The sequence below is a fragment of the Nicotiana tabacum genome, chromosome 19 (assembly GCF_000715075.1).
Source record: "Nicotiana tabacum cultivar K326 chromosome 19, ASM71507v2, whole genome shotgun sequence".
NCBI classification, from domain to species: Eukaryota; Viridiplantae; Streptophyta; class Magnoliopsida; order Solanales; family Solanaceae; genus Nicotiana; species Nicotiana tabacum.
The window spans coordinates 149318324-149390412 of record NC_134098.1 but is presented as its reverse complement, the minus strand read 5'-3'; the positions used below and the strand labels follow the sequence as shown (position 1 = coordinate 149390412).

Genomic DNA, 72089 nt, shown 5'->3' with positions numbered 1-72089 from the left:
AATTAGAAGGTCCAACTTTAGTTCCGGAACCGCCCGTTCTCTCTCTCGGGGCAAACCAAAACCCTAGCAATTTTGCCGTCCTTCCTTTTTTTTTTTTTTTTTTTGTTCCCCTGCTTTCTTCTGTAACCATATATCATATCAAATTCAGTTCATTATATGTATATGTATACTTGAAAACACAAATTCAGACCTTTTTTTTGTTAAATTATTAGATTTCTTCTCTCTTTTAGTTCATTTTTTCTGTGTAACCAGCAATAATGGAGTTTGGGAGGAAGAGAAGAGTAAATGGTGCTTTTCGTAGCAATGGAGGCACGAAGAGAGCAAGAAGTGGTTAGTTTTCGCTTTCTAAGTCTTCTTTTCGTGCACTTATTGCACGCCTTGTTGTACCCAGAAGTTTAATATTTTATTTCCTAATGGAATGGGGCAAAAATGATAATGTAGGAAATTAACTGAAAGTTGAGTTATTTTGTGGTTAGAATGATAAGTTTTATGGTTTTCCTGCAATATGTTATAAGTGAGTAACCTTCTATGTAATTAACCGGAACACCCTACGGTGTCTTTGCATATCTTGTTTAATGAGTACAGTTAAATTTAGGTGATTTTGAATTTTTATAATGATAAAATTGGGTTGTATGGAGAAATTGTACTGTGTGAATATATGAATCTATTTAATATATTGCAAATGCCATTAGAAATTATGAACTGAAGAGAAATAATCAATCTTTTGCAACAGAATCAGAATCCTTTACTACTGGCGTAGGAAGCAAATCAAAGCCATGCATGAAGTTTTTCAGGTTTCATGTTTAATCCATCTAAAAGAAGTATTCTCAAACTGATTCCTCTATGTTCTAATGTTTTGTAACGCTTGAACCTTAGCATTTGGAATAGCAAGCTAGTGATGGTAAAAGTTTTCCAGCAGCACGCAGAATTTTATTTTACAAGGCAAATGTTGTTAGAGCACTACTTATAATGTCATCATGAAAGTAAAAAAGGGAAAGAAACAAGCACTCTCTACCTCTGTTTATCCCGACTATTTCTATCAGCTGTATTTACCTACAGGTTCATATAGTAATTTTCTATACTATTGAGAATGTTCAAGCCGGAGTGTTGAATCAAGAACAGCTTATCTAGGTTTTTCCCGTTGGAAGATTTTTCAAGATTGAGGTTGTGAGTGCCAGTGTGTGTGGATAGAGTTTGGAATTGATATCGCCAAAGTTTCCAGATTTTTCTATATAATCTCTCTGAAACTTCCTGATCAAAAAATAACAACTGTTATTACTGTACTATGTATAGCTGTTGTGCCTCTGCTGTGAGCATCTACCAACGCATCTTGTCTTAGATGATATATATGTTACTTATTAGACTAAATCACTAAATTTTAGGCAATATTCTCTTATAGAACCATGACTGTCTGGTAACCAACTACACAGATGGTACTGGAAGTAACTCATGAATAAGCCAGGGTGGAATATGAACTTAGTGCAATTATTTTCCTCATTTTAATTATTCAGTGATTGTAGTGTTTTGGCATACCATTTTTTGTCGTATGAAGAAGCATTAAATATCCAGTTTTTTCAATCATGACAAGAAGATTAAACAGTAAATCTTCTTTTCTTAGTCAACGAATATTGGTAACTGAAAAGTCCAAAAATGGCATATTGGACAAAAAGATACGGTGGTTATAGATATTGAGTCTATCAATTGCACAATGAAATGAGTATAGGACTGTAGGTTATATGCAATGGCGGAACCAGGAATGTTGCAAAAGGTGTTCAAGGTTTAATGTATATTTTATAAAAAGTAATTTTTAACTTATTTACATAATATAATTTTCTATATACTCTGTATAATTTTCCGATGAAGCTTTCTATGTGGCTACGCCACTGGTTATATGCTTATCGGATGTAGATAAGCTCTGATTTTTCGCCTAGTAAATACCATTACTTGCACCATATCATACCAATATGGTATTTTAAGTGGACTCACATTAGGTGTTTGTTTACAAATTTGAGATGGAACTGTCTAACATCTAAAATTTGATTTGAAAAAGAATGAACCTGGTAGATTCATCAATTTAGTTCAGACTGAAGTTCCTCATGAACTTTCTTTTTCTAATTTCGATTAATCAGAAAGGAGTTTATCTAAGAGCTGGTTTACCTGGCATCCAAGTTAATGAACCTGGTGCTAGTTTCTCGTGCCTTACATTTAATGGAATAACATTTGAGATTCTCGTGGTCTTTGTTTAGTGATAAAAATCTTTCGCCATATTGCTAAATCTTTTTGTTTTCAATCATCTTCTCGCTTGTAAGTTCATGTTGGAAACAGACAGGATTTTTTAAGGTAGTAATCTAATCTTAGAAATTAAGATTTTCTTTCTAGTGCCATGATATTTATTACTACATTTAATAGCAATCGCTCTGTGTAAGTAGTAGCAGGTAGTGTTTGCTGGAACAATGTTATGCACATGCTAAACAGGGAGGGAGAAAGCTAATGTTTTAAACTTGCTGATGATTTAATAATATGCACACCAGTGTGTTCTCTGTTCCCGGCTCCATTTGGCTCTCTTTGGTTGCATTCCATTGCTCAGCTAATAACCATTTTCCTGATGTGGTGTAGCACTTCCGGATGCTCATTTGGGGAGGCATGTCACTTTCTTCATTATGTCCCTGGCTACACTGCTATGAGTCAGCTATCAAACATGGGTTCGAATCCAGCAGCTCTAGTTGGAAGGAATGGTGCCTCTTTTAGTGATGGTCCTGCTCCAGCTGTGAAGTCTAAGTTTTGCAACAAGTTCAACACTGCGGAAGGGTGCAAATTTGGTGATTAGTGCCACTTTGCTCATAGCGAGATAGAGATAGGAAAGCAAGTGCATCCGGCTTATGATGATTTCCCAGCAAAACGACCTATGAGTGGGTTCTCCGGATACCTTGAATCATCCCAACCTTTTCTAGCTGCGACAAACTTTGGAGCATCTGCAACCACTACCATTGGGATAGATGCCTCTCTTGCTGGAGCGATCATAGGGAAGAATGGTGTGAACTCAAAACAAATATGTCAGCTTACAGGTGTCAAGCTCTCTATAAAGGAGCATGAAAGAGATACTGATAAAAGGAATATTGAGCTCCAAGGAACCTTTGATCAGATCAATCAGGCCAGTGCCATGTTACGGGAGCTCATATCCAATATTCGTACACCTACAGGTGGGTCAAAAAACGCCGCCCCATTTACTCGGGGTTCTGCTGGCCCAACAACATACCAAGTGTAATCCCACAGCTGTGCGAATCTTTCAAAAGGCTTAGGCACGTTTGGAGAGATGCCATTTTGCTCATGGGGCTAGTGAGTTGCAGAAGCCATTGGCTTGGTGTTCATACTGTTTATTAGCATTTTGTCTGTGCTGTATTAGTGTATTATTTCCATAGAGTATTTGGTGGCCTCATAGACACAGTCCATTGGTGACCGTAAAACACGTTATTATGCAAGTCCGTTTAGGATCCTGTTACTGCCGCTTTAGAATAATTGGATTTCGAAATTGAGAAATGTTAACGACGAGCTTTATAACAAGCCCCTTTCATATCTATGTTCACGTATTTTATTGCGTAGGCTCTTGAAACTCGGGCAAACAGTATCTGTACTGACTGAATTAACAGGAATTCCAATGGAGCTTAATCAAACATCTTAACCATATTGAAGATGTAGTATTCCTTATGTTCCACGTTATGTAGCACCACTACCATTTGGAAAGTTAAAAGAGGTTATTCTTTATTACAATTTTTCCAAATATTTTAAAATATTGAACTCATCACTTAAATGAAGGGAAGTAATAAAATTTGATTCTTTTTTCCGATAAAATATATACTGTAACCTTAAATTTTCACTTTTACAATGCTAGTTCTCCGTTCCTTTCAGTTCCGGAATTGCTAATTTTGCTTGGTGCCTCACCCAGATATTATCTTGTGTCCTTTGAAATATACGTGGCTGTTTGGAAGGGAATGTTTCTCTCCAATCTGGGTGTTGGATTAGATAGTCCCACTGCCTGTAGAAAGAATTTGTTCAAATGATGTTTCACGTGGGAAAGGAATTAGTGTGTCATAATTTTGGAACTATTGTAGTACCTTCTTAGGCCATCCACGAAATCTGGAGCCTCGGCAAAAGGAGAAGTGGAACATGTAAGAAGGATTTCTTGGTCAGATAAATTCTGTAGCATGAGGGCTATATGTATCTTACGCATGCTCCTATGTCAACAAAAATGGAGTTCATTAGGAGATATATTTAAAACATACATCAAACAGGCCTACCTTTAGTGGCATAGGCAAACAAAAAATGTGTAACCAAGAGATCACAGATTTTGGTGCTTTTTAATACCAATTGTCCCACCTATGTAGGTTCTATCAATTGTTAGAAGTCAAAATCTTTTTTTTTTTTCGTCGCTCAAGTTAGTTAAGTTAAAGTTAGTCGCTAGTGTCTCAGCTGGTATATAGTTGACTAGTGTCTCAGCTGGTGTAGTTATGTATCTATATATTACTCTTGCAGTTCATCTAAACAAAATTAAAATATAGATAAGGAATTTAGCTGACAAAGTAGCTTATAACGAATTCAGGGAAGGCGACAAACTGAGAACTGACATGACAGGATAAGAAATATAAATCATGAGATAATGTTGAAAAAGCAGTAAAACTATAAATAAAGAATCCAAAGGTAAGCAGTTTTACCAAGTGCATGGAGCAATCACGAATTGGTCATTCTGAGTATCATATGTCTCTAATAATCTTCCTTCCCAACTACCGTCCTCAAAAGCTGCAGTCACTCGTATTCTCCTAACAACTTCATCAGGACATCTTGTTGTTGCATCAAAGCTTGCTGGAAAAATAGACCCAGTGGCAGTTTCCACCTAAGCAAATGAATTTTGAAAAATCTAAGAATCTCCCCTCTAAAAAGATCTGCAGTTGCTTAGAAAATTATATACTCGAACAATCGTTTCTTTGTTACAGAGGAGAACCAAAAAGTATTGATGATCAGCCGACTGACTCAAGGCTCAATCCATAATCCCCCGGATGTTTTCAACATGCCAGTCAGTAATGCCGAGAAAACCCAATAAATCTTTCTCCTTAACGTGTTAGTTAATGTTTACTTTCCATCTCTATATGTATCAGTTCTTGATTTCTTTTTTTTTTAAATCAAGTAATAAGATTTTGTTAAGAATTGGGAAAAAATCCCGTATACAAGAAGTATACCCAAAGTAGAAAACCTTACAAAAAGATATGGTTTTCTACAAACGACACAGAGTCCTCTAGAACCCCACTTGTGGGACTACACTGGGTATGTTGTTGTTGTTGTTGACACAGAGTCCTCTACACTTATGGAAACCTCATGGGTGCAACAAAAAGAAACAAGGGATAAGAGGCTATTCCTCAAGTGAACAAAATCTTTCTCTATTCCGTCAAAAGCTCTCCTACTTTCTCTCTCTCCATATGGTCCACATAAGTGCTAGTGGAGCAACATCCCACTCCCTGTGTCTTCTCTTTCATCCACTAAAGGTCCAGCTAAACAAAACTTCTCTGACCGTGCCTGGATTCACCCATTGAAGACAATACAAACACAGTATTTCCCACCACAAGCGAGACGCCATCCAGGACATTGCATCTTGGAATATTGAGGTATCATGACTGTATAATAAAGGCTATCTTTTTTCTGAAATGGTAAACTCACCTACCCAGGAGCCGAAAATGACAGTCTTTTCCCACTTTGCTCCATTGGTGATTTTACCACTAAGCTTTCCCTCCCTTGTCCTGTGCTAATCAGCGCTATAAACTAAAGTGAAATACAAATTAGAGCTTACCAGCAAACCAGAGAAGATGGGGTATGAATTTCCTTCAGAATCTCGTCTTGTATTGTGCCCAAGAACATGAAGAGTGTGAATCTGGAACTTCATATTACTCTTTGCTAGGCTTTCAAGTATTTTCTTGCACAAAGGGAAGGAATAGCCCTCCAATTCTGCATGACCTTCCGTAATACCATTAACATGCTGCATAAAAAGCGCAACAGATTCAGCTTCATTATCTAGCCTCTAGATGACTCACTATCTCACTGAAAATCAAAAGAAAAGCGGAGTCTTGGCCAGACTTTAGGCGAGCCATCATCAAAGCCACCAATTATATGAACCTGCATATTATACCCATCCAATGTCAACATCCAAAGTGATTAAAGAGCTAAAAAAGCTAGTTACTAATGTTGTTAGACATCAAGGATTAGAGAAGAATACATCCAACATGGCATCTGAGCTTTGATTGACAACAGATGCCAACATCTGGTCTAGGCCAACATCAACAATATATGGTGAATCCAAGTGAGCAACAGAAGTCCTGTAGCGAAGTCACAATCACAATAGTTAGACTTAAGCAGCATTGTACTGCAAATAATGACGTCCTGTCTAAATAGTTTCTCTTACATTCCACTTTTTTGGTTTCTTATGACAATGCCTACACAAGTTGTTGCCTCATCCGTGCCAACCGCCTATGTTCAAGAGCAAAGGAAATCTTTTAGAACTTCAGCAGAAAAGAGTGGAAATTTTTGAAAAAAATTGCTCATTTTTTGGTACTGCAGTAGATCAACATTGTTTGAGAAATGGAATGGTCAAGAAATGTGCTCTTCAACGTAAACACAAACAGAAATTGCAACAACTTTCAGTAAGTTGCAATTATTTTTACATAAATGACCACTTGAGGTGCGGCGTGGGCCATGTGGTTTCTCTTGAACGTGGAATGCTTTGTGCACCGGCCTGCCCTAAGTGACCTATGAAGCAGAAATACATTCAAGAGAAACCACATGGCCCACCATCAAACATATCCCTCTAACTTCTGCTATAGAAGACAGAAATGCTAAGACAGTAATTAAAAGAGAAATAATTTGACAGAGATGTACCGGAGAACTCTTAGTTATGCCAAGACAAAACCTTTAGAATGTCATCACAAGATCACAATTATTCCAGATGATGAAAACAGAAGTTCTCCAAAATGATAAGAATAAGGATGAGACACACAATAGTCAGCAGAAAGAGGTTTAACAGATGCATCCCAGCAATGCAGATGAATCTCTTAAAGCTATAAACTCTCAGTGGACAGAGGAGATTTGAGCATGGGTGCTTCAATCAGATAGGATCAGGAAAGTGTCCAGAAGAGAGTCCAAGTACTTGAAAGGGAAATAACAAGTGCTAACACAGAACACCTGAATCAGCACACCATAAACATAGTGGACATCTTAGATCCAAGTATATCTGCAAGGTGCACATATGGAATAACATAATGCATTTTACCATCCGGCAGACTGAGGACTGCATTGCCCTCGTGCAAAATATTCAATCTGATCATCCAAATGCATCGCTTTCCCTCTAGGCAATTACACTCTCAACTGTTAAGGCTAATTTATGGTCTACTACTTTCCTTTTGTTGAGCATAAAATATTTTTTCTTGCAGCAATGGGCACGTTTAGCACACAGATACTCACAGCCTTGCCCAATTTTATAGTGCTAAACCTGGTAGTTATAGCCAATGCCTTCTATAACTATTTAGAAAGATTAGGTACTATGCAGCAATCAGCATATTGTGGCACGAAAAGTGGGCGATAAAGACAGATCAGACGAGGAAAGCTCCTTTAAATCAACTTCTCTCCTGCAACTGCAAGTCTGGGACTATGAAAAAAGAAGGAAGAAATCCAAATGGAGAGAAAGGATGAGAAACAAGGTCAGATGTTACTTCAGTAGGATTGTTATAGAAAGCATGAACATACATCGACAAGTGCAGGATCCACAGTTGCATATTCTCTCTGGAAAATGTAAACCCATGTATTATGTCTTGATATACTCAAACTAGAGTCTTTAGAAACAGAGAACTTCCTTTCTTCAACATCATTCAATGAAGACGAGGCAGATACCAAAACTGGATGCTCCATTAAAGCTGTCAGGATGTCATGTTCCTGTTCATATAGGATGTTCTTATTAAGTAGCTACATAAAAACAGAAAACGAAACTTTGTATCCATTGTAATGCAGAGATAAAGTTTGATGTAATGAGATTTTAGATTCAATATGATAATGTCTCCCTGTGAAACTAATCTTGTTGGTTAATAGGAGTCATTAAAAGCAACCTCCTCAGATGTATCTAAATCAATTAAAATTGGTGAATGGCTCATCAGTTATATATGCATCGCCAAAAATATTTGCCTGTGATAAATACTCTGCCTGACACTGTTCTAACCACTGGATTAGATTATAAATATTGCTTATGATTATTTATTGTCTAAAAATTGATAAGATTATCAGTCTTTTTCAATAATAATAATAATAATAAATAATTTTAAAAAATAGTTCAAAGATTACAATTTGTTGTAAAATAACCAAGCAGCGTCTATAATTGATGAAACTGATTAAACAAACTAGAATAAAGAAACTGAGTAAGCCAAACGTAACAATCCAAACCAAACAGTCCCTTTTTAATGCAATGTACAGCTAACAACAGAAAGTCTTTTTCTCTACTCAACACATTGATTCTTTAGACAAATATAAGTCCAAAAGAACTAAAAAATTAATAACCAATCAACAATAGCGCAGATGAACAAATTTAACCAGAAAAAAAAAAGAGAAAAGGGGAAAAGGTGGAGTCTTTACAGATTAGAGTACAACAGCATTACTATAAATCAACCATATATTGCAGAAGACGCATTTATCTCAAGGATAAAGAAGGGAATAGTTGTAAAAGATTCATAGGTGGGTGCAACCCTCAATTAAGATTGAACCTAAACCTGAAGTTGGATTTTTGTTAAATAAAAAAAGAATAAAAGAATAAAAGTTGACAATACCTGAGACTGAGAAGAAGAAGAATCATCTGTAGGGAAAGGAACTCCACCCACAAATATCATAGTGGTGCTTATGTTAGAAAAGAGAAACAAATTGCAGAGGATTGTCTTTTGAGATGTAGAGCTGAAAAACAAAGGCGCAGAGAATAGAGATGACCAGAGGGGCAACGACTGGACTTCTCTCCTCTTGCCCTTCGTTTGGTAAGTCTTGAACAATATTTCTGGTAGAAATTATATTATTTGGAGGCTTAAACTTTTGATTTTAAAATATTGGGCAACTGTTTTATATACTCTTGTTTATGGTTTTGATTGGAGTTCAACTGCTTTATTTTAAAAAATAGGGGGTGTATTTACAATTTTTTTTATTTATCATTAGTTATTCGAAATTTATTGACTCAATTAATACAATAATTCCGAACAAAATAATTTTAATTTCAAAATGAGATAATTTATTCAGAAAAATTAGTTGTTTCCATGATAAAGTTATTGATTCTATCCACAATAACATAATCAACAACAACAATATACAAAGTGTAATCCATGATATCAAGCAGAAATACATAGATGTATTATGTCACAATACATCATAATGCAAAATGGTGAATAGAAAACAATTTAAAGAAAAATTCGAGCCATATTGGACATTTATATAAATCAATTATTCTAACATGTTTTCCTTTTATTCTTCTCTATCAATTTATCTTTTGATAAACAAGTGGCTGTTGTAAACAAATGAGCAAATTAATGAGGCATTCAAGTTTGATGCGGAAAATAATTATGAGTAGAATTAACGGTAGAGTTGTTTAACCAAAAAGTATAACTTTCGGCTGAAACTAGTATATTTATGTAATAATGGGTTAAACCTAATTAATGATAATATCTCTAGATGCGAATCTTGAAAACGTATGTGAGGTGGGACAGATCCAGTAAGGGGTTGACAATAACAAGCATTAAATAGTCATATAAAGTATAAGCAATAATGGAAGAGTGGCCGATAATAAATAGCAATAAATAGCATTTGAGTAAATAAGATGAGTGATTCACCCAATAAATAATGATCTAGGTGATTATTCCTCCTGGCAATGATGAGTGATAGACAGATCGTAGAACATTCAAAATCTTTTCGGATCTGATGGAAAAGTGTAGGATAATATGAACATGAATCTTGATAAAAAGGTGTTCTTTGTATATTTTCAAGAGGAAGAAAATCTTTTAGCAAGGTCTGCTCTTATCACAATGAATATCACATGCCCTTATTCATTATCTTTTTGGGTGTTTATATGGGCCATACCCCCAATAAACCCTAGTAGCACAAGTACAAAGAATATCCAATGGAATATTTTCTTTAATATCTTGCCCTAATAAACTAGTCGTTACAGCTCTTCTTACGGCGCTCGACACCGACCATTTTCTGCATCTCGACCACAGGCTTCACCATCTCCTGATCGACCTCGGCCGGCTCTTTTCTCGATATTGCTTAGCCCCCAGTACTGAGACACATATCGACCCATACAGTTAGTCCCTCCGCTTATTAAGGCCGGCCTCAGGCGAACTTAATGAGCGAATTCTGTTTACTGCGGTTGGAAAGATTTGGACGAGCGAGTCGAGCAGTGACGTTTCAGAAGAGATGACATTGTGACCTTTCGTGAACCACAACCTTTGGGGTTGTGTCGCTTCCGCACCAGAATGACGTCATGACATCGTGTGTCATTATGGTGCATTTTCCCGATGCTCTGCGTCGTTTCCCTTGCGACTGTCGGTCGGGGGCTGTTGTTTCGACTCCAGTGCCAGGTAATGATGGCATAGTCTCTTGGTTTTGATCCATGAATTCTTATAAAGAGAGGTGTAACGACATTCATTTGCTCCCTACACATTTTTCTCATAAAAACCTTGTGCTTTCTTCTTCTTCTTCCATTGCCGCATATCTTCTTTACTGGTCTTAGCAATTCTTATTGCCTCAAATACTTCCTTGCCTGAATATCCTCTTTCAAAAATATGGCTAATGTATCCTCTGGTTCTAGTGCGAGAGCTGACCCTGTCCCTTTGGCGGTGCTTATGCCCCCTCGTGTTGGTGGTGTCTCTGTCGTCGTTGAAGATGAGCATTTTCCTACGGTGGAGGAAATAATTCCTCGCAGTGAGAAAGTTAGGCCTGACTTTTCGAAGGAGCCTGAAGGCGAGCCCGAGGCCTCAGAATCAGCGATGAAAGAGGTCGATCTAGCTGAACTTAGGGCAAAATTCAACATTCTTGCCCACATCTATCTGGTCCTAGCAGGGCGTGATATGGTACAAATCCACCGCCCCGGGTATTGCGCATTTGCTTGCGGGCATATCGATAACAGAGCTTCCAGCTTCCCCTTTGCATCGTCTAGTGGATGAGTAGGAGGAGTCGCCGAGCAACGAAAATTTGGTTCACCGTAAGAGAAGATCGGTGGACGTCGGTGATGGGGTCGCCCGGGCTGTGGATTTAGTAAGGGGCGATTTTGTCATCCGTGAGACGATGACAATAGTGCTTGAAGATGACATATTTGTCGTCTGAGATTCTGCCATCGACTGAGGCCGTAGAGGGTGTGTCCATTCCCGATGCCACGATGGAAGTCGAAGGGCCATCTGCGAGGGTCTCTGATACTTTACGGCAAGATGATCCATCGGCCTCGCGACCGGCTGACGGTCCTTCTTCGCTGGCCGACAGGAAAGGTAAAAGCGTTGTCGAGGATAGCTATGAGACGGGCTCTGATATTGACGCCGATGAGGTGAGGATGATGGGAGAGGGATCTACCCGACTCGAAGTGAGATTGGAGGGGTCAATGCGGACCATTGCAATCCTCATGGATCGAGATTTGTTGGTAAATACGGAGAACGTGGTTTCTTCCCTTGGTCCCCTCTGTTTCGATGTGGAGGGTAAAACCCTTGAAAAGCTGGATGACGCTACCTTATCAAGGAGCATAGTCGGCCTCGCTCTTAGGGTAAGCTTTTCGACTTCTTTCATTTTTATTTGTCAAGTTCAATGTTTAGGCTACATTTTTACTCTCCGTTTTTTTTTTCTCTTTCAGACTGTGATTTTGGAAATTGAAAGTGGCCGAAGAGAGGAGAGGCGTAAGGCTATTTTTCTGAAGATGGAGCGAAAATACCGCAAGTACTATGGCAAGTACCACGAGATTTGTAGGCAGTTTTATGAGAGTGGCAATTTCCAGGCTCTTCGAGACAAACTGAAGGAAAAGGATGATGAGCTGGTGAGGGTCATCGAAAAATGCAGCGTTGTTGAGGGGGCGCTAAGAGATAAAGAAGAGGAACTTGAGGTTAGTAGGGGGTCGAAGCCCAGTGCGGCGATCTCCAAGCCCAGGTGGTCTTGCTACGCGCCGAGCTTGAGGAATGTGAATTCAAAGCAGATGATTTAAGTGGCGAGGTCACCGGGAAGGCAGCGGATCTCGAGAAGGCGGAGTTAGCTCGGTCGGGGGCTATGAGGAAGACGAAGGCTTTGAAGATCGTGATCCGTGTTCTTTATTCCGAGCGAGAGAGTGCCTTAGAGACGGCCATAATCAAAGAAGAGCGGCTTGATGAATGGATTGGAGAATTAGAGAAAGAGGCTTCTGGCCTTTGTGATCGAGTCACCGCTTTTGAGGCCGAGAAGGCACAATTACTAGCTCGACCATCCTCTTCATGTTTTCCTAACGTTCCTCGAGATTTGTACGAGGAGTGGATTTAGAGATCTGATGAGGGCAGGAACCATTTTAAAAGCCGTCTTCGAGGATGCTTGTGTTAAGGCACGTGGAGCTTGGGTCGCTTGTGGCTACGATCCTGCTACACCGGAGGCCGGTGATGATAAGGGGTATGCGGGCGTGGATCGGATTGAAGAGGCCGTCTGGTATGAGGATGAGTATCCTGAGGGCGATGGTGATGGTGAATGGGCAAATGGGGATTGCCTAGGTGATTAGGCCGATGGCGCTGCTGGGCCTGGCGGCGATTGGTAGTTTTTCTTTTCCTTCTTTTTGTTTTGCCGCAAACTTGTGCATTTTTTGTGGGCATCTTTTCGAGCCTTTGTAAAAAATATTCTAAGTATGAAATACCAGTTTTGTTATTTGTACCTGATTCTTTTTCTTCGGTTCGAACTTGTATGCTTTTGATCTTGTTGCTTGGTTTTCTTAGTCACAATCATTTAGCTCGAGTTGGGTTGAACATATCCTTAGTTTAATTATGGTTGTAGGTCGACAAGTGTTAGTTCGATCGAGGTCGAAACAAAACCTAAGTTTGATCATGGTCGAGGGCCAGTAGATGTTAGTTCGAACGAGGTTGAACATATCGGTATATTTATTTATGGCCGAAGGACGGTTAGGTGTTAATTCGAATGAGGTCGAATACAACCTATACTCAATTATGGCCGAGGGCCGGTTAGGTGTTGATTCGAACGAGGTCGAATACAACCTGTACTTAGTTATGGTTGAGGGCCGGTTAGGTGTTGATTCGAATGAGGTCGAATACAACCTATACTTAGTTATGGTCGAGGGCCGGTTGTGTACCTCGAGGTGCAACATTTGTCGGCATTGTGATCTTTAAGGCAACATTGCCTTGGTTGTACATTTAGATAAATAGAGATAAACTTCATGCATTTGTGCTTTGTTCGTACACTTGGAGAAATTTATATATTTTTTCGGACGTTGGCTGGCATTTCCATTCCAGTCCCAGTCCTAGCCTATCCAGCCCCTTCATTGGTCGACCTGGAGAAGTCTTGAGAGGTCGAGCAATGAACTAGCCGTCATATGCCTCCGTCTGTGCGCATTTTAATCTGAAGTGTCCCCTCCGTCGCCTCGTTAAAACATAATTTCAAAAGTAATCAAAATTTAACCATTTTTCATGTAAAGATAAATCTAAACGAAAATATTGTTCTGGGATTGATGGATTTGGTGTTTTGAGAAGTGTTTGTTGATATTAACACTAGTTTTATGTATTGAATCGTTTTGTGTATTTTTATTATTGCATATATATTCACTTGTTTATGTAATCGAAAGAGGCATAATTTGTGATGTTCTGCATTATCTTATTGGTTAAATTCATTGATTCTTGTTAGTAATCGAAAGAGGCTAGTTTAATTAATGTTTAGACCTAGTTAAGAGGATAAGCGAAAGAGGTTCTTCTAAGGATCAATCCACTACGAAATCTAGCATATCTTCACTAAGTTTAACTTAGTTCATATCGTAAGGTTGAGACTTAATCAAAAGAGGAATTTCTACTGAATGTTTGAACATAATAGAGTGAATTCGAGAGACTCACTTGAACCATAGAAGTGAAGTAACTAGAGTTAATTCCCAAACAAGTATCTTACACCTATCCAATCAACCCCTATTTTCTCCTTTTGATATCTTCTTGCTTACTCTTGTTGCGATTGTCATTAGCCAATAGTTTAGACTTTTAGTAAATTTTAGTTTTAAATCACACAACTCTAAATTGTTGATCATCTTGGATAGCAATTAAAACTAGAAGCTACGAAAACACTATTTAAATCCAATCCATCTGGATACGATATTCGACTAGCGAGCATAATTTTGTGTTGTGTTTTTAGCTCATCACGTCTCTCCTGTGCTCATCTTCGATGCTGTTCGGTAGGCCCAGAGTAATTCTGGTAATATTTCCGGCCACAACCCTTTGGCGTCTTCGAGTTTCTTCTTCTTGATGTTTAGTATCGACTTGTTGAAGTAATTCGCTTGTCTGTTGCCCGCGGGGTGGTATGGCATTGAGAGTATTATTTTGATATGCCTTTTCTCGAAAAATCAGCGACTTTTTTTCCTGTAAATTGGGGTCCGTTGTCGCAACTGATCTCTTTGGGGAGGCCGAATCGGCCTATGATGTTTTTTCACATGAAGGTGATCACTTCCTGATCACGTATTTGGGCTAATGCTCCTGCTTCTACCCATTTAGAGAAATAATCAGTTAAAACCTAAAGAAATCGTACGTCACCTCATCCAGCGGGGAGGGGGCCCCACGATGTCTATTCCCCATTTGATGAAGGGCCAAGGGGAAGTCACTAAGTGTAGGTGTTCTCCTACTTGGTGAATTATTGGGGCATACTTCTGGCATTGCTCGTACTTTTTCACGAAATCCGCGGCCTCCTTTTTCATAGTGGGCCAGTAATACCTTATCCGTATGAGGCATCTGACTAAAGCCCAATTGTCGGAATGAGCTCTAGAGTGCCTTCGTGTACTTCCTCAAGGACATGTCGCGTCTGATTTGGTCCCAGGCATTTCGCCAGAGGGCCGTCGTACGTTCTCTTGTACATGTCGTTGTGAATGATGTTGTACCTGGTTGCTTACATCCGCAATTTCTTGGCTTCTTTTTTTATCAATTGGGAGTATTCCGTCCTTCAAGTATGTAACAGTACGGTTGCTCCAGTCCCAAGTCAGGTTTATGTTTCTTACCTCGATTAGGTCTATTGATGAATTGAAAAGATGGACTACGTTTCTGTCTCTGGTTGCAATGTTTTTGGTGGTTGTGGCTAATTTGGCGAGGTTGTCCGCTTCGGTATTCTGTGCTTGGGGGATATGGTCGAGTTGACATTTGTCGAACTCGGGTAGCAGCTTGCATATTTCGGTCTGATACTTTTGCAACCTTTGTTCCTTGATTTGGAAAGTCCATGTAACTTAGTTAACCACGAGTTGAGAATCGCAGTGCAGTCATGTTGTTAGTCATGTCCGGGCATCTTATGGATTGTCGAATCACTTTGCCTGTTGGGACTTCGAGTACGAGTACCAGTCCTGTTACACCTTGTGCGTCTCAAGGTGATGTAATGAATATGAGACTTGTTAATCACGATTTAAATAATTTTAAAGTCATAATATGGCTATATATGATGTTTGGATAGAAAATATGAAGTTTGGAAAAAATCGGATTAAAGTTGCGGAAAAACCGACTAAGGATTTGCCTTGTAACAGAGCTTTTTGAGAAATAAATTTTGTGTGCTATATGAGGTCTTTTGGGGACATATTGTATACCAAATTGAAGGTCTTGGAATGTAGTTTCTAACTCTCTTAACCGTTCATTCATACGACACCCGTATAAAAGGTTATAAGCGTTGGAAGAAGGGCCAATCATAGGGTGTCAAGTAGCACCTTTTTGACTTTTAAGAAAAATGGGATATTTACATCCCATCCCGTCTCTTTCTCCATTTTTCCAGAGAACACACCCAAATAACACCCCTAAATTTACTCTTAAGCTCTCTGCAAGAGCTTCAAACAAGATTATCATCCGTGCACGGAATCAAGAAGCGATAACATTAAAACGATCCATGCGACGTAAGTATCGCTATATCGCCTCTCTTTTTCTTTGTAGTTTGAGTTTGGAAGGTACTTCATAGTTAATAAAACGTGTACTTTCTATATTTAAGTGTTTAAATATCAAGGAATGTTGATAAATTTATTTCCTAATAGTTAGAACTCACGGGACGGTGATCGGAAGCCGTGAGTTCGAGTTATTTGACTTGTAGTGGACTGTTTTGTGGGCTGTTTCGTGTTGCCTTTGGTCTGTATATTTTTCTACTGTTTAATGGAGTTTTGGAGGACAAATGGTGTGGAGAAACACCACATAATGATGGAATGGTGGACTGGTCGTTCGTCGTTACATTTTTTAAGTTGTTTGACACTACTTTGGTTGTCGTTTTATGTATGAAGTGATTAGGGTGTGTGGGCTATTTTGTGGTATATTGTGATGGAGATAAGGTTATAAAATGATGCTTACATATTGTTATTGTTGTGTTCTTGTTGTTGTTGGTATATGGTATTGGAGGAGGGCCTAGTTACAGGAGAGATGCTACCCAAATTTACGTAAACAAGCTACTAGTTTAAGTTGCGGACTTAGCCTTTACTCAACACTGATTTTAAATCTCCTTATGCTATGGGTAGATTGAGTTGAGTTATTTGAAGAATTTCTTGGAAGGTATTAAGGACTCAATGGAGTTAAGGTATGTTAAGGCTATCCCTCATTTCCTTTTGGCATGATCCGTACAATACAAACGAAACGAGCAAATACGCAACTTTCATAAATGACTCTATTCATAGAAGTACTAGAAGTGCCTATGTTCTTGATTCCCCATGTGTCCTATTATTCTATCATCTGTTCTTGGGTCTCAGAAAATTCGTAAGTTGATAAAGTTTATTTCATGATATTAATCGAAGGCATATTGATTTTATGACATACCGAAAGATCTTACGAACGTACTTCTTATGCATTTTATTCATTTATACATGTACATTGAACCATGATCAGATGGTGTTATATACGTGTATATTATATGTATATGGGATATGGGAAAAGGTTACGACGTTATATACGCACCACCACCTGATCAGCTGGTTTACGTTGATGATTTTCCCATATTGGCCGAGATGATATGATGGGATGCCCTCGGAGGCTTGATGATGTTATGAATGCATATACCTATGCATGGTATGACATTTATACACATATGCATTACATTGTAAATATTAAATAATTCATAGAGTTATTCAGGCTTACATGTCAGTGCGGTTATGAAGTATAATGAGGGCACAAGATGTCAGGTGTTAGGGTTCAGGTATTGGAACCTGTGAGTTGTGATTTGTCCGAGGTTCGGTACCTCGTGGAGTTTGTTGACTAAAACCTAATGTGAAAGCGGTCGTTGTTGCTGAGTTATTAATTATCATTGATGTATTTGTGATTTCGGGTTTAGATGGTGTTTACGTTCACCTTTATGTGTCATTATTATGGCATTCCGCTGATACTTGTTGTTGTCCTTTCCTATTGCAATTATTGTATTGTTAGTCATATCGCGTAATCTTTATGTAGATATTATATTATGTTGTTTCTATACTTATACTTTGTTCAGATTATTTAGTCCAGTAGGTGTTTTGACTGTTTCTCGTCACTACTACACCGAGGTTAGTCTTGATACTTGCTAGGTACCGCCGTGGTGTACTCATACTATACTTTTGCTCATTTTTGTGCAGATCCAGGTATTTCAAAGTTAGTTGATCATTAGCTAGCTGTGCGGACTGTTGCTGTGGAAACTCAAGGTAAACCTGTTGTTGCGTTCGCAGGCTTCAGAGTTACCTTCTGATTTGTATTCACACTGTTTACTTTATTTCAAACAGTTGTATTTAGAAAATTGTAACAATCTCTGTAGAGCTTATGACTTGTACTACCAGTTTTGGGAATTGTAAATTTTATAAAGATTTCTATTTCAAAAGTTGTTAAATGTTATTTATTATTGTTGTTATTCAGTAAATGTTAGGATTACCTAGTCCCTAAGACTAGGTGCCATCACGATACCCAACAAAGGGGAAATTAGGTCGCGACATCTTTGGATGCTTTCACTACAGACTATGAGGAGATTGTTGATATGTAGTGGCTGCAACTGTGGCATAGTTTGTCATCCATATATGAGGCCTTTTATCCTTATTAGATCTCCTCAAAGAATCATCAGGTGAAACATCTAATGGCTAAGCTACAACTTCAAGGTATTCTGATGGAGCATGGTCATATTTTGATGACATGCTATATAGATCAGTATCTTGAGGAATGTCTCCAGCATCATCTGGTGGACTGTGGATACCAACATGTGACTCATCTATTAAGTCATCATAAGCTTCATAGCTTGGATCAACTGTATCAAAGCTGCATCAACATCTGCATCAGTATCTGCAGCATGTGACAACTAGTGTGCCATACCAAGATCATCATCAAGTGGAGTTGTATTTGCATTATCAAGAAAGATAGATGATCTGTTATTGCTCCGTTGCTTAAAAGGAAAGATACTTAAAACTACATTCTTGTTCACAAAAAATACATGCTTAGTTAGATCATATAGTATGTATCCCTTTGTTACTTCAGAATACCCCATGTATGTTGCTGGTACTGCTCTTGTTTCAAACTTGTCATGATTATGCATCCTCCTAACATAGCATAAACATCCTAGAGTCCTGAAGTGATCCCAGTCGGGCTGCTTATTATGGAATAATTCATATGGACTTTTTCCTTGAAGCACTACTGTAGGTTGTCTGTTGATAGTGTAGGCAGCTCCTATAACACGATGTCCCTAGAATTTTAGAGGTATGCCTCCCTGAAATCTAACGGCTCTTGCCACTTCTAGAACATGTCTATGTTTTATCTCAACTATTCCATTTTGATGAGGTGTATAGATACATGTCCTTTGGTGTATTGCCCCATATGATTGAAATAGCTCCTGGCATTCATGATTCACAAACTCTGTTCCATTGTCTGATCTAATTATCTTCACTCTCTTTGTAAATTGAGTTAGTACTAACTATAAAAATCTTCTCAAAACTACCACAACATCCATTTTTAATTTTAACAAATATAACGATGTCATTTGAGAATGGTCATCAATAATTGTTAAAAACAGTTTATTTCCATCAAATGTTTATACACTATATAGCCCTAATGAATTTCTGTTCTCATTGCTGCCACCCATCTCTTATCTCTGGATGCTTCCACTATAGACTATGAGGAGACTGTTGATATGTAGTGGCTGCAACTGTGACATAGTTTGTCATCCATATAGGAGGCCTTTTATCTCTATCAGATCTCCTCAATGAATCATCAGGTGAAACATCTAATGGCTGAGATACAACTTAAAGGTGTTTTGATGGAGCAGGGTCATCTTTTGATGACATGCTATATAGATCAGTATCTTGAGGAATGTCTCCAGCATCATCTGGTGGACTGTGGATACCAACAGGTGACTCATCTACTGAGTCATCAGAAGCTTCATAGCTTAGATCAAATGCATCAAAGCCTGCATCAACATCTACACCAGTATCTGCAGCTTGTGAAAACCAATGTGCCATACCAAGATCATCATCAAGTGGAGCTGCATTTGTGTTATCAAGAAACACAGATGATCTGCTATTGCTCCCTTGCTTGAAAAGAAAAATATTTTCCTTAAAAACTACATTCCTGTTTACAAAAAACACATGCTTGGTTCGATCATATAGTATGTATCCCATTGTTACTTTGGAATGCCCCATGAATGCTGTTAGTACTGCTCTTAATTCAAACTTGTCATGATTATGCATCCTCTTAGCATAACATAAGCATCTTAGAATCATGAAGTGATCCCAGTCGGGCTGCTTGTTATGGAACACCTCATATGGACTTTTTACTTGAAACACTATTGTAGGTAGTCTGTTGATAATGTAGGCTGCTCCCAAAACACATTAAAGGTATGCCTCCCTGAAATCTAATGGCTCTTGCCACTTCTAGAACATGTCTATGTTTCCTTTCAGCTCCCATTTTGCTGAGGTGTATAGATACATGTCCTCTAGTGTATTGCCCCATATGATTGAAATAGATCCTGACATTCATGATTCATAAACTCTGTTCCATTATCTGATTTAATTATCTTCACTCTTTTTATAAATTGAGTAAGTACTAACTGCAGAAATCTTCTCAAAACAACCACAACATCACTTTTTAATTTTAATAAATATAACCATGTCATTCAAGAATGATCATCAATAATAGTCAAAAATAATTTATTTCCGTCAAATATTTGTACACTATATGACCCCCATACATCAACGTGTATCAAGTCAAACACTGCATTAGCTCTAGTAGTACTATTCTTAAAAGGTAATATGGTGTGTTTAACTAATGGACACACAGTATAATCCTTTAAGGCTTGTCTACAAGCATTTACAAACAAGTGAAACACTTGGTTTATTATTTCAGTTGAAGCATATCCTAATCTCCTGTGCCACAATCCAATATTATTATCTTCTTTTCTGATAGAAAAACCTTGTGTTGTGTTCAACAGACCTTCAGTAGAGGCTTTAGGGAGCATTAAGTAGAGTCCTCCTTGTTCTCTACCAATCCCCTTCACCTTCCCACTGCAAAAGGTCCTGAAATATGCAAAAATCAGGGTAAAATGCAACCATACATTCCAACTCTTTAGTGAGTTTGGAGACTAACAATAAATTGTACTTAAAATCTGGAAAACAAAGTACATTATCCACTATGTCTCAACTACTCAGCTTACAGGAGCCTATATGGGTTACATAAGTGACACCTCTATTTGGTAAATGAACCTTTTTTGCTTCTGCTTCATTTAGTCTGATCTTATTGAGCAACAAATTATCAGATATCATATGATTTATCGCACTAGTGTCAATTATTTACTCTTTTCTACATGTATCTACTAGAAAAGTATTGAGTGTACCTCCCATGTTTGCTAAACTTTCCCCAGTGTTTTTTTTTGTTGAGTAACTTCAGGATATGAGTGTATTGATCATGAGTGAAGAAAATGCCTTTTGATGTGTATGAATTACTGTACTGAGGCTCTTTGACAATGCGATTTCCTCCTTCTGGACCATGCATGTTGTGATCTTCTACAGACACATTGTGAGCAGCATGAGTTCCTCATTTCTTTTTGTATTTGAAATCAGCAGGATATCCTATCAATTTGTAACATTCCTCATGTGGGTGTCCTTTCATCTTACAACAATCGCATTGAATGTTATAGTTCTTCTTTGGTCTCTGCATAGGTCCTGCTCCTGCAGTCATTAATGCAATTGCTTCACCTCCTTCAATTGAGGTAAAAGAGTTCGTCATGCTCATTTGACTCCCTCGTTCTATAAGCATTGAATACGCCTTGTTTATAGTGGGAACTGGAATCATCATGAGGATTTGGCTTCGAGCCTGCTCATAAGACTCATTTAGTCCCGTGAGAAAACTGCAAGAGTTTCAGACGCTCCATGAAAGTGACAAATTTTCGAGATTTTTCACAATCACAACCCGGAATTAGGGCTAATGAGTCAAATTATGCCCATAACAGCTTTAATTTGAAAACATATGAAGAATTTGAACTTGTACCCTGATTGATTGTTTGCAATTTGTTTATGAATTTGAAAAATCCTTGAGCAATCGATTTTTGTCGAATCGCTCTTTTAATTCTCCCCAAACTGCACTAGCACTTGAAGAATACACAATTCCACTGAGCAATTCAAGTGAGACGCAGTTCATTATCCACGACAATACTTATAGCGTTGCATCGTTCCTAGATATTAACGAGATTCGGACCATAGCTTTTCTCTTTTGCATATGCCTTCGATGAACCCTAGCTTGTCGCGACCTAAAAGCCCAATTCGCATCGCTCGGCTCCACACAGAGTAGTTCTCCGGTCCTCTCAATTGCAGAGAAATTAACACCGCTCCTGAATTATTATTGGCATTCAAAAATAATTGATGGTTATGACTTAGCTTTTCCGGCAATTCGTTGTCGAGCGCCATCTGTTGAACGCACCTACAAATTCCGGCGAAAAGCTCTGATTAGATGAGATGACCACACTAGTAGCCCATTTGCTCTGATCCCATGTCGAGAATCACCATTAACGACCTACTGTACTTGAATTGAGAACCCTAGCTACAACTGGTGAATGCGATCAACTAAGAGAGAAAGCATATCATGTCAGTTGTGTGTTGAAAATGAAAATGATTCTCATTACCAAAGAAGAGATATACAATATTCTTATATACACGTGTTCTAACCTCTACTGACAGCTGTCAACAACTAACATTATAACTTAACTAACTAACTATTCTAATACATAATTAGCTACTAACCACATCCTACTGACACGTGTCCCTCAAGTCACTGCACCTTCAATAAAAAAAACACATCTTATGGAACCATTTCTTTTTCATATTCAAAATTCTATGTTATCTTATATTGTTAATTATTGCGTCTTATTCATATTTTGTAAGCTCTTCCATCCTTAAATACTTCTAACGAATATAACTCCATGAACAACTAGTTTAAACAGAAAAAGTTCATAAACCTATTTATCATCAACAAAAGTTAAATCAAGATCAATATATGCCGTGATAAAATCAAAAGTAGCTTATTACATATGTATTTGCTTGGTTATCCCTCTAGTTTCAACGTGATCAGTCTTAATATCAAGTGGAATCATTTTTGGGCTTACCATGGCTTTGTTTATCCTCATTGCTTTGTCGTTCCTTTTTTTTTCTGTTTTCAACTCACTTTTAATGCAACTCTTGCCCATTGAATGATAGTTCAAGCATTAACCTTTTTTGTCCTTATTTTTATTTTTGTCTTATTTTAACCATATGTGTCTTAAAACTTGTGAAATGTACTCCCTCTAAATGGACACAAATATTAAACATTCAAATTATTTATCATCTACGCCGCATGAGAGTATGTCATCAAAGGATGTGACTGAAAAATTGAGATTCTTTCACACTCAACTAAAAATATTATATTAGAGTTCAGAAAATAAAAAAACTTTTCAATGAAGAACACTTTAATTCCTTAGTGGACCTATCAAATGTGAATTAAAATTAACAACTCAATAAATTTTGGATGTCAAATAATTTAATTAAAGATATTAAAGCATAAGGGAGAATCAATGCTCAAGGAGAAAACAGCATATTGTTTCAGCCAAGTGTCGGTGCATTGATAGAGTCCAAAGAAAATACTTTAAGGAGGTAAATGACTTTCACAATAATTAAAGGGATGCGAAGTGCAAAATGCCACAATATGATCACAAAACGATGTCGTATATAAATGAGGAATGAAGTCACTTTTTTCGCACCGTTGCAACTTGCAAAAATTCAAAGTGAGAAAGACTTCCAATTCAAAATCAAAATCTAGTAAATCTTCAAACCCCTAATAATAATACCCAAAAAATTTTCCCGCCAACACCACTCACCCATATGGCACTTTCTACCCCGCCACCACCGCTAGATCCTCCGTCAACCACCACAACAACCACCATAACCACTAGCACCATAAGACCAATTATCCCAAACCCTATAAGACCACTCACCCCTCAACCTCAACCTCACCCTTTTTCCCTCCAATCTTCCCACTACCCACCTACCCAAACCCAACCACCCCAACGCCTACCACCCCCCTCCAATCCTAATTACTCTCAATTAGTACCAAAACCTCCTAATAATCCCGACCCGCCACCTCATCTTCAAAGCTTTCTCTACCCAGTCGCTTCATCCGGCCGCGGTTTTTTGCCCAAACCTAGTACTACTAATTACCCCAATCGGTCCGTTGTTGGCTCTCGACCACTTTTTGGGCTGAATCACATGGATCCGGGTTCGGTTCAGACCGCTGGTGCGGGTGTTAGACCGACCCATCTGCAACATACTCTTGTTGGGTCGTCTCCTACTGCCAATTCAGCTGTGATTAATGGATTTCCAGTTGTCACTTCTTCTTCGCATCCTAAGGTTATTTTTTTCTTCGTAATTCTTGTTTTATGCTCCCTTTTATTAGCTTGATAATTGACTTTTATCCATTGTGATTCGGTTTCTTGGTATGGAGAGATCTCTGCCATAAAAGAGAGCTCCTAAATGCATTGTATTACTATCTTGCCATGTAGCTTAATCCGTTAAAAAGATTTGCCCATTCTGCAGCGGGCATAATTTCTTACAGAAGCTCTTTAGATTAGTTGTGATTAACTGAAGAGTTGAGAAGTGAAGTCCCCAAATATTTGCTACTAGTAACAGTAGATTTTATTTAAGTGATTAGATTTCCGGTATTCGTTATTTGAATATTATGTCGTAACGCTTCACCTAGATTATCTCCTATTAGCATAGTGGTTTTCTTTACTTTTAAGAGGAAAGCTTTTACCTGCACCCTTCAATGCTTTGCCATTAATTTACTATGAAAGAGTTACCACAGGATTCACCCTATTGTTATGGAAAGTTCAACGTCTTCATAAAGATAATTTTAATCTTACTTCTTGAACCACTATATAGAATACATGAATAGTTTTACTACATATGCCAGGTCAAAGGAAACAACAATAACAACAACTACGTCTCAGTCTCAAAACAAGGTGGGTTGGCAATATGAATCCTCATTTATTTCTTTAAGCTCAACTCATATCATCATCATTACAAAAATAAATTAAAAGTGAAAGTAAAAAATACGATTATATATATAAATATATAATAGAGTTTCTCTACAAGTCTAAGACCTATTCCCAACTAGTAGGTCTCATCTATTTGGATCTTTTTCTTACGTTGTGCCTTATCTTAAGATAAGTCTGCATTGATTTCAAGAATGTGTAGTTCTTCTGAGACAACTTCCTTTCATGTGATTTTAGGTCCATCGCGTCCCTTTTAACATCTTCCCTCACCATAGTTTCATACCTATGGACCAATGCATTTGTAGATCGACGCAGGATATGACCAAATCATCTCAAGTGACTTTCTCTCATTTTATCCTCAATGTGTGCTACTTGCACCTTCGGGAGAATGTGATCATTTTTAATCTTATCTATTCTTGTGTGACCGCATATCCATCTTAGCATTCGCATTTCTGCAACACTCATCTTGTGGATATGTTGGACTTTAGTAGCCCAACATTCACTACCATATTAACATAGCTGGTTTTATAGCCGTTCTATAGAACTTACCTTTTACCTATGTAGGCATCCTTCTATCACATGACACCCCAGTAGGCGGTAGCACTTCTTCATTTCAACCATCTGGTTTTAATCCTATGAGTAACATCTTCATCTATCATTCCATTCTTTTGAAACAATGAGCCATATATCTAAATTGTTTGCATACCTGGAATCACGTAAATTAGGATCAAGGAAGTATGAGCTTGACCTTTTATGAATGATATTGACCACGATTGATGACAACAAAGAACTTGCAAAATCAGAAAAAAAAAGAAAAATCAAAAACAAAATAAGAAGAGTGAAGGTTACCCCCAAAAAAGGTACTCATGAGTGTCAACCTAGCACGACCACAAATTCTTTGCTTACGAACTCTAACATATACATAACCACTAGTCTTGTCAAATTTTATCTTCTCTGCCATATCAATCTTTATATAGATACCTTTGGACTAAAAACGAAGAAAAAGAAGAGTAAGCAACAACCAAAACGTAGGGAAGAAAGAAGTGCTTTATCATACACGCTAACACGTTTTGAGAATATATGTATATGTGCTGATATATACAGGGGTCTCAGGCAAGGTGACCCCCTATCCCCAATGCTATTCATTTTAGTGATGGATGCTCTGAGTAAAATAATAGATCGTGCGGCGGGTGGAGGCTTCTTGAGAGGATTCTCAGCTTTGATCGGGGTGCTTAGTGACCGAAGAGTCTCTCATTTGCTTTTTGCGGATGACACCCTGGTTTTCTGTGATGCCGATATGGATCAGTTGACCTGCCTGAAGCAGGTACTGCAGTGGTTTCAGATAGTATCAGGACTCAAAATCAACCTCGGCAAGTGTGAGATTTTCCCGGTGGGTGAGGTTGCTAACATTGATGCTTTGTCTCATGTTCTCGGATGCAAGTTGGGCTCTCTTCCCACTACTTACCTGGGTCTACCATTGGGCGCTTCGCATAAGGATACTACGGTTTGGAATCCAGTCATTAGGGTTGAAAAAAAATTAGCAGGCTGGCAGAAACGGTACTTGTCAAAAGGCGGTAAGGAAGTGCTTATCAAAAGCACTTTGTCGAGTATCCCTACCTATTACTTGTCCCTGTTGCAAGCTTCTGCGAGCATCACAGAAAAACTGGAGCGGTTTCAAAGGATTTTTCTTTGGGATGCGGTGGATGGAACTAGAAAGTTTCATCTAGTGAATTGGCAGACAGTCACTTCCCCAAAGAAGTGGGGTGGATTTGGAGTAAAAGATCTTAGGGTATTCAACAGAGCTTTGTTGGGGAAGTGGATGTGGAGATTCGGGGTAGAAGAGCATGCTCTATGGAGGGAGGTCATAGTAGAAATGTATGATTCCACGGGAGGGGGTTGGGGGACCAAGGCAATCACAGCACCGTTCGAGTGTGGCATGTGGAGGAATATCATGAAGAACTGGGAAGCTTTCTATGGCAACATCACTTACAGGGTGAGAGATGAAAGGAGAATCAACTTTTGGAATCACAGGTAGTGTGGAGTGGATACTCTGAGGGTCTCTTTCCCCCACGTCTTCAGAGTTTCAAACCAGAAGGAATTAATGGTCCAACAGATTCGCAAGGAGCATGAAGGGGTAGTATGAGACCTCTCTTTTAGAAGGAACATGCAAGATTGGGAGATTTCGGAGCTCCAAAATTTGTTGGCACTGCTATACGGGCAAGACATGCCCCATCCATCTTGTGATTCTTGGAGATGGGGGTTGCGTGACGATGGTTTGTTCACCGTAAAGTCCTTTTACCAGAGTATGTTGGTGAGAGAGGAGACTACTTTTCCATACTCATCGATCTGGATTCCTAAGGCGCCCACGAAGGTGTGCTTTTTTGCATGGCTAGCAGCGAGGGGAGTGATCTTGACAGCTGAAAATCTGCGAAAGAGAGGAATTACACTTGTTAGTTGGTGCTACATGTGTAAAGGCTCAGGAGAAGAAGTTGATCATCTTCTGCTGCATTGCCCCGTGTCCTGGGGTTTGTGGAGGGCAATCCTGAATCTCTTTGGTGTTCAATGGGTGATGCCAAACACTGTAAAGGAAATGCTATATAGTTGGGCCGGTTTCCGTAGAAGAAGCAAGCAAAAAGCGTGGAAGTTCGCCCCGTTAGCTCTCATGTGGATAGTATGGGGAGAGAAATAGGAGAGTTTTTGAGGGGATTGAGTCTCCGTTTTCACACCTTAAAAATAGTCTTTTATCTTTGATCGCTTTTTGGTGCACACATATAGTCCATACTTGTGTAGAAGATTGGGCGTCTTTTGTAGAGAATCATGTTCTGATGTAAATTCTCTACTTTTTGGTATACTTCTTGTATGCGGGAGTTTTTTCTCCCTTTTGATTAATACAATTTACCTTATAAAAAAAAGTGCTGATATAAACAGTTGGATTTGTAGCATCCATCGCTGTACTAACCAAACTTCATGATGGCATCAATGGACAATATAATTTGACTTCTACAAAATGATTTGGGCATCAAGTTTGCAAATGGCTTGAGATTTTCTTAAAATTAATTTTGTCAAGTCGACCGCCCTTTGCATTGGATCGGAAGAATAGCATGCTTCCTACCTTAGGTGGTATTTTGATTTGAGAACTTTTTGGTTTTTGTTTCCTTTTTAGAGATCAAAATATTTCTCTTTTTTGGCTGTAAAGTAATTTTGAGTGTCTAGATCTGAATATGGAAGAGTTGGTTTTGGGATTGTTTTGGTGTTGGGTTTGTCTTTTGGAGATAAGACTAAAGCTGTAAAAGATTTGCTGTGACTTTTATATGGGGAAACTTTAATATTTTATCGATGGCCAAACTTCTTTAGATACAACTACATGTGTTTTCGAGTTTTAGAAAGATGTAGGATGAAGAAAAAAAAGGAATTTCAAATTGACCGAGAAAAAAACAATTTGAGGCTCAATTCATAATTAAGAGAAAGAAGAGGAGATAAAGAAAGGGGATACGAGTTTACACCTTGGGACTGGGTCCCGTTTTTGGTTCACAAGTTTTGAGAAGAAAAGCAAGCCCTCTCTCTGCCCGCGGCTTCTTTTCACTGCTTTGTGGCAGTACTCACCTACAGATTAAACTGAATGACGTATCTCAGTAATGCAGTTTTGAAATTTTAAATGAAAGATATTCTGTTAATGTGTTCCGTAGATCTATTTTAGCTTTTTCTCACAATTTTGTCACCTTCTGTTGTCTTCTAATCCTGTTTACTATTATATTTCTGCATCCAGATTGCTCCTACTCAACCTTCCATTTCAGATTGTAATGGCTTCAGAGAGGGGAGGTAATGTTGGTTTTGCTTCATCTTGTTTTCCTTATATGTTTGATATGGCAATTTTTAGAGCTCTATATTTTGCGAACGGTAGGGACAGAAGTAAGGATGACACCTTTGCTATAGTCAGAGACAGAAAGGTAAGTGTCTATCTTGTTGTTTAGTTTGATTTATGAAATTACTTGCAGTGTTTGTTGTTGTTGATGTTTGACATGACCCTCATTTTTTTCGATGACGGTGATATCCGGGCCAACTTGCGCGTACCTTGACTATTCCACCGGGCATTTGCTACCTCCCACTAGCACAAGTACCGGTAACTCTGCCACCAGGCTTGGACAAATGAGAAGATATCACCTAGTATTTTTTGCCTCCGCTTGAATTTGAACTTGAGATCTCATGGTTCTCCACCCACTTCATTAACTACTAGGCCACACCCTTGGATTTTTGACAGATGGAAGCCATTAAAATTATTTCCCATCCTAAAAAATAAGTTGAAAGGAAAAAAAAATGTTAGAATTTGACTATTTGGCGACTATTTTATCACTTCTCTTTCATTCAGTTGTGAATATAACTATTTTGCTCGAATTTTCCAAATATTTCGCCGATGTGTGTCTGATCCTCCAATGTAGTGCATTATTGGAGGATCCGCGAGGATGCGGTAACATTTATGGAGAGTCGCACCACATACTATATAATGCTATGTCTAGCTTCCAAAAATGTTATGGAAAAGGCCCTCAATAATGACATTGTTTTGGCATCCTTTCACTCATCACACTTCTTTATAATCCAACGGAGGTGCAACCAAATACAATTTAGTTGTGAATAATGTTAGTATTGGGGATCAGCCTCAAGAGTGTGACCTAGTGGTCAATGAAGTAGGTTGAGAACCATGAAGTCTCAGGTTCAAATTCCAGCGGTGGCAAAAACACTATGTGATTTCTTCTTATCTATCCGAGCCTTGGTGGATAGAGTTATCCGGTGCCTGTGCTGATGGGAGATAGTAGGTACTTCATGAAATTAGTCAAGGTGCGTGCAAGCTGGCCCGGATACCACGGTTATTGAAAAAAGAAGTTAGTATTGGGGATTAGGTACTGAATGGATTATCTCTAAGCATTTATGGTATTTGGTAGCCAACGCCAACTAGTTTGGGATTGCAGGTTCTTAATTGATTTATGGTGTTGGTTCTTTCCCTCTAATGAACTTCTAAAACTTGATAATCTTTTTGTGATATGTAACGTTTTAAAATGCAATTATAAGAGACTTTTTTCATGCAGAAATGTGTCTCTGCAATTTTAAATTTCTCTCATTTATTTCAGTGATTTTTCCTATTTTTGTTTTATGTGGTAGTCTTGTCTATGGCTAGAGATGCAATGTGGCATTATGCATCTATTTACTTGATTTACAGCCCATTACTGATGAGATGAAAATTTTACTTATGTCTGGAGATGGCATTCTTACAGTTTTAATTGGATAACCTAGAGCGCGTGTCCTTTCTATATTAAGTTGCTGCTGCCTTGAGATGAATTATATACAATTTAATTGCAACTAAAAAAGGTAACTACCTACTTGACTTGACAGAACACCAAGGTTCTCTTATGAGTTTTACCCAATCTCATATCTGTTGTTGATCGTTCGATCTGTGAGGCTGTTTTGCTTAGTTCTTCGGCGCACTGGGGGTCTTTGTGGTTTAGTATGAGCCTCATTGTAGAATTCACTGCTTAACTATAGATTAACGAAAAGACGAAATGGGTTTGCTGTCTAGTAGTACTGTGAAAGACGTGCGTTCTACGAAAAGGTTCATTTATACAACATCTTAAGTGTATATTTCAAGTGACCCCGCTTCCCTTTTGTTTGCTCAGTAGCTACTGCTGTGCATGTTGCCTGGAATTCACCTCTCATCTGCAGTATTGCATATAGCTTAAAGCTGTTTCAAAAAGAAAGGTTCTATATCAGCTGATGTTGTTTTTGGCTTGAAGGAGCTAACATGAGGGTAATTACTCCCACCAAAATTTAAAGAAAAACAAAAAAGAACAGCACAGATAAGACGTCTGTGAATCTTGAAGACATTATGCAATTCTATGATTTGGTGTAGGCGCTTTATTTACATACCATGCCTGATATAAACATGTTTTTACTGCATGATGGATACTTTAATTTCTGATGTAGGTCAGAATATCTGATAATGCTTCTCTCTATGCCCTTTCTCGTTCATGGTTGAGGAATGGTCTTCCCGATGAAACTCAGGTTTGCTCAAAAAGAATTGTTATGCATTGCACAAGTCACAAGTGCCTTCTCTTTGAAATATTAGTTCTTTTCCACAGTATCTTGAGTGACTTAAGGCTTCTGGCTTGTAGAAGCTCAGTTAATATACAAACGAACTAGCTGCTTGTCCTTTGTGCAACTAACATGACCTTTTTAGATGCAACTTGAGTTGGTGAATAACAATTGTGAACCATGTCCTCTAGAAATGCAGCTTCGGCTTTTAAAAATTTGATCTGTTTCTGTAGCATTATTTGCATTTATAAGCATGTCTCTCTTGTTTTTGATCAGTACAGTCTTGCATAAAGATACAAAGTTTTTCCTTAAGGTTGGTCTTGAAAAAAGAGAAGAATGATGTATGCCTTCTTTTCAACTTATTAATCTGCGATAGTGGGCTTCATTCAGTATAGTTTCATGGTTCCAGAAGCTCCAATCATCTTTCTCAACCTTTAGTTATTACACTCTGGCATTATGAACTATCTTTATCAGTCACTGCATTTCTGAGGTTTTTGACCTATGTTAACTGTTGTTGGTATAAAATTGTCGCGACTCATAAATGTTCAGTTCCACTGACTGGGTGGGTTATTAGGTGGCATTTGTTAAATAGATGCATATAGAACTAGCAAGTGAAAATGATAAGTGCAACCCTTTTACAGCCTTGTTCAGTTCCACATATGCTTATTACTTTGCTTGTTCTTTAAGCACACTCGCAATAGTCAATCCCAGACATATGTGCCACCTGTAATTCTGTTTTGTTTAGATTTGAATGATTGTAACTTACTGCTTTTCAGATAGTCCATAGATGATATTAATTTTTTAAAGTTGAAATTACAATACGCTAAAGATGTGTACCAGTTCTGATCGTGGTGCTCTCACTTCTCTTCAATACTCATACTGATCCTAGTAGTTCAAAAGTCATTCAGGTTCTTTTTTTTAAAGAGGTGGGTAATTATTCCTCATTGATGTCAGCATCACACGAGTCTGACCAAAAATTCATTCAATTTCCTAACTAGGGCTAATAGTCGTTTTTGCTCCTTTTCCTTTCTCTTTTAATTTTTTTCTTTAATAATTTTTGAGGAAAAGATAGGCTCATGAATTGTAGAGATAGAGGAGGACGTTTGGTGAAATTGAAAGTTTGAAATCAGTATCGGATCATGATTGTCTCTTGCTACTCTAGCTCTGATTCTTCTCTCATCTTCATTTGTGTATTATTAAATTAATTTTCTTGGCAAAAATGATGCAACTATAGTTTTGAATGAGTTTCTTGATGTGGTGTTTGAATTTTTGCAATAAAAACATTGTAGTTTTAGATGACATTTGTTCATTTTTATGTTTATTTGCTTTACCTTTCCTTGGCAGTCGCAATACATGGATGGTGTTAGGTCTCTTCCTAGACCTTTGCCCCTAGCTCCACAAGATGCCGAGTCTCCTGTGAAAAAGGAAGGAGATAAAGAAGAGGAAGAGGTGCGAACTTGAGTTTATCTACTTGGGGAGTGAATTTTGAATATGATTCCTGTACCAAAATGATAAAGATGCCTGGTAATAATTCAGCCATTGTTGTTTGCATTGGGGACGTGAAGTATCTAACTCAAATTTAATAGTAAATCATGGTTTAAGGATGTGTTAAATGAAATCAGGGCGACATTTTTATTACTTTATTTTTAGATTCCCTTTTTTTTTTTTGGGGGGGGGGGGGGATGGATGGTCTAGGTCCCCGAATTATAGAGAATGTCACCTAGAATATATATCATAGCCAGGGTCCTCATATGTAGAAGCCCTGAATCAGCAACATGCTAGCAGGTTGCATTTGGTATGCCTCACTTCACTGCATGACATGCTCTGGTATTTTCTAATTTTGTATGTTCCTTTTTCAATTTTTCCATTTAGTCGTCCATTTTCCTATCAATTCACTCCCATCCAAATCTTTCTTGTTATTTGTTACCCTCATTGCTTTCCTTCAATCAGTTTTTGGAAAGATATGAAACTATTCTCCAGTAAATGATCCTCCTGCGATTGGTTCAAACTCTAGAAGTGGGAGTATAAAGATTGGTGACTCCCGCTGTCATTTTATGGTGCTGCCTCTAATCTTTATTATCTCATTTTGGTAGATGTTATTTCGAACTAATGCAGTCTTCTTTATCCTTTGTGGAATCACACTTCTTTCTGGTGTTCTGTTCTGTTCCTTTGCTATCTTTTATTTATTTATTACAATTGTCATATTTCAGGTAAGGTCGTAGTCTTATTTTAACTTTTCTTGAATCACTTGTATATGGTATTCCACTTGTTTGCTACTTTTTATCTTTCCTCTACTATTTTCTTAGTTTTGTGGTAACGGCTCTTCTTGACACTAATTTTGTTTATATTAATAGTTGGTTATTGACGCAAGAAAGCAAAAATAGATGTGTTTTCCAGCCACTTAATAAACAGAAAAACCAACTCAAATACTTATGATTGGTGTATCTGAGATAACTGGTTTCTAAGGTGTCTGGGCTGTTGATTTTTAGTAGCAAATGAAGATGGATCTCAGTTAATGTTTATGTGCCAAAACCTCCCTGACTGACCATGTTTACTCCTTGCTGAGCATTACATCTGCCAGGCAGTTATTGCTGTCCAGATAAGATCAATGATTTGTGCTATGCAATCGTGCTGTTCCAGGATTTTGTACTATTTGTTTAAGTGCCCAAGTTTTGAAAATATGGTAATGTTTAGTTCCCGAGTTCCTTTTGAAAGACAAGTCAATTGTATGTTAACTTTCATCAAAAGCATGTCCTAAGGGATGGCCTAGTGTTTTGAGGCATGGGAGTAACAGCCTGGAGATTCTTGGTATGTATTCCCAGCTGCAGTACTTGGTGTGAGGCCATGTCTGAGTAGGCTGTCCGGTGGATTACTCGTGGTGCGTGTTATAAGAGTTTTTTTTTTTCATCAAAGGCATTGAACGTACCCTTTAAATATGAGCAGTTCAATCATCATTTAGGAAACAAAGGAGTATGTTGGATCTCAAGAGGCTATATCCAACATTCTGTTTATTTGTATCTCCACACTCGGAAGTTTTCAAGGCTTCAGCAGTTCTACTTTGTTCTATACTAGCTAGTAGCTCCATATTCAATTTGTTTGTATCTCCAAAATATTTTTTCAAAGGTTAAGCAAGCTCAATTGTGTGCACTGGATCCTGAGTTTTATAACATACAAAATCTTTTCGAAGGTTGACCTACTAGCAGCATGTCCGCAGAGGCGTGTTTATCTCTTTTAATCTGTCTCTGGGTGCTGCTAAAGCCATGTTGCAATTTCATGGTTTTTCATTTCTAGTCAGCTCATTATGTGTAAGGATTCTCATGTCTGATTGCATAGCAGCATGCATAGTTGCACCTAGTTGTTTGATGTGGTTGGGTAGTTGAGATGGCAATTGGCGTTCGGTATAGAATGGAACAAATGATTCTGCTTTTGTCTACCTGCAGGATGGGGGGTCTGTCGAGCATTTATCTCCAAAAGAACTTTTGCAAAGACATGTCAAGCGTGCTAAAAGGATTAGATCACGGTAAGAAACATTTGTGGTCTTTTGTCTTTTCGAAATTAAGGATGTAACTGTTACCTTGTGGATTGAGCTGCTTCTGACCCTTTCTCTGTGGTGCCCCAAAGAGGTGGGAAGGTCACATATTATGAAATCTACTTTTTCCTTTGTTGATTAGCTTCAACTTCGGCATTTGGTATTTGTTAAGATTAGAGAAGAAGTCGGTAATTTGGTTCAGCAAGGGAAAGAATGCGCACGTACACACACACACACAGACATATATATATCATGAAGTATAGTAGGTTAGCGATGTTTGCATTTTTCTTTACCCAAAATCCCAATGTTACTATTAGCCCTTTGATAAATGAAAGGAAATTTTTGTCACTTTATCTGAATAAGAAAGAGAAAAAGTAGTTGTCCTTCATAAATCATGTAATTAACCTGCTCTGCCCCTTTCGGCGCTCAGAGATGCAAACAAAATTAGACACTTGAAGAAAGAGTTTTAAGTAAAGAAACATGCATTCGGATTCCTCTGGTGCACAAAATTTGAGAGTGGCAGGTTATCGGCCATTTCCATTATTTCCGATAATGACCTATCCGCGGTTCAGAAATTAGGAGATTTAGCTGACAAATTGACCTGGTCTTGACTTTCTGGCTGGACATTGATCTGATGAAGCAGATCATGAACTGTGATAGATCTATAGCCAGTAGTTCACTATATTTTGCAGCCATTCTTCTACCATTCTTCTAGCACTTGTTTCCCGTCTCTCTTCCTTTCCTTTGTCTCCAGGGTGGGGAAGGGTATATGGATTAAATGTGATTAGCTGGAAATTGGATGTAGACTTTATCGGTGACTATATGATTGGTTGTGCTTGGAAATCTGCAGATTAAGGGAAGAAAGACTTCGTCGAATTGCAAGATACAAAACCAGGCTTGCTCTTCTCCTACCTCCAATGGTAGAACAACAATACAAAAATGATCCAGCTTCAGGAAACTAAACCATTCAAGATTCACTAACTTAATGGTCCGTAGGCACTCTCATCTGCACCCTGCTGGAGCTTTCATATGTCGTCTTCTATCCGCCCTCAAGGCCTTCGCGGAGCGCTCAGGTTGGATGTTGTTAACGTTGTGCCCAAACGGAGGATTCTGGTGCAATTAGCGCACATAGAACTAGCAGGCTTGGTAATGTTAATTTTAGGAGTGTTCATCGAATCGGTTTTGGTTCGGTTTACTATTCTAAATAGTATGTTGTACCAATATTACACTGAAATAAATGCGGTATGCTTCGATTTTTTACTTTTCTGTTTCGGTTCGTGCGATTCTGTAACTTCGATATTACTCTTTAAAGTTATAATCTATCAACCAAACTTATAGTCGTGATTTATGAAAATGGTTTTTCAGATTTAAGCAAAAAAGAAAAACTAAACAAGAACAAATTAAACCAAACGTTAGTGATGTTTGTTTTTCCAAAACAAGACTTGTTTTTTCCTTTAAAAGAAAAGTAAGGAAAAAGACTCAGTCAATTGATTGCAGGATACTGCTGCAGGGTCAAGAAGGAAAAAAGAAGAAGATGAAGGAGCATCGGTCTTCAGAGTAAAGGATGTTTCTTTTTTGGTGTAAGAGATTTTATTTTGAAGTGTTTCTATTTCTCTTATTTTCCATTTAGTCCTTACCCATTGACAACTAAGATAAGTTGAAATTTTCTTATTCATGGCAACTAGAAAAATTAAAAAAAAAAAAAAAAAAAACGTTCAAAAACAAATCCGGGGTCATGGACTTGTAGAAGTCCTCTTTAACTGATTTCCTCCAAATTATTAGGGTTCGAAGTGGAAATATAATCATGCATTGTTAAGTGCAAAAATTACATGTGCAAATACGTGTCATTCATTTATTAATCTAGTGTAAATATTTGATGCGAGTAATTTTTTACGTTCCTTCAAGACTGATGCAACTACTGTGTCGTCGTTTGTATGTTTATTTTTCAAAATCTTCTAGTTTACCTTCTCTCTTGTTTCTGATATTTCAAGCTTTATTTCTTGGCCACTCTTTCAACACAGGATCTGATATGATTAAATTGAAATTTAACAGTGTAGTTTTGGAGCATCGCTCCAATTATATGGTAGTTGATCTATACGTTTCATATATACTAGTTTTAGTATACATGTGTTGCATGTGTGTATAGTGTCTATCAATTAAAAATATGTACATTGACGTTAAAATAAAATGCAATATTTGTTTAATGGATAAAATTATTTTTCTCATAGTAATTGTATTAAATATCTTCTGACTATGCATATATGATGAATTTAGTTAAATCTTATTATTTTGTAATTATACATATTTTATAATATAATTTACAAATATGTTAAATTGTATCTCACCTGAAATCTCTTTATGAATATATTTTGGCTTCTACTAATTTCATCCTTATTTCTTTAAGTTTGTAGTTAAATAATTTAATTCTATTTTATTTTATATTCTGATTTCTTTTATCGCCGATAGTCCTTTTCTGAAAAATAATTTATGTACTCAGAGATTTTTGTTAACTTGAAAAATAGTTTTATTTATATAATGAATTTGGAAAGGAATAAAATTGAATTATTTTTCTAGTTGGTTAATTCAAATCCAGGGAAAAAAAGGTCAATTCAAATACTTGATTATATTTTGTAATCACTGATGAAAATAATTTATTGTTTGAGGATTTAATTTATTAATATTATCTCATAGAATAAAATAAGCGTTTAATTATAACTATAGTTTTATCCACAAATTCTTGTGTCAAATGATAAAAAATCAAACTTGTGCACTTTATGTTTGTCGTAACGTTAGTAAATGACTTTTGTCAATCACTTTTCTCTCTCTTTCTCTTGCTATTATAAAATATTTTCGTAATTATTTTTTCTAATACAACAACAACAACAAACCCAGTTTAATCCCATAAATGGGGTTTGAAAAGGGTAGTGTGTAAGCAAACCTTACCCCTACCTCATAGAGATAGAGAGGTTGTTTCCGATAGATCTTCGGCTCAAGAAACAATAAAAATAAAGCACCAAGTAACAAAGAATGTTAGCAACAATGTAACATAGTAACGTGTGCGAGTGCCGCAACATGCGTAATAAAGAACCGTAAATAAAAAATTATAAAAATAGTCCTAGTACTATTGAATGGCCTAGGAGGAACACACTACTACCTGTCAACCTACAACCCTAATTCTCGACCTCCACACCTTCCTATCGTGGGTCATGTCCTCGGTAAGCTGAAGTAATGACATGTCCTGCCTAATTACCTCTTTCCAATACTTCTTAGGCCTACCCCTTCCTTTCCTCAGACCCGCCATGAACAACCTCTCACACCTTCTCACCTAAGCCTTGATTCCCGCAACTTGTCCTCCAAAGATGCCACACCTGCCCCTAATAATGTTTTAAAATCTATATTAATATTTATATCTAAGTAAATTATTGATCGGAGAATAAAATTAATAGCTAATGGACCAATCTCACATAGAATACTCATAGCATTTATAGGTTAAATAATGATTTGAATAAAGAACAAAGCAAACTACTTCCTCTTTCCTTATTTTATTTTTTTATATCATAATTGTTCACCTAAAATTTAGCAATAATTATACAATTTTGAGATAAAAAATATATTGTATAAAATTCATATATAAGGAAAAATATATAAATATTTGGTGTTATTTAATTATACTTTAATTAAATGCATATAATATAAAACTTTAATAATTTTAAAGTAATAAATATAAGGACCTCTTACTTAATTCAAACTATTAAATATTCGTAATAAAGAAAAGGTATTGGCCTAAATAAGATAAGGTATAATAAGTAATAAATCTTATTTAATTTGAAATTCCTAAATATTAGCTACAAGAATAATCAAGTGACTATATCGTCTAGTGTGAACTCTATTTTAAAAGGGTAAAAAAAGGCGAGCGATATTTCGCTATTGACCTTCGTATTTTTAATATAGCCAAGTGAGAAAAAATGTAATAAATAAATTTTTATGAATTTAAAAGTTCTTAATATTAAGAAAATAAGTAATGGCCTCAATTATTCTTATATTTTAATTAGGAAAATAAGTAATGACCCAAGTTGTTCCTCATAAATTGTATTTCTTAATTTTAATTTAATATGAAAGTAAGAAAATAATTGAAAAATATATTATTATTCACTGCTTTTAAACTATGATAATATCTTGGTTTAACTTTGTATAATCATTACGAAATTAAGATTAATATATTTTCAGTTTGCATTTAATAAATAAGATATCATATTACTTAATTTAATCAAAATATAATAGAAAAATATTATGTTAAGAAGAATCGTTCCTTTTCATTCTAAAGTATTGTCCGCCCTTCTTTTACTTGTCATTAAATAAATTCCTTAAATTGAATTTATTTTTAATTTATTTTCGTTCTTAGATTTTAAATTGATACGACATCTAGGATCAAACTTCCTAATATTTGGTAAGAGAATATTTAAGTCAAATCGTTTTTAATACTTAGCTTAGAGTTATTGCTTAAATCTTTGGTGTTAGAAGAAATAAATTTTAAAAGGAAAGAATTTATATAGCTAAAGTCTTTCTTTTTTTAAAATTCTTCGATATAGAAGTTTGTATATAATTCGAATAAGGAGTGATTTAATATTTAAAATTTTAATTAATTTTGAAGCTCTAAATATTAGGAAAATAATAAATGATTATTCCTAAATATAACAAGGGAAATAATTAAATGTCTATTCCTAAATATTAGGGAGATAATTAAATAAATACTCTTAAATATTAGGAATATAATTGAAAGACTATTTTGTCTACTCTGAACTCTAGTTTTAAAGGATAAAAAAGGCGAACGATATTTTTTTAAGGGTTTTCGTGCTTTTAATATAATACAAATAGATATAGATTCATGTACATATTCTAGTGGTATCTTTTTATAACATGAGCTAGAAAATGAATAAATGATGTCAGATTGGTGACATGATTTTGCCACAATCCACTAGAGTCTTTACTCATGTTTTCCAAAACCAAATGAATTGTTACAACATCAAAATAGCAACCAATCTTCTCAACATTTTAGCTATTTTTCTTATAATCTTGAAAACTTCAAAATTTGGGCGATGTATAATTCGGCACTCATCTAATAATGTGTTTGTTCCTCCATCTTTCTACACGTAAAAACAAGTCTTTTTTTGTGGCAGAGTACACATGTCACACTGCACTCTTATCACTGAACCACATAGAAGATGGTTTAGTGTATTAAAAGTTAATAAGAGTATAAGATGTCATAGAACCTCACTTGCCCAAACGAAAATCCCAAACTGAAAATGGCAAATTATTTGATGTCATATATAAGTACAGAAAAATGATTTAATCATTGATCCAATTAACAACTCTAACAAAAACATTTGTCATAATTGTAAAAGTATTTTGAGAATAAGAATAAAGTGTTTGAGGATAAAATAGTAAAAATATTGGTCAAAGTAAAAGTGTTATAAGCTGAAAAGTAACTTTTGATCGAATTTGATTTATAAGAACATGACTTATAAACTCTTTTTAAGTGTTTATTAAACACATAAACATACTAAATGATGTTTATAAATTAATTTAACAGCTTATAAGCACCCTCCTAACACTTTCGATTGCTTATCTTTTCTAGAGAATTACTCTATTCTCTTCCCTTTCTGTGGTCCAACTCTCTTGGCGCGGTAGCTATTTTCCTTTATCTATTTGCTCCTTCCAAGAAGCATCCAATCCTTATCTTTTTCTAATTATAAAATTAGTGCACCATAAGAAGTTGACTTATCCTTGAAGTGCAATTGGGTTTTGAGTTCATTCCCATTTATTCAAAAAGTAAAGAAGAAAAAGGAAAGTGAAAAAGCTATATCATGACAAGAAATACAAAGCTATCACTTCGATGACTATTGCAAAAAAGCAAATTAAAAGATAAAGACCAAACACATTCAACAAATTCCTTCATCCACAAGGCATGTATTTTAATTTGTCATGTGAAATCACCTAAAAGTCTTCTTAGTCCAACTTCTATTTTCCCTTTGTAATACTTATATTTGAGTCACCAGATATAGAATTTTCTGAAAATCAATGACTGCAATATGTTTGCATGCTAAGTTCTTTGACTTTTATTGAGGTTGTTGCAGGGCAACAAATTTTAATTCAAAGCTGGTGGAACAAATGAAATCACAAAATCTTACCCAACAAAAGGCATGGCAAGTCATGAAAATACCTATCAAAATTCTCGTTGAAGAATTCTATCTTCCGCATCTTCAACTTATAAACACTGATAGGGCAAATGGGCACGGTGCATGAAGTATTCCGCATTTATGAAGGGTTCGGAGAAAGGCCGCACCCCTAGAGAGTGTGATGTAGGCAGCTATAAGGTCACACCCTACAACTCATAAACATTAATAGTTCAATGACGGATTCCATGGCTCGAATCGATGACCGATATGTTACACAGAGACAATTTTCTATTGCTCCAAGACCCCCTTCTATAAACTCTGATAATTATATCAAAAATTTATATTATCAGTATACTTTAGTACGCATATTATATTCTTTATTTTAAAAAAAAAGGAACTATTTTCACTTATTTTGATTGATTATATATAATTATTTTTAGGTGACTTGGTAATATAATTTTTTTTATGTTGTTAGTATATAAAGCTAAACTCTACCTTCTAATGGTGAAAATATTAAAGTAACTTAGAAAATAATGTAGTAATCATACGTATAATGATCCCCATCCAACCACTCCCACAAAATCTTTGACAATTTAGCTACCAATATTTTAAAAATATTGATTGTTCGGTGGCTGCAGACATCAACCTTAAAATCATTCTTTTTTCTCATGGTATTCAACGGGTAAGAATGGGGTTTGAATTTTGTCTCAATGGAGTATGTTGGTCAAATGGGCAACGCCTTCTCCACATTTTCAACGTCTAATAGGTTTTCTCCTTCAAATCTTAAATCATTACCATTTGCGTGTAGAAGGTGCCACCACTCCATTAATATATAAATATAGGTGTGTTTAGAGAAAGAATTATAGAGATTATTATCACTAATTACTCAAGCTTTCCACCACTCCATTAATATATAGTTGAGAATTTTCAGAAACCAATATTGTTTAGTGGCTATTAACTTCTTACAGCTACCCATATATATAATTACTTCCTATAGCTACTTTTCAGTAGTTACGGTAGTGTATTCATATGTATTCGCGCTACTGTATTCATGAATACAACAGCAAAAAGCGCCTAAAATCAGGGCAGTCCAGCTGTACGCGTATGTATTCACATGTATTCGCACTATGTATTCATGAATACAGCAGTAAAAAGCACCTAAAATCAGGGCAATCCAGTTGTACGCGCATGTGTTCACATGTATTCGCGTTGCTGTATTCATGAATACATTTGTACGCGTATGTATTCACATATATTCATGCCATGTATTCGTGAATACAGTAACGGCAATCCCTTAAAGATAGGTATGTCCAGCTGTCTAAAAGAGAGGAAAAACATGAATAGCATATTTCATGTCTTATTTCATGCCTCAATGGTCGTATATACCATAAAATACTTATTTTACTATAAAATATAAAAGGTAGTTATAAAAAATAATATTTTAAAATAATTTTGACTTATAATAAAAAGGGTGTATACCTTTGTTATAGGAGCTAAAATTTTCTATATAGTTCCATTAATTCTGACATTAGTATATTTTTTCATACTATCTGTTCCATATTTACTGAAAATTTCTCTTCCTTTATAATATAGGGAACCCTTACCATATTGGAAAATCTGGAGGTTTACCAATTTTATATCAAATTTATACAACATAATTAATACAACACCGACAACCTTAATCTGGCATCTCATGCAACCCCGGAGAAGTTGATATGTCTCAGGCTTTTGTAGATATATTTCTTAAAAGAATGAAAATCTTTATAATAATGAAATGTCGTGGGAAAACAACTTATGTTTTCTTTTAGTAATTGGAATGTTAGGTAATAGAATAATGTAAGGTTGATAGCTATAAACATAATTTGACAATTTAAAAGATAATCCAAATCTTGCATATCATGTAAGTCAAGGGAATGTGATATCACTGCTCCAACCGACACTTAAAATATTAGTTACATCTTTAATATGTTACCAAAAAAAGTTAATCAAATTTTTATTCGATTAGCTAGCCAATATTATTGTACATTTTATTATTTTCAGAAAATATTTTTTCAGTTACTAAGCAACCACTTTTTGATAATTAATTTTTACAAACGTTTTAAAAAATAAAACCAGCTACTGGAAAATGTTGATCAACTGAATGTGCATTGTATATGTCATATACTTGAAAATCAATCTTTTTAGTGATGCAACCTTAGTCTTATCCTAAACTGAAGGCTGCCATTGCTTTCATGCATTTTTTACCGAAAAGGTGGTGATAAGATGATATAAAGTATATCACTATAAATAATAACTTTGTATTATGCTGCTACTTTAAGCATTCCTTTTGGTGGCAATTTTATTATTTATTATTTTTATCAGATGATGTGGGCAAAGATTTGTCGTATGTAAAGATTGAAATATATTCTTCTTACTTTATTAATTTCTTTTTCCCGTTAAAACATTTTCTTAATTCTTTGAAAGAAACCTCTCTCGATTAGTATATTATTTTCGACCTATAAGTGTCAAAATTTCACGTTTGAAACAAATCCACGTTTTCAGCGACCTTAGTATGACTATTTTATATATTAAATTGCGTTCTTAACAAGGTCAATATTAAAAAAAATAAAAAAATCAAGTACCTTTACATTGATTGACAAGGTAAATTAAAGACATCTAAGCTCAATGGAGTCTTACTAGGAAATCTCCTACACCAAATTGAAAACCAAATTAGGTAAGAAAAGGATAACTATGACCAATATTTAATGGACCCCATTAAAATCTTTGAATATAGTACTAAAAGTTAAGAAAAATAGAAAGAAAGAAAGAAAGAAAGAAAAAGAAGTCATCTGCATAAAGATTTTTCTTGATTTGATTAATAATCCTTGTCATTATTATTGTCTCCTTATGAGCTTGGTGAGAAAAGGACTACTCAATAAAGAAACAAAAAAAAATCAAAATAGAAATTAACCAAAAGGAATGAGTAACTGTATCTATTGGTTTTCTGGTCTTAAGATGCTTATGCAATGAGTGAGATAGACAAAACAAACGTAGCTCAAATCATTGGGTGACATATAATAATAGGAGTTGAACTTTCTATTTGGGTGATTAGGTCATGTCCTTGTCCCTTTTTGGCCACATAAAATTTACAATAAGTGTTAAAGGTTTTTCTGGGGTTATCTGGGGGGCCATGGTCGGTCACTTATTATAATCTGAAAACTCTGTTTGTTATCTTGTACATAATTCTTTTTTGTGAGTATAAATTTAACGTATAACTGATAGTATAAAGAATATTTATACAATCATTTGAACTAAATATTGGTCCGTTAGTGATTAAAGTGTAATTTCGAGTCAAAACAGCAACGGCGAAGACATCAATAGGCCATATTTTTAAAGGGTGGCAAAGTTAAATCTCTTCGCGAAATGCAAGAGCAAATTTAAATCTGATGGTAAGCACCCTCCACTTCTAACTAAAATGTTGTGAGTTTGAGTCACCCCAAGAGCAAGATGGGGAGTTCTTGGAGGGAAGGATGCCGATGGTCTATTGGAAACAACCTCTCTACCCTAGGGTAGGGGTAAGGTCTGCGTACACATTACCCTCCCCAAACTCCACTAGTGAGATTATACTGGGTTGTTGTTGTTGTTGTTCCTAGATTAAATTACACCATCATGTAGAATTTTTTTTCACTGTCTCTATACATGTATAATTAATTCGTTTTCTTATTGCTTCTTCTCTAAAGAAAAGAAATTCTTGTGTTTATATAGAGAAGCACATCTTCTAGCTCTTAAATAGTTGAGAAAATGTGTTGTCTTGTAGCGTCATTGTCATCGCTTGGCTTCGGCATCAGAATTTTGATATGATTGATTGATAAATTTTTGGGCCAAATTTTTTTCTTGTTTTTCTGTTATTTATTTTTCTTTTTCCTGATATTTCTCCGCGCAGATTTTATTTCGCGGTTAATTTTCCAACGGTCGTTCACGACCAAACATAAATTCTGCCGAAATGGTATCTCATGTGAATAGGTACCTTCGCACCTATTCAACCCCGACTGTTTGGCTATAAATTCAGAGGTTGTGCCACACTTTTCTACCACCGAAAATCTGAAAATTCTCCCCTCACTCTTCTGCATTTCTGCATTGTTTTTCCAAAGCAAAACATAAGCATCAGTGTGGTTTACTGATGTTTGTTGATTTCGACGAAATTCTGTAATTTTTATTGCCGGTATTATAGAATAATTGTTCCGTTCTATTATGGGAGGAATTAATCGAATAACTTTGGGGAATAATGAGGGGATTAAATTCCTTAACAAAACACAGTTGTTTTTTAAGCTTAAACTTTTATTCTTCTGATTCTATTTCTGTTTTGTTTATGCTTTCGTTTTATTTTACATAAATTATTTTTCAACCACAGATTTTTAACAAAGCTAAGGTACAATGCACTTTTCATGCCTCGATTATTTTTTTCTGGCATGCCTCAATTTATTAATTTTTCGTGGACCTAGTACAAGACAAAGTCCATAAGTGACGAGATGTGTAATGACCATCAATAATATAATATATTTCAAGGTATAATCAAATTCAAGATGTACTTCCAAAGAATGCAAAGCTGTGAATTAAAATGATTAATGCATTTAAAATTTTATAATTTTGGTATCAATTTAGTGGAATATCAATTTTTAATCTATTAAAGTAAATTTTCAAATTTAATAAGAGTTATAAATGGTAATATTTGTAATATCTGTAGAATAGAGTAATATTTATATTATTAGGAGATAACTGTTGTCTCATGAAATAATTAAAGACGTACCCAAACTGACACCGTTGGAACAGAATCAGTAATAACTTTTGCATATATTGAAGACAGATGGGCTTAATGTGGAAAAGGAAAATGAGAGTGACAATTCCATAACAGAATGCACAACAGTAGCATAATGACGTTGACCATACATAAATATAAGAAGAAGAGAACAATGAGGATGTTAAAAGAGACTATGGAAATATATGCATAAAAGACAACATCAATCTTCTCTGTTTCTACATGTCATCCCACCTTAGCTGCAAGTTTACCTCCTTCATCCAATAGTTACTATGAGGCAAAATTTGCCTCTATAGTACCCAAGCCAAGATAATATTGGAAGGATTTTCGAGTCGATGTTAGTCAAAGCGACCCAAGAAGCAACAAAATTCTTGGTCGAAGTCGACATGAGCCGTAGTCGAGATGTCGACAAGAGCCGTAGTCGAGATATCAACAAGGGTCGAGGTCGAGGTTGAACATCGATGATAGGAGTTGTAACGGCTAGTTTGTCACGATAGGATATTAAAGGGAATATTCTAGTGGATATTCTCTGCACTTGTACTATTAAGGTTTCTTAGAAAAAATAACCCGTATATATAGAAAAAAGAGACAATGATAGGGGCATGTGAAATTCATTTGTAAGAACACACTTTGACAAAAAAATTCGTCTCTCTTACTAAGATACAAACACCATCTTTTCACTAAGATTCTTGTCTATATTATTCCATACTTTTTCATCAGACTCGAGAATAATTCAGAACATTCAATGATTTGTCTGTCACTCGTCATTGTCAAGAGGAGCAATCATCTATTTCATCCTTTATTGGGTGAATCATTTATCCTATTTACTTAAATGTCATTTATTGTATTCACTGCTATTAAATGCTACATTATTGCTCATGCTTTTTGGAATAGTTATTGCATATTGCTATCATTATTTGACCAAACCTATCTGACGTTTATTGCACCTCGGAAGTTACATCTAAAAATATTATTGTTAATTAAGTTTAACCCATAATCACATAAATTTAATTATTTGAACCAAGAGTCATATTCAAATAATTTGGTGTCATCTGTGGGAATTTCTTAGTTAAACTTTTAGATTCTTCTAGATCTACAATTAGCACGGGTCACTAACATAAAAAAAAATACAAGATCTCTTTTCTTTGTGTAAACAAATCCCAACATGGAAGGTAACAGAGAAGAAATGACAAGAATAATAAGTGACCTCCCAACCAACCTCATAAATATCATCAACGAACGTTGTGAAACGGCAGACGAAGGCGCGACGCCCAATGCCTCCCCTAGACGAGATGGGTCATTGCCCCGTCACTGCAGCATAACCAAATCCCATGGTAAGGGAGCCTCCACATTTGTGGAAGAGGAGATCATCCAATTACGCGAACTAATAACAAGGAACGACATCAACCATATATCATAACGGTCGCCGCCCTCTCCTCCCGCTACAAGAAGGTTCATCCAGACTAAAGACGGGAACTCATCGGAATGACAGAGGTATGTCCCCCTATTATTTGTTCACAATTTTTATGTGTCACCTACAAATATACTCTACGCCCTAGAGAAGCTCGGGCCAAAAGTGAAGTGGCCGCCAAAGATGAGAACGGACCCTAACACCAGAAAATCCGACACCCTCTGTGAGTTCCACTAGGAACGAGGGCACAAGAATGAAGACTGCATCGCCCTGAGGCAGGAAGTTGTGAACATGTTACGACAAGGACACCTTAAAAAACTGCTAAGCGATAGGGGAAGAATCAATGTCGCTAGAGGACGCAAACATCAAGGGTCGCCCAAGCCACCCTCACAAGCTCGTACATCAACATGATCATCGGCGATGGTGATGGTGCCTCTATCAACAGCGCAACTTTCACCACTACCCACAAACTTAAGTGATCTATCACCCCGCGAACGGTACAACAAACTCGAAGAAAGTATCATCTTCGATAAGTCGGACACCGATGGTTTGGCTTTTCATCATAATGACGCCCTCGTTATTACTCTGAAAATTTTAGATACTGATGTTAAACATATTATGATAGATGACGGGAGCAATGCGTGCATTATCCACCCTCGAGTACTTACCCAAATAAAACTCAAGGATAAGATAATACCGCGCTGCATCACGCTAACTGGTTTTAACAATGCAATTAAACGGACATCTGGGAAAATTACACTCCCCGATTTGGCTGGTGGCGTGATTCTGGAAACCACGTTCCACATCATGGACCAAGACACTGCGTACGACACCATAGTTAGACGACCGCGGACACACCCCATGAAGGCCGTCCCCTCCAGCTTATATTAAGTCATCAAATTTCTAACTCTTTGGGGAATATTCAGCATACGAGGAGAGCATCGTATGTCCCGGGAATGCGACCGCATTTCTTTAGACAGAACGGCCACCCAACAAAGGAAGTACAAAGAAAAATAGGCATAGTAATCAGTAGGGTCGAGGTCGGGGCATGACGAGATCGAGGAAGGCATCAAAGATCCCGATATAGTCGAAGCCGCATGATCAACCACAGAAGACCTCAACCCCGTTCAATTAGATCCCAATGACCATAGAAAAAATGCCTATATCGATTGTAAACTTCAGGAACTAGGTAAATTCAGTCAATTCTTAAAAGTTAACCCGGATTTGTTTGCATTCAGCCATGCAGATATGCCGGGCAACCCAAAGGAAATCGCCACACACAAATTAAACGTCGACCCCTTCCACCCACATGTGAGTCTGGTCAGGCATAAATTTAACTCTGCAATTAATGACACAGTGTGCGAGGAGGTGGAAAAATTGTTAGAAAATGGTTCCATCTGGGAGTCAAAGTACCCTAAGTGGGTCGCCAACGTATTAATGGTTAAAAAAAGAATGGGAAAGGGCGGATGTGCATGGGCTTCACAGACTTGAACAAAGCATGCCCAAAGGATTCGTCCCTCTGCCTCACATCGACCAACTGTTTGCCGCAACACCCGTACATGAGCTGCTAATCTTCTTGAACGCTTAATTAGGCTATAATAAGATCCTCGTGGAATAGTAAGATCATGAAAAAACCACGCTCATCACCCACCAAGGAACGTACTACTACATGGGTCATGCCCTTCGGACTAAAGAATGCTGGGGCGACATATCAAAGATTGGAGACAAAGATGTTCAAGGATCAGCTCGTTAAAATAATGTAAGTATATATATATGACATGTTGGTCAAGTCCAAAATAGGAGAAGATCACATCAACCATCTGAAAGAAACTTTCGACATACTCAGACGGTACAAAATGAAGCTGAACCCGGAGAAGTGTGCGTTCGGGGTAGCCTTAGGAAAGTTCCTAGGTTTCCTGGTATCATAGCAAGGGATCGATATCAAACCTGACCAAATCAAAGCCATCGAGGGGATACCCAAACTCTTGAGCACCAAAAAACATGTCCAAAGGTTAACTGGTCGTGTCGCCTCCCTATCAAGGTTCATCTCGCGGTCATCGGATAGGTTCCATAAATTCTTTGGCGTACTTAAGAAGGATAACGACCTTCAATGGATTCTGAGGGAACTAAAGGCCTACTTGTCGTCGACGCCCTTACTTTCAAAACCAGAGCCAGGGGAGCGTTTCCTCGCTTATCAAGTCGTATCCGAGGTATCCGTAAGCGCAGTCCTTATTCGAGAAAATAAAGGTACGCACTATCCCATCTATTACATTAGCAAACCACTAGTCGATTCCTAGACGAGGTACTCAGACCTCGATAAATTAGCTTTGGCCATAGTCGTAGCTTAACGGAAGCTTAGACAGTATTTCCAATGTCACCCCATCTCAGCCGTCACAACTTTCCCCTTAAGAAGCATTTTACATAAAACCGATCTATTGGGAAGGCTAGCCAAATGGGCCATCGAGCTAAGCGAGCATGATATCACGTACCGGTCACGAACGACGATAAAGTCACAAGTGCTCGCTGACTTCGTCGCCGACTTCAGCGCAAAAATAATGCCTGAAGTTGAGAGGGAAGCCGTCCAAACTTCCCCCAAAACACAAGACCTCTGGGTCCTATACATCGACGGCGCATTTAACGCGTCAGGGTCTGGACTAGGACTCGTACTCGAAGTCCCAAAAGGCGAAATAATTCGCCAGTCTATAAGGTGCCCTGATAAGAGTAACAACGAGGACGAGTATGGGACAGTCATTGTAGGTTAGAGACTAACGCTCAAGTATGGGGTAAAACGTTTAGAACTACGTTGCGATTCCCAGCTCGTAGTCAACCAAGACATGGGGACTTTTCAAATCAAGGAACAAAGATTGTAAAAATACCAGACCGAAATCTGCAAGTTGTTGCCCGAGTTCGATGAGTGCCAGCTCAACCAAATTCTAGGAGCACAGAACACCGAGGCAGATGGCCTCGCTAAACTAGCCGTAACCACCAAAAGCATCAGCAAATGAGACAAAAACGTGGTCCATCTTCTCAACTCATCGCTAGACCAAGTCGAGTTAAGAACCATTAACTTAACTTGGGACTGGCGTAATCGTATTTTCGCATACTTATTGGACGACACACTCCCAGGCGATAAAAAAGAGGCCAGGAAACTAAGAATGCAAGCAGCCAGATACAATATCCTCCATAAAGGCATGTCCAAGAGAACATACGACGACCCTTTAGCGAAGTGCTTAGGTCATTCCGAGGCTCATTCCGATAACTGAGCACTAGTTAGATGCCTCATACGGGTGAGATATTAATGGCCCACTATGAATAAAGAGGCCGCAGACTTCGTAAAAAGATGCGAGCAATGCCAGCAGTATGCCCCAGTGATTCACCGAGCGGGCGAACACCTCCACTCGGTAACCTCTCCTTGGTCGTTCATCAAATGAGAAATAGACATCGTAGGCCCCCTCCCGGCATGATGAGGTGACATACGATTCCTTTTGGTTCTAACTGACTATTTCTCTAAGTGGGTGGAAGCAGGAGCATTCACCCAAATACGGGAACAAGAAGTAATCGCCTTTATATGGAGAAATATCATATGCCGGTTCGGCCTTCATAAAGAAATAAGTCGTGACAACGGACCTAAGTTCACAGGAAAGAAAATTGCCGAATGTTTAGAGAAATAGCATATCAAAATAATACTCTCAACCCCGTACCACCCCGCGGGCAACGGGCAAGCAGATTCCTCCAACAAATCGATACTAAATATCATGAAGAAGAATCGTGAGGACACCAATGGACAATGGCTTAAAGTACTACCAGAAGTGTTGTGGGCCTACCGAACAACTCTGAAAATGACCACAGGAAATGCCCTACTCTTTGGTCTACGAGACCGAGGCAGTAATACCAGTCGAGGTCAGAGAGCCCAGTCTAAGGTACTCCCATTAGAGCGACACAAGCAATGACAAGGGTAGAAGGCAAGAACTCGACGAACGAAGAGATATGGCATACATAAGAATGATCGCCCAAAAACAGCAAGCAGAACACTATTATAACAAGAAAGTAAAGGTTAGGCCGCTCAAAGTCGAGGACTACGTGCTGAAAGCTAAAACTCAAGCGAGCAAGGATCCTACCCTCGGCCATTAACTAAATGAAGGTTGTTCTCGACCTAGCTCGAACTAACACCTACTGGCCCTCGACCGCAACTTTAACAAAAAGTTATGGTCGACCTCATTCGAATAAACACCTATTGGCCCTGAGACGCAATCTAACGAAAGGTCACAACCAAACAAGTCGACGACCTCGGCCATGTTCCAACGCACAAATAATAGAAGCAAAAACATACAAGTACAAAAAACTAACCACAAAAAAAGAAGCAGATGTAGAGAACAAATTTGGCATTTCATACTTAAAACATTTTCTACAAAGGCTCATGAAGACGCTGCCACAAATACACAAAAGTTTTGCAAAAAAAAAAAAGAAGAAAAAACTATTGATCCCTCGCCGTCTTGGGCCCCCTCGCCACCATCGCCTACGCCATCCGAATACGCGATATCATTCCAGAAAGCCTCCTCGAGTTGATCTACACCTTCACCGTCACCTTCACCGGCCTCAAGCATAGTAGGATCATACCCACCAACAAGTCGAGCTTCGCGGTCCTTCACACGAACACCTTTAAGGGCTTCATCAGAAATGGACCCCGCCGCATGCAAATCTCTTAAGATGTGCCTCAGCATGAATCCACTCCTCATATAAATCCCGAGGAATGTTGGGAAAGTCCGAAGTACATGAAGAGGATAGATGTGCCAATAATTGGGCCTTCTCAGCCTCCAAGGCAACCACTCCATCATGGAGAATAGAGGCCTCTCTTTCCAACTCCACGATCCTTTCATCAAGTCGTTCTTCCTGGAGCCTGGTCGTCGTTAAGTCATTCTCTCACTTAGAATGGAGAGTTCGAATCACCACCTCAAGGGACACTGCCTTATTCAGAGCCTCCGACCGCGCCGCCTCTGCCTTCTCCAACTTTTCCACTTTCTCGGCGACTTTACCATTAAGGACCTCCACCTGAAGCCGACCTTCTTCCAATTGTCTGCGCAGCTCGACCACTTGTGCTTGCAGTTCGCCGCACTGGGCCTCTACAAATCTGCTGGCCTCAAGCTCCTCTTCCCTACTCCTCAACGTCCCCTCAAGGACGCTAAACTTCTCGATGACTCTCACCAGCTCGTCATCCTCCTCCTTTAATTTATCACGAAGGGACTGCAAATTTCCGCCCTCACCCAACCTCTTACGAAACTCCCGGTACTTGCCGCGGTACTCGAAATTTTTGTTTTTCAGCATCTCAAATATTTCCTTACGCTTCTCCTCCCGTCGTGCACTTTCAATCTCGAAATTCACAGTCTAAAATCACAAAACGAAAAAGAAGGAAGGCAAAAATAAAAATGCTCTTGCTAACAAAGTACGGAAAAGAGAAGGACAAAACACTGAATACTCAACCTTAGAGCAACGTCGGCTATGCTCCTCGGCAAGGTGACATCGTCCAGTTCTTTGAGGGTCTCACCCTCTATTTTGGAGGAAAGAGGTTCGAGGACAGGAATTACATTATCCGTATTCTTCAACAAATCATGATCCATAGGGATCACAATGGTCCTCGTAGACCCCTCAAGCCTTATCTCAAGCTAGGTAAACCCTTCCTTCATCATCTTCAGGTCACCAGCATCAACGTCTGAACGCGTCAACACCTTTGCCTCTCCCATCAGCCGACAAAGAAGTATCATCAGCTGGATGCGAAGTCGACAACTCCTCTTACCGCGAAGTGTCTAAAACTCTAGTAGTCGGCCCTTAGGACTCCGTTAGCATAGAAGGGAGAGACGTACCCACTTCGGCCTCCACCGACATTAGAATCGCAGACATCAGCCCGACATTTTTGTTGTCATCTCGCGCACGTAAAGTCACCATCCATTAAATCAACGGCTCGGGCGGCCCCACAACCAGTATCCACAAACCTCCTCTTATGAGACATCAAACCTTCCTCACCAGGTACACACTCCTCCTAATCTTCTTCTACAAGGCGGTATGGTAAAGAGGTCGTGGTGCCCATGGCCGAAGTAGGATCAGGACAAGACGCACCAACAGGGGAACGAGCATAGGCAACCGTAGCCGAAGAAGAAATCGGGACACTAGCCGAGAGGAGCATAGGCAACCGAAGCCGAGGAGTCAATGTTTTTCCTCTTTCGTAACGCAGGCGCGAGAGGTCTCGACCATCTATAGGGTCCTCTAGCTGTAATTAAGCGAAGTACAAAGGGAAAAGAAAGTAAGCCAAAGTAAACCACAAAAGAGAAATAATTAAGAGGCCGGAGACGAGAACAACTTACCAGTCGAAGGGAGATGGAGCCCAAACCTTTTGAAGAAGGCCGACCACTCACGTATCCCCACGATGTGAGGAAGGAGCCGACCTACACAGTCGAAAATATCCTCGATCAAAGGTGGATGCAAATACGTAGCTGCACTAGAAGTGACAGGAGTTTAGATCCACAACCAAACACGAAAGAAAAATTGGATACCTACAAATAAAGAGGCGCGTACTTACGAGTACAATTCCAAACCTCATGGAAATCATCGGTGTTGGCCATCACATCCTCAGTTCTAACAAAGAAAACGTTGAGCCAGAATTGGCGGTTGTCCTTGTCATCCATCTTCACTGACAAACATTTATCTCCGGCGTAAGAGATTCAGCATTATCCCCCTATAAAAGCTGGGGGCGAATAGGTGCGTCAAGTGTCGAAGTGTTAGCTCGATCCCGGCCAACTCCGCAAATTTGGTGAGCATCATTTTAAGTTTGTGACATACGGCGCGAGCTGAGCAAGGCAAACGCTGTAGTAGTGACAAAATTCCTCCACCAGCAGAGAAGAGGAAGAGTGTAGCCGACGTTAAATGGGTAGGTGTAGAAGGCGCAGTACCTTGGAGGATGGACCTGCGACGCATCCCACCCGGCAGAGATCAACTCGACGTGATTGGGGAGGCCATATTTAGCCATAATCTCCAACAAACCAGCCTCTTTCATCGCCGATTTTCTGGCTCCGATCTCCGCTTCAAGTAATTTCTAGAAATCAGACATGGTATCGGGGTTTCGAGAAACTATCTCCTTCACCTTGGGGTAGCTTCCGTCCTCGATGGTAACGGGAACGTTCTCCTCACGAGGAGGGAGCAACATTGCTAAAGGGGACAAATCACTTCCCTCACTCGAATTGAAAGGTACGTTAGTCATGTTTTTACCGGAAGAAAAAAAGTATCAATCAATAAAGGATCGAAAACAACGAAAACCCTTAGAATAGAAAGTGTTAAGTCACAGAAAAGAAAGAAATAGTTATGGAGTTTCGGAGTAGAAGGGTTAAAACTTCAAAAATACACCCTAGCACATCTATTTATAAGAATGTGACACCAAAAAAAATAATAGTTTAAATTTACTGGGGCCGAAACCGAAGCGACAGGTTCAGTCAAAGGGCGCACGAGAAACGAAGTAAACACATCGGGAAAACGCGTCATAATAACGCATGACACCATGACGTCATCTTCATTTGTGGACAACCCAACTCCAACAAACCAATTGGGAAAATCGAGACGTTTTGAAATAGGTGGTTCGCATAGGGCCACGTTGCCGACTCACCATGACTACCACGACCTGAACTGCTCGCTCAATTGTTTCTACTATAACAAGCAAATTTGCTCATCGACCCCACTTGAAGTCGGTCTTAATAAGCGGAGGGACTAACTATTTGAGGCAAAATCTGTCTCTAGAGTACCCAAGCCAAGATAATATTATGGGAAGGATTCTCGAGTCGACGTTAGTCGAAGCGACCTAAGAAGCAACAAAATCTTTGGTCGAAGTGTCGACATAAGCCGTAGTCGAGATGTCGATTAGAGCCGTAGTCGAGATGTTAACAAGGGTCGAGGTCGAGGTTGAACTTCGATGATATGAGCTGTAACGGCTAGTTTGTCAGGATAGGACATTACAAGGGAATATTTTAGTGGATATTCTCTGCAATTGTACTAGTAGGGTTTCTTAGAAAAATATTTTTATTTCAAACTCATAATTTGAAATCGAAACCTCCTGGTCTAGAGCTATAAGATCCTTGTATCCTATCATAACCTTTGACTCTATATACCAATGGAGTGCCAAGTCAAACCTAAACATATATAAATCCTTTTTTAAAGTCATATTACTGGTACTATTTCATTTACCCCGTAAATAGGGGCAGGACCACCAATTGTTTTGAAAAACAATGATGTATTGATAAGAGGTCACGTGCCGAGAAACAGTATTAGAAAATAGAAAAGCAGAATAATGGGAGAATGTACTTGGCTCGTGTGGACTCATAATTGGGTCGTAATAAAAGGGTACCTAACTTTACCAGACACTTTGATCAATATCCCATCTTTGTCCCCTCCCTTTCCTCTCCCCCCACGCCTCATAATTGAAATCATTAAAAAGGCAACCAACAACGAAAACATGCCTTGAACCCCGGGACATTTTACTTGACCTTCATCATTCATCCATCAAACCCTTTGACAAAGGACTTTTACTCTGCTTTGGTTTGGCTATATATTTTGGTAAATTTTGTTTTAATTATTTTTGTGAAAATATTATTATAATTTATGTGAACTCAATTGACTGGGTATGAAATTTAAAAAAAGAGATAAATTTTTTAAATTTGTAATGTAAATTGAGTCACATGTATTTTGTGTGGTTATAAATCATGACATAAATGTAAATTATTTTCAAATAGGGAAAGAAGTCATTCTTTTTTGACACGGACTAAAAAAGAAATAAGTTCATATAAATTAAAACGGGTGAAGTAACTAATATTAAAAAAAAGATCAATAAATTTGGTTTAGAACAGTTTTTGGGTAAGAAATTTTCTTCCATACACAAAACTTTAATTTTTTTCCAAATAAATGTATGTTCAAATATAAATATAATTAACTTTAATCAAATTTATGTCAAAACGCTAGCTTAGTTTATATACTTTGAATCACAAATAAAGATGAATCCAGAATTTGAAGGACACCAGCACATGAGCAAATTAATTAATCGGTACTCCATTTAGTTCCAAATAAAATATATAATTATTTTTAATACATATACATATTTAGAATTTTGGATGAAATTGACAGAAAGATCCGGTGACCTTCCTGTTCTAAACATAGGTCCGCCTCTAACCACAAAAGAAATATCATATTATGAGATAGACTAGATTTTTACATTTTTTATTAGAAGTCTCGAATTCATACATGATAATAGAAAAACATTGAATAGATAGATCCTTTTCAGTTTTTATCTCTTTTAATAAACCTTAGACAGTACAACTATGCATTTATTGAAAAATTTAGATAACATATGGAAATTAAACCGGGACAAGAGACTCATGGGGCCTCAACATTTTAGAGATGAATAAGAGATATAAATCATGTAGACAAAAAAAGAGAACTGCTCTATTTTTTTTTTAAGATGATCAAAACAAGGGGAATTCCTTCTCCTAAACCTAGTACAACTACAAACCTTTTTCTCTTATACCATTTCCTTTTACTTTTCTTTTTCTTTTCACATATAAAATGAACCAAAAATAGTCTTCGATATGTTGAGATAAAAAACCATCAAGAATCCCAAAGGACACAGAAAAACCCTCTTCATGATCTCATCCTACCAAGATCTTTGAGGAAGAAAAAGCAAGCCAATGATTAGTATATTTACATCAAGAGAAAATTCACATTTTTTTACGAGGCTGCAGATTGATGGGGATGGTTGGGATTATTAGTGGTGGTATTAAATGGGAAAAATCTTGGTCTAGAATTAAGAAATGGAATAGCTTTAGGAATAGAGTCACTAGTAGTGGCGGTTGCGGTGGCGGTGGCGATAGGGGTTGGAGCTTTGGAAGTGGTGGTGCCGGCGGTGGTGGTGGGAGGAGCGGTAGAGGTGGTGGTAGCCACCCTTTCACAAGATGGACACATAGTTAAAGTGGTGGCCGGAAGTTGCATGTAAAATGGATTAGAACTCTTTAAAGCTCTCAATTCTTGAAGTTCTTTGTGTAGCCTTCTGTTTTCTTCAGTTAGTGTCTCACAACATCTCTTCAAATACTCACAATCCACTTCAGTTTGCTTCAACTTAGTCCTGCAAATGAAAATTTTAATTCTTCCATAATTAATACTATTACTATTATTTCAATAAAAAACAATCTAAACATAAATCCAAGAAAATGATATGACATACTGCTAGCTGAGTAACTGGTATGACTAGAATTCAATTTGCATTAATTATTGTGGTTGCATACATATAAAGACAAGTGCTCACATTATCCAAGAATATTAAAAGGAGTTGCTGCAAAATTGTACCCAAGTGGGGAAATAGACCAGACCATTTAATAAAATTCCCATCTGTCACAAACAAATGTTTTCTTTGTTGCCTTCAATTATTTAATAACCAAATCTACCAAAAATATTTTGTACAAAATAGTCTTAACAAATAAAAATAATTTTTTTTATTGGACACCAACCTTGCTCTTCTATTCTGAAACCAGACTTCAACTTGTCTTGGCCTTAGATTTAGCTGTTTAGCAAGTGCCAGCTTTTGCTTCTGTACCAAACGATAAAACCAAAAAAAAAAAAACTAATAAATCAGAATATCTATTTTAATAACCATAAAACAATAAAAGGTATGGAGTACTATTTTTCTTTTTATAACTTACAGGATTAAGAGTGTGGTGTTCTTTGAAACTTTCTTCAAGATAAGCTGATTGTTCTTTTGACAACCTAAGCTTTTTCCGAGTATTAACACCATTTTCATCTTCATCACTTGCTCTTGAAGATGCTCTTTCCGGTTCACCGCCGTCGTTTCCTCCGCCGGAGTCCGAGTTCCGTTTATTCCCAATAATATTAGCAGACCTAAAAAGACCAAAATCCATCCGAAACGACGACGCTATACTGTTTGGAGATGAAACTTCTTCCGTACCCGCCGCCGGAACCCTGTTCACATCGAACCCCCTCGCCGCCGGCAGCCCCCCGTTACCGGACGAACCATTCTCAGAACTTCCTATAAAGACATAAATACAGACCATCAATTTCATAAAAAAACTTCGAAAATTTCTTGGAAAATGGAAGTCATTGGCGGATGGAGTCTTTATTCACCAGTTGAAACAAAACTCAATATTGTTTACACGAATAGTAATAGAACTAATATGTCAAAAAAAAACTAAAATTTCAATGATAAATAGAGCCTTCTCAGTTCAACTGAACCCAATAAATGTAAAATAAGTTCAATAGTAAGAACAAGTATATAAGTGTATAACATTATACTTAGGTGAGAAAAAACCCATGTTCATCATATTTGAAATATTCTTGGAAAATGGTTCAATCTTGGAGTAAAACGGAAAAAACACTTATTTCTATGTTGCATGTATGGTTTTGTGTATATGAATTAGATGAAAATCCCATGATTATGTGTATAGGTATGTGTATATATTTACCATTATCAGAAGACCAATGGGTGGATTGAGGAAGATTACGGCGAGGAACAGGAACAAGAGGGAGAAGATCAAGCTGAACTGGTGTATTCCCTTCTTCGGATGTATGCTCATCATCTTCATCATCATCACCATTGGATTTTTCTGCTTCATCATCCTCATGTTGTTCTTGAACTTTTCCATTTGATGAGTTAATTCCTAAAGCCATGCAAAACCCTATACCCTTTCTCTTCTTCTTACTACTATGGTTCTGATGATCAGAAGAAGAAGAAGTAATATTGTTCTTTGACAAGAAAAATGATTTTGAAGAAGCTGCTGCTGTCGTTCTAGTAGTTGCAGCAGTATTAGTATCTCCTAAGCTTAATCCAAGCTCCATTCTTTCATGTGAGAAAAAGGAAGCAAAAATTTTGGATTACAAATAGGCAAAAAAGAGGAAAAAAGAAGATTTTGGATTAAAAGCACAAGAAAGAGTCTTTATAGAGATTCTATCCAATTTGTTGAATTGTTAATTAAATGCTGTAGAGAGAGAGAGATGGGGATGAAGTTTAAGGAGTTGTTGGGTGGGGTCCTATTTGAAAGAAAGAGTAATAGACCCTATTAGTCCTTTTCTCATTCTTGACACTTCTTTTTCTTTTTAAAACTAATTTTGCGTACTAGTATATATTACTAGTATTATTATTATTTCGCTTTTTTATTTTCTTAACTTTTGTCTTAAGGTACAAAAATATATAATCATGTCTAGTCAAAGAAAGAGTTACTAGAAGTACCAATAATTAAACGAGAATTATTTCGTTTCTTCATTCTTGTTAGCCATGTGTTCAGTCTTAATTTTTGTTTTTTCCTGGTGAAATAATTAAGGAACTGTAAGTGTTATATACAAGCTATTTTTTGTAGGACTTTCCTATAATTAAATCTTCTTTTCGAGTTTTAAAATTATTATTTAAATTTTAGAGTTTTAAACGGTATTAAACTGTCTAATATTTTAGAATTTAGAATTAAATTATTCAAATGAATTTGCATGTATGTCAATAAGATTTTTGACAACAAGAACAAAGATAGTGTATTGATACAAATAACTAACTTGGATATACAAAATACTAACCTAGGAAATATATAACAATAATATATTTGGATATACTAAATACTAACCTTGAATCTTGAACGACTAAAATTAAGAGGTGTGCGTTTCGATACTTCGACATTCGATATATCAATTGTACATATCAAATATCGTACCAAAATTATTCCGTAGTACAATTCAGTATTTTCTTTGTTTGGTTCGATATGATTTCGATACGATTTCGATATTGTACCAAGTCTTTGCGAACGGAGCAATGGATTAGAATTCACATAAGAATATATGATACCGCCTAGTTCTTCAATTTGATCCTTCTTTGGACTTATATAAAGGTGGCCTCCTTTAGCGCATCTCTTTAATTGCAGCCGAGAGGAATTTTAAAGCCGGTCTCCCTGCAGTTTGAATTTTAGAATTCCTTCTCAACATCTCAATAACAATCAAAGGATCACATTCTAGTGTGACGTCTGTTTCTATTAGACTAACACCATAATTGTTACTGCTAGTTTTTCTGCATAATCACCCTTATTGGTGAGTTATGTCGTATTATATTAATGAAGTTTTGCACATACTACATATTGAATAAAACATGCTTTTATAAAATATCTGAAACATGAAGAACACAACCAGCACTTATACAACATATTTAGAATTTAGAAATACAACATACCTATAAATAAATCGAAAATTGCGCAAGGAAGCTTACAGTTTATGGTTCAAGTTCTCATAAATGGACTAATGGAGGTATACTTTCATAATCTTGCCTATAAAACAAATGTCATAGAAATTTCCAGTCTTTACTTTGAGCAATAGAGCACCAACAGCACAAAAGCCAAAGTGCACAATTAGCAACAGAATGTTTATCACAACAAGTATTAAACAGATGCAAATTATATCGTTTTCTTTTCTCATTTGAATCCTCCAAAAGCTACCATATATATAATAAGAACATTAAAAACTTGGGCTGGAAAGTGGTGGGTGGCTTACTTAAAATATTTCAGTATACCGAAGTATTGAAAGTTCTATATTGAGAACCGTACAGAAATATCGAACTATCGAAAAATTCGTACCGAATCAATATCGAATAACCGCAGAAAATACCGAATTAATTCGGTCTGGTCCAATTTTTCTATTTTTCGGATTTTATTTCCATCCCTGCCTAAAACATAAGTTTTAGTGGCCTTATCCTTGAGTCGTCCATAAGAATATATCAAAATTAATAGGCAATTTACCTCTTTGTATACTTATTTTTGATATTCTACCCAGTTGATTTCTTATTTTTGATCATGGATAGGTTTTGTTACTGAAAATTCTAAGATTTTATTCTAATTTCTCGCTCTCGATGGGTTGATTCCTTACTGCAAACCTTAGTCATGCTTGTTATCGAAGCTTAACTTTCTACATTGTTCGTCCATGGTCATTCTTTGTGTGTACGGGTAAAATCGGGGTACTGTCTATCTGATTTTCCGGTGAAAAAACGAAGGAAGGGCACGGATACGAGATTATAATCGAGGTTAAAGACCCTTCGTATCGAGATCCAGGAAGAGTGAACGATGTGCTCGTCATCGGGTATAATAAAGTGACGCGCCCCGGACCGAGAATGAGTTCTAAGACTTCGGGAAATATGGTAAATGGTTACACATGACGGATAGAGGGCCGTGATATTCGCACTCAATCGGATATCATGGCGCGGATCTCGCTCAAGGTCGATGATGGACCAATAATTACTGGAAAAAGAAGATTTTTACCCTTTTTAGACTTATACTAGGGATGTAACTCGTCTACTATATAAAAGGGAAGTTTTTCTTTTGTAAGACACGTTGTAATACGCAAATCAAAACAATATAAGTTTATTTTCTTCCTTTTAGCCATTGTTCTTGTTCTTTCATTTTGTTCTTCATTCACGACTGTGCTCGAACCGAGGATCCGATCGAGGACAAGGTCACCGTTCAATCTAAGTTCAGGGTAAACAAAATATTCTTTACTATTCGTGTTGAATCAAACTACGTATTATTAAAATCGTGTACAAATTAAATTGTTATCCTATTTCGGGATAAACACTTTGTTATTGACATAATCCACAAATAAATTATTCTGGTTGTAACCAATCTATAACCAAACATATGTCAAACGAAAAATTAACTTCTTGGAAGTTGGTGTAGTATTTTTAATTATGCAATATTAAAATGGGGCCATTGTTTTATTTTGCATTGACTTGTTTGAAAACATTTTTCAACCGGCAATCTCAGGTTGACAAAACACGTGAAAGCCCTCATTTCATGTGACTTTAGAATTTGTGGGGTTGTAGGGAGAGGACCTTACATGAAAGATTTTTGGGACCCCAAAATGCAGCTCTATTTTATAACATTTTTATAGGTTTAGGTGGGGAATTAGACTGCACCTAGGCTCTATTTCCTTTTAATTGCCCTTATAATAATAGCCTACACGAATTATTATTATTAGTAAAGCTATGGCAGAAAAGCTCGTGCCTTTTTGAAAAAGTTTATCAAATGAATATTTGAACTGGAAGTGTAAAGCGATTACTAATAATATTCCAGCATTAGAAGTCGAATTACCCTCTCCAATATTATTGCATGATCTACCTAAAATGTATAGGGAATGGAAAATAAGAGAAACTGAGATAAGTTCGATTCATTTATTTTATGCTACTATATGAATTTAAGCGGGCTTCAAATTTTACGAACTTAGCAGTTTTCTTTTCTAGTTTAATTTTATTTTTTTTGAAAAAAATGACAAGGTTATCCTAAGAAGTTATGGTAAAAAGAAGACATTGTGGTCAAGAATCTTAATAATTAAAGAAGAAAAGTCCGAGTTATTTCTCAAATTTGAAGGAATAAGTTTTTTAGAATTAGAGAAGAATTAGTCTTAAGAAATTTTATATAAATATCTCATTGTGGTTGATGATTGAACAGAATATTTATTACTATGAGAAGAAGGAAAAAGAAGGTTTGATTTAAGTAGTTGGACGCCCCTCATAATGGAACATTGGAATGTTAGAGAAAAACTCTTTGCATACTTACCTAACAATCATGGCCAAATAGAAAAAGTCCCCCCACCCCCACCCCCAAATAAAAATATTAAAAACAGAAAAATTGGAAATTTCAAAAGGTGGCGATTGAATAGCTTCAAAAGTACGTATGGTCATCTCTCGTGTCTCAAGTTTGTGTTTTTTTAATCCGTCTTATAGTTCGATTATTTTCCTTAAAAAATCATGCAGTTCATATCTTATGAGTATAAATTATATTAGAGTTTATGAGACATTAAAAATTATATTATTTCAAATTTACGCATAAAATACTTTTAGAATACAAGAGCACAAATAAACACCACCTAATAATAAATTACACAAGCTAAAGTATTTACACAAGACCAATATTATGACTTGTGTAAAGACGTTAGACTTGATGATGATTTCTTGGTCTTGGTTAGTAGATTAAATTGATTTTTGAGTTAAACCTTAATGACCATCCATTATAAACTTACGCCAATTAATTAGCAACAAAATTTTCTCATTGTAGATAAAATATATTCCAATTATCAACAAAATATCTAATGTTATTGTATACGGATAAAATCGAGCCCACTAAATACCCCGATTTCCCGGTGAGGCAAACGAAGCAGGAACGTGACTGTAATAAATCGGAGTCAGAGCGAGGAGCCCCTAATATCGGGGCTCGGGCAAAACACCTGCCCTCGGGGGTATCGGGGCCATGTTCTCCGGGTCTGGTTCGGGGATCAAGACTTCGAAGAGCATTACCAAACAACTGCACACGACTAACAAAGGATCTCGATTTCCGTGCCCATCCGGATATCACGGCGTGAATCTCGGCCCGTAACGGCAGAAAATCAGTGATTAGCAAAATAAAAGATTTTTACCTTTCTTAAAATTGTACTTAGGGTAAAACTCCCGACTATATAAAGGGGGAAGCTTATTGTTCAATAAATATATTGTAACACAAATACCAAGGCAATCTATTTCAATTTTCTTTGTCGTTCAAAATTTTTATTTTTGTTCTTAAGTTCTTCGTAAGTGCAAGCTTGGAATCGAGAGAAGGTTCCTCATTGAGTCATCAACCGAGCTCGGAATTACTCTTATTATTGATTTGGTCATTAATTACGTCTTTCATTTGCTTAATCTAATACCATTAATCACTCTTATTGAATTAATCCACATATCCTTAAAATCACATATAAATTCAATTGTTATCCATTTTTTAGGATAAACAGATTGTCGCCCACAGTGGTGCTAAGGATAATAGTGGTAATTTGATACTAGTTTACATAACACACTATGTTTTTCGCTTATTTTTTGAGATTTAAATTTCAGGTCAAATTAAAAATGTGAAACTCTCAATCCGCTCATCTGAACGTTCATGCTGAGTCTGGCCAGCATGGCGAGAACAACAATGTAGTGCCTTGCAACGAGATGCCTTCTGTTGACCCCAACGAACTTCCAGTCACGGACCCAATCGATGCTAACTCACATATGGCCATCGATACAAACTTGCCTACCAACCCCAAAAAGAGTGTTTGCGTGGGAGTCCACTCGATAGACCGGGGTACACACGACGACGAAGGGGAAGGCAATAGGATAAATTTACGGGTGATCTTCGAAATGCTACATATTCAACATGCGGTAATAGCCCAGTTGCATAACCAAAGTCGCGCCCCCAGTAGAGTTGAGCCCGAACCATCCCGAGAAAACACCCGTAGAATGGAAACCAGCCATAGAAAGGTCGGGTGAAGTTGAACCCGGGACCAACCCCGAGATAATAAAGATGCTAGAGGAACTGACAAAACGGGTGAAATCGGGAGAAAAGAAAATGGACGCCAACGACAAAAAAGTGGAGACCTATAACTCTAGGGTTGATCAAATCCCAGGAGCACCCCCAATATTGAAAGACCTGGATTCCAAAACATTTGTCCAAAAACCTTTCCCTCCGAGCGTAGCTCTAAAACCGATCCCAAAGATATTTCGTATGCCCATAATTACAAAGTATAATAGGACCACAGATCCAAATGAACGCGTGACCTCTTACAAGTGTTCCATCAAGGGAAATGACTTAGAAGATGACGAAATCGAGTCGGTTATGCTGAAAATGTTCGGAGAAACCCTCTCTAAAGAAGCAATGATATAGTATCACAACCTGCCCTCTAATTCCATTGATTCATTTGCTATGCTTGCAGAGGCCTTCGTAAAAGCTCATGCCCGGGCCATCAAAGTCGAGACCAGAAAATCGGACCTCTTTAAAGTGAAACAAAAAGTTAACAAAATGCTCACGAAATTCGTATCGAGGTTGCAAATGGAAAGGATTGACCTCTTCCGGGTTGCGGATGATTGGGCCGTTCCAGTATTCACCCAAGTACTTAACTCCCAAAGCTCCTTGGCATCAGAGCAGCTGAAACATAATTTGATAGAGTACCCGGTGATAACTTGAGCTGAAGTCCATAACAGATACCAATCAAAAATCAGAGTTGAGGATGATCAGCTCGGTGCCCCCCTGGGTTCGTGTATCCCATCAGAACTAATGACAGTTCTAAAAGAGTCGCCGATCATGAACCAAGACCAAGCAGAGATCGGTATCAACCATATAGCAGAGATCGAAGGGGCATCGAGGTCATAATAGCGAGGGACTCATGAGCAAAAACGGTTTTGACAGGCCAATCGGGGCCACAGAGGCACCGAGGTTATCAAAATACAACTTCAGTGTCGATGCGGTCGGCATCGTGTCAGCCATCGGACCCATCGAAGATACCAAGTGTCCCCGGCCATTGTTGTACAATCCTGCCCAAAGAGACCCCAACCTGATGTGTAAGTATCATGGCACTCATGGCCACAGGACCGAAGATTGCCGATAGCTAACAGAAGATATGGCCTGGTTATTCAATAACAGATATCTCCGGGAATTTCTGAGTGATCGAGCCAAAAGTCACTTCAGAAATAGGGACTCCAACAAGAAGATCGAGCAAGAAGAACCTCAACACATCATCAACATGATCATCGGTGGAGTCGACATCCCCATGGTCCAAAAGAGAAGCGAACCCGGGATTACGTGTCTGAGGGGACTATCTCTTTCAACGATGAAGACGCTGAAGGCATCGTGCAACCGCATAATGATGCACTCATAAATAAATTTCGAGTTAATCGTGTGTTGATTGATCCAGGTAGCTCGGCAAATATCATCAGATCGAAGGTCGTAGAGCAGTTGGGTCTACAAGACCAAATAGTACATGCAGTCCGGGTCTTGCATGTGAAACTACTAAAGGAGAGATAATATATGAGTGAAACTACTAAAGGAGAGATAACATATGAGTGAAACTACTAAAGGAGAGATAACATATGAGTGAAACTACTAAAGGAGAGATAACAACGGATTCAACCTTGCATGTGAAACTAATAAAAGAGAGATAACCCTGCCAGTGAACACCACCAGAACCATTTAGGAAACAAAGTTCTACATCATCGAAGGGGATATAAGGTATAACGCTCTAATCGGAAGGCCATGGATTCACAACATGAGATAAATACCCTCGACACTACACTAGGCATTGAGGTTCCCCACACCGGGAGGGATCAAGACAGTTTATGTATAACAGCCGGCCGCAAAAGAAATGTTTTTGGTCAATGAGGTGATCCAGATGTGTGCACTCTCGACATCTAAGAACACGGATTTGGTTAGGAAGGAAGAAACTAAATAGCAATCACTAATAGTAGCCTCGACGGAATCAGAGAAGCAAGAGGCAGGCAAGGATGATGATTACGGAGTTCCCAGGTCGTTCATTGCCCTTGAGGATTCTTATGCCACGAAGTCGACGGTCGAGGAGTTGGAGCAAGTCATATTGATCGAACACTTGCTCGATCGTAAGGTATACCTGAGCACGAGGTTGACTCCCGAGCTTAGGAAAAAACTCATTAAATTACTTATAGCTAACATAGATTTTGTTGCTTGGTCCTATCTAGATATGACAGGGATCCCACCAGAAGTAACCAAAAGCTAAGATTAGACCCGAAGTTCCACCCGCTTAAATAGAAAAGAAGGCATCAGTCCGAAGTCAAGCATGCGTTCATCAAAGGCAAGGTATCCAAACTCCTTAAAATAGGTTCCATTTGTGAAGTTAAGTACCCTGATTGGTTGGCTAACGTAGTAGTAGTGCCAAAAAAGGGAAATAAATTAAGTATGTGCGTAGATTACAAAGACTTGAACAAGACATGCCCCAAAGATCCTTTTCCTTTGCCTAACATCGATCGCATGTTCAACGCAACGGCCGGGCACGAGATACTCAACTTTATCGATACCTATTACGGGTACAACCAAATCCGGATGGACCCGGTCGATCAAGAAGAAACTTCATTCATTAATAAATTCGGCACCTATTGTTATAACGTAATGCCGTTCAGACTAAAAAGCGTCAGTGCCACTTATCTACGGCTAGAAAAGCGGATGTTCGAAGAACAAATAGTAAAATCAATGGAGGTTTACATTGACGACATGTTAGTTAGGTCTCTGTGAGCCGAGGACCATTTCGAACATTTGCAGGAAACCTTCAACATACTCAAAAAATACAATATGAAGCTGAACCCGGAGAAATGTACATTCGGGATCGGGTCCGAGAAGTTCCTTGGATACATGGAATCTAACCGAGGAATCGCGATCAACCCCAAAAATATCAAAGCTATAGAAGACATCACTGTGGTGGACAATGTCAAGGCCGTTTAGAGGCGAACCGGGCGTATAGACGCCCTGGGTCAGTTCATATCAAGGTTATCCGATAAGAGCCAGTGGTTCTTCTCATTATTGAAGAAGAAGAATAACTTTTCGTAGACCCCGGAGTGCCTGCAAGCTTTGGAAGAATTCAAATGGTACCTTTCTTTTCGACCCTTGCTTCATACTCCGAAGGTAAACAAGCAGCTGCACTTGTACTTGGCGGTATCCGAGGTAGCGGTAAGTGGAGTCTTAGTCTGGAAAGAGGAAGGTACGCAATTTCCTATCTATTATATTAGCAGGACTCTAGGCGAGGCCGAAACAAGGTACCCTCACCTAGAGAAATTGTCGCTCGCTTTGCTAAGCTCCTCTAGAAAGTTAAAGCCATATTTTTAATGTCATCCCATATGTATCTTAACTTCTTACCCACTGAGGAACATAATGCACAAACCCAAGTTCTACGGACGATTGGCCAAATAGGCCGTAGAAATTAGTGGGTACGATATCGAATATCGACCTCGAACCGCCATCAAATCTCAACTTTTGGTAGACTTCGTGGACGACTTCACACCGGCCTTAATACCCGAAGTCGAAAAGGAGTTATTGTTAACCTCTGTGACTTCCTCGAGAATCTAAACCCTCTTTACGGACGGTGCCTCGAAAGCAAACAGGTCCAGACTCGGCATCATATTGAAGCCACCTACGGGCAACATAGTTAGGCAATCTATAAGAACTGTGAAATTAATTAAAAATTTGGCCGAGTATGAATCCATGATTACAGGTCTCAAATTGGATAAAAGTATATGGGGCTAGGTGGTCAAAGCTAAGTGTGACTCCCTCCTTATGGTAAATCAAGTCAACAGGACATTCGAAGTAAAAGAGGAATGAATGCGAAGGTACTTGGACAAATTACAAGTAATGCTGCATCGATTCAAGGAATGGACCTTACATCACGTACCTCGAGATCAAAACAGCGAAGCCGATGCTCTAGCTAACTTGGGGTCGTCGGTAGATGACGATGAATTCAGCTCGAGAACGATCGTACAACTCATGAAAAAAAGGCCATGCGAGGGTAAACTCAACGAGTTTAACTTGAGACTATAGAAACAAGTATATAGTCTACTTGAAGACTAGGAAGTTTTCCTCGGATCCTAAAGAATCGAGACCTTTGTGCACGAAGGCAGCCATGTTTAGCTTTTCTGAGGGTACTTTGTTCAGAAAAATGTCTGATGGCCTACTTACCATATGCTTGGGGCTGGGAGACACCGAATATGTTTTGAGGGAAGTTCACGAAGGCACCTGTGGAAACCATTCGGGTATAGAATCTTTAGTTCGTAAGATAATCAGAGCCGAATATTACTGGATCGATATAGAGAAAGATGCGAAGGACTTTATGTGGACATGCGACGACTGTCAGAGGCATGCACCAATGATCTATCAACCCGGCCAATATGATCAGATCGAGGGTCGTAGAGCAGCTGGGTCTACAAGACTAAATAGTGTATGATTAGATTTAACATGGCATGTGAAACTACTAAAGGGGAGATAATTGTGCCAGTGAGCATCAGCGAAACCATTCTAGAAATGATGTTCTATGTCATCGAAGAGGATATGAGGTACGACGCTCTATTCGGAAGGCCATGGATTCACAACATGAAAGCAATACCGTAGACACTGCACTAGACATTGAAGTTACCCACACCGGGAGGGATCAAAACAGTTTACGGAGAATAGCTGGCCGCAAAAGAAATATTTACGGTCGATGAGGAGATCACGAGATCCGCCCTCTCGACATCTAAGAACCCAAAGTTGATTGGGAAGGAAGAAACTAAATAGTAATCACAAACACTGGCCCCGATCGAATCAGAGAAGCAAAAAGCGAGCGAGGATGATGATTACGAAGTTCCCAGTTCGTTCATCGCCCTTGACGATTCCGATGCCACCAAGTCAACGATCGAGGAGCTGGAGCAAGTCATATTGATCAAACACTTACCCGACCAGAAGGTATACCTGGGCACGGGGTTAACTTCCAAGCTGAGGAAAAAAACTCATTGAATTATTTATAGCTAATATAGATTGTTTCACTTGGTCCCATCTTAATATGACAGGGATCCCGCCAGAAATAACTACTCACAAGCTGAGCTTGGATCCGAAGTTCCACCCGGTTAAACAGAAGAGGAGGCCTTAGTCCGAAGTCAAGCATGCATTCATCAAATGAATTAAGAATGTGCGTAGATTACAAAGACTAAGAATGTGCGTAGATTACAAAGACTAAAAAGCATGAATTAAGCATGATAAATAGTGTATGTGGTCCAAACTCCTTAAAATAGGTTCCATTCGGGAAGTTAAGTACCTAGATTGGTTAGCCAATGTGGTGGTAGTTCCCAAAAAGGGGAATAAATTAAGAATATGCGTAGATTATAAAGATCTGAATAGGGCGTGTCCAAAGGACTCGTTCCCATTTCCCAACATCAACCATTTGGTCGATGCCAACGGCCGACCACGAGATACTCAGCTTTCTCGATACCTATTTCGGGTACAACCAAATTCGGATGGACCTGGGAGATTAAGAAAAAACTTCCTTCATATTGATGACACGTTAGTTAAGTCCCTACGAGCAAAGGATCATTTTGAACATTTGCAGGAAACCTTCAACATACTGAAGAAATACAATATGAAGTTGAACCTGGAGAAATGCGCATTCAGGGTCGGGTCTGTGAAGTTCCTTGGATTTATGGTGTCTAACCGGGGAATCGAGATCAACCCCGAAAAAATCAAAGCTATAGAAGGCATCACTCTGGTGGACAATGTCAAGGCCGTTCAAAGGCTAACGAGGCGCATAGCCGCTCTGTCTCGGTTCATATCAAGGTCCTTTGATAAGAGCCATCGGTACTTCTCATTATTAAAGAAGAAGAAGAAGAAGAAGAACTTTTCGTGGACTCCGTAGTTCCAGCAAGATTTGGAAGAACTCAAACGGTAACTTTCGAATCCACCTTTGCTTCAAACTCCGAAGGCAGACGAGCAGTTGTACCTGTACATAGCGATATCCGAGATAGCGGTAAGTGGATTCTTAGTACGGGAGGAGGAAGGTACATAATTTCCTATCTGTTGTGTTAGCAGGACCCTAGGCGAGGCCGAAACAAGGTATCCTCACCTGGAGAAATTGGTGCTCGCTTTTCTAGGTGCAACCACGAAGTCAAAGCCATATTTTAAATATCATCCCATATGTGTCGTAACTACTTACCCATTGAGAAACATAATGCACAAACCCGAGCTCTCGGGACTTATCAACCCCGAACCGCCATCAAATCTCAAAATTTGGCAGACTTTATGACTGATTTCAAGCCGACCTTAATACCCGAAGTCAAAAAGGAATTGTTGTTAACCTCGGGTACCTACTTGGGAATCTGACCCTCTTTACGGACGGTGTCTCGAATGCAAAGAGGTACGGACTTGGCATCGTGTTGAAGCCGCCTACGGGTAACATAGTTAGGCAATCTATTAGAACTGTGAAATTGACTAACAATAAGGCCGAGTATGAGGCCATGATTGTAGGTCTTGAATTTGCTAGAAGCCTAGGGCCGAAGTGATCGAAGCTAAATGCGATTCCCTCCGGCTCCTTGTGGTAAATTAAGTCAATGGGACATTCGAAGTGACAGGGGAACGAATGCAAAGATACTTGGATAAACTACATGTAACGCTACATCGATTCAAAGAATGGACCCTACAACACGTTCCCCGGGATCAAAATAGTGATGCCGATGCTCTGGCTAACTTGGGATCGTCCGTTGATGATGATGAATTCAGCTCGGGAACGGTCGTACAAATCATAAAATCAGTAGTTAAAGAAGGCCATGCCGAGATAAACTCAATAAGTTTAACTTGGGACTGGAGAAACAAGTATATAGACTATTTGAAGATTGGGAAATTGCCCTCGGATCCCAAAGAATCGAGAGCTCTGCGCACGAAGGCAGCCAGGTTTAGCCTATCCGAGGATACTCTGTTCAGAAGAACGTTCGATGGCCTACTCGCCATACACTTAGGGCCGAGGATACTCTGTTCAGAAGAACGTTTTAGGGGAAGTTCACGAAGGCACATGTAGAAACCATTTCAGGGCAGAATCGTTGGTTCGTAAGATAATCGGAGCCGGCTATTACTGGATCGATATGGAGAAAGATGCGAAGGACTTTGTGCGAAAATACGACGACTGTCTGAGGCACGCATCAATGATCCACCAACCAGGGGAGTTACTACACTCGATCATGTCGCCCTGGTCATTCATGTAATAGGGAATGGGCATGTAGGTCCCCTGCCATGGTGTCACGACCCAAAATCCAACTAGTCGTGATGGCACCTAACTCATCCCATTAGGTAAGCCAATTTTCAACTAACCAATTTCAATAATAATTATTAAAGCAATTTAAGTGAATAAAGATCCTCATCTTATACAATCCCCAAGAACTGGTAGTTCAAATCATGAGCTTCTAAGAATAGAGTATACAAAGAGGAAATGAAATAAATACATAGTCTGTTTGAATAATACATAAACAGAGCATTTATAAATCTAAGGCTACCCTGAACAAGAGGCAGCTACAACAGAAATGCAGGTACATCTTTATACCCCGCAACCATCGAGCACAGCAACAACAACAGCCAACATCTGCACGCAATGTGCAGAAGTGTAGTATCAGTACAACCGACCCCATGTACAAAGTAAGTAACAAACCTAGCCGTAGGCAATCCATAACAACATAAAGCAAATAATACCAGAAGTAATTCATGGATAAAATACTCATCCAAATAATGATTTTAAAAAAATTGTAGTTCTTTCTTTCAAATACATCGGTGAAAACCCAAATTGTTTGCCGAAGTTGCCAATAATATGAATAGTTTGAAATCAATAAATTTCTCCAAAAATCTTTTCAATAATAAATAATATGTTTCATTTTCCTTCCGGATAACCCGTGTAAAATAAATGCATCACTATGCCCATATGTCAAAATGTGTAAGAAATCATGAATGATGTGATGTTGTACAGCATGAGGAAAAATATATCTCTATGCCTGTATGT

At 37.8% G+C, this 72089-nt stretch overlaps 3 protein-coding genes and 1 pseudogene across 6 annotated transcripts; 2 read left to right on the top strand and 2 right to left on the bottom strand.

The window, feature by feature from the left end:
• The first annotated feature begins 85 nt into the window (after positions 1–85).
• On the top strand, positions 86–3575 carry LOC107819198 (zinc finger CCCH domain-containing protein 14-like; annotated as a pseudogene).
• A 132-nt stretch (positions 3576–3707) lies between these two features.
• Positions 3708–9066, bottom strand: LOC107819197 (protein N-terminal asparagine amidohydrolase). The gene is made up of 9 exons (XM_016645291.2): positions 8850–9066; positions 7783–7968; positions 6446–6510; positions 6260–6359; positions 6121–6159; positions 5837–6022; positions 4710–4888; positions 4113–4232; positions 3708–4033 (listed from the first exon to the last, which is right to left on the bottom strand). Exons 1-9 carry the CDS (start codon positions 8907–8909, stop codon positions 3886–3888), a joined length of 1083 nt encoding a protein of 360 aa, XP_016500777.2. The 5' UTR covers positions 8910–9066; the 3' UTR covers positions 3708–3885.
• A 14383-nt stretch (positions 9067–23449) lies between these two features.
• LOC107819196 (uncharacterized) lies at positions 23450–35687 on the top strand. Of its 4 annotated transcripts, none has more exons than XM_016645289.2 (7): positions 23450–24085; positions 28496–28548; positions 28637–28676; positions 30703–30780; positions 32155–32259; positions 34251–34330; positions 35190–35687. In XM_016645289.2, the coding sequence occupies exons 1-7, from the start codon at positions 23561–23563 to the stop codon at positions 35299–35301; spliced, it is 993 nt and encodes a 330-aa protein (XP_016500775.1). In that variant the 5' UTR covers positions 23450–23560; the 3' UTR covers positions 35302–35687. The 4 variants fall into 4 exon arrangements, with proteins under 4 accessions (XP_016500775.1, XP_016500774.1, XP_075094986.1 ...); XM_016645288.2 differs by having other exon boundaries at positions 28631–28676; XM_075238885.1 differs by lacking the exon at positions 30703–30780.
• A 20488-nt stretch (positions 35688–56175) lies between these two features.
• On the bottom strand, positions 56176–58733 carry LOC107819195 (homeobox-leucine zipper protein HAT14). Its single transcript, XM_016645287.2, has 4 exons — positions 58223–58733; positions 57446–57789; positions 57254–57333; positions 56176–56871 (listed from the first exon to the last, which is right to left on the bottom strand). Exons 1-4 carry the CDS (start codon positions 58593–58595, stop codon positions 56478–56480), a joined length of 1191 nt encoding a protein of 396 aa, XP_016500773.2. The 5' UTR covers positions 58596–58733; the 3' UTR covers positions 56176–56477.
• Positions 58734–72089: the final 13356 nt, after the last annotated feature.

Excerpts from the sequence above, each read along its gene's own strand:
- LOC107819197 (XM_016645291.2), bottom strand. The coding sequence starts at position 8,909 with ATGATATTTGTGGGTGGAGTTCCTTTCCCTACAGATGATTCTTCTTCT. Across the intron at positions 7,969-8,849 it reads CTTCTTCTTCTCAGTCTCAG|GAACATGACATCCTGACAGC; the intron begins GTATTGTCAACT and ends CTATATGAACAG. Across the intron at positions 4,233-4,709 it reads GTGATTGCTCCATGCACTTG|GAGCATGCGTAAGATACATA; the intron begins GTAAAACTGCTT and ends TTGTTGACATAG.
- LOC107819196 (XM_016645288.2), top strand. The coding sequence starts at position 23,561 with ATGGCACTTTCTACCCCGCCACCACCGCTAGATCCTCCGTCAACCACC. Across the intron at positions 24,086-28,495 it reads CTTCTTCTTCGCATCCTAAG|ATTGCTCCTACTCAACCTTC; the intron begins GTTATTTTTTTC and ends TTCTGCATCCAG. Across the intron at positions 28,549-28,630 it reads AATGGCTTCAGAGAGGGGAG|GGACAGAAGTAAGGATGACA; the intron begins GTAATGTTGGTT and ends TGCGAACGGTAG.
- LOC107819195 (XM_016645287.2), bottom strand. The coding sequence starts at position 58,595 with ATGGAGCTTGGATTAAGCTTAGGAGATACTAATACTGCTGCAACTACT. Across the intron at positions 57,790-58,222 it reads CCATTGGTCTTCTGATAATG|GAAGTTCTGAGAATGGTTCG; the intron begins GTAAATATATAC and ends ATGTCTTTATAG. Across the intron at positions 57,334-57,445 it reads AACACCACACTCTTAATCCT|AAGCAAAAGCTGGCACTTGC; the intron begins GTAAGTTATAAA and ends CGTTTGGTACAG.